The 72,089-nt window shown below is 41.3% G+C and overlaps 2 pseudogenes; one reads left to right on the top strand and one right to left on the bottom strand.

Moving 5' to 3' along the window:
* Nucleotides 1-32,240: 32,240 nt before the first annotated feature.
* On the bottom strand, nt 32,241-33,573 carry LOC127678116 (sentrin-specific protease 2-like; annotated as a pseudogene).
* Nucleotides 33,574-50,929: 17,356 nt separating this feature from the next.
* Nucleotides 50,930-52,248, top strand: LOC127678114 (sentrin-specific protease 2-like; annotated as a pseudogene).
* Nucleotides 52,249-72,089: the final 19,841 nt, after the last annotated feature.

Below are 72,089 nucleotides of genomic sequence, written 5' to 3'. Positions count from 1 at the left end.
CTGAGATGTAAGATGCTCAAGCCAGGCCCAGTGAGGCACTCATTTCCTCCTGTCTGCTGATCCAGATGTAGAACTCTTGGCTTCTTCCCCAGCACCATGTCTGTCTGCGTACCACCATGATCCTCCCATGATGAAATGAACTAAACCTCTGAACTGTAAGACATCCCCAATTAAATGCTTTCCTTTATTAGAGTTGCCATGGTCATGGTGTCTGTTCACAATAAAAGTAAGCCTAAGACAGAAGAATAGAAAGAAGGAAGGATGGAAGTAAGGAAGAAAATAAGGAAGAAAGGAAGGAAATTACATGACTAAAGCATTTCAGTAGCAATTTGAATCTAAAACTAGTAGTCATTTGCAGAAAAATTTTGTATAATATTTTAGTATCTAACATTAAGATTTTATTTTTAATTCACTTGGCAATGTCTTGTATTTTGAAATATTTTAGGAATATATTTTAATTTGAAATAAACCATTTCAGTTATCACTCAAGTAAATATCAGAGCATTTTATGTTGTGCCGGATTGCATGTGTCTTTAGTCCCATCATTCAAGAGGAGAATCAGGCACAGAGATCTCTGTGAATTCTGAGCTACATAGCAAGTGTCAGGCCAGCCAGGGCTGAAGAGTGAGACCTTATCTCCGAAAAACAAAGCAAACACATTTCATGATATAACACTTGTCTTTCTTTATGGGAAGTGTAGTTATTGGGTTTTTTTCCTGTTTTACTGAGAAAAGTAGATTTTCAACCAATAAATTAATTTTAAGCCAAGTTTTATTTTAAAAAGCCAACACTATGGTATAGTCCTGCAATGTTAGCCCCTTGGAAGCAGAAGCAGGAAGATCACAGCAAGTTCAAAGCCAATCCCAGAAAGTCTCACATCAGCCAGAGTTACATAGAAACAAACAGGAGTCTCTAGTGTTATAAAAACCGGATGTTTTTCTATGGCTTTAGAACCATCAAGGTGAATAAAATGTAATTAGAATGTTTAGAGTCTCCAGTAGCCCACTTACTCTAGATACATAACTTTGTAAACAAATTACTAACACAGTCTCAGTGGACTTGCAAAATTGCTTGGAGGCTCCTAGGGTAAGAGCTGCTGGCTGCTCCACCAGACAGTGAAATCACACAAGACTAATTGGATAGAGACAGGGTTTCCTGGCCACTCCAGACCAGAGAAAATGGTGCGCTCTGAGCACCTTAGGAGCAAACTGATGGGGGAGCCGAGACTTCAGAGCATGTGGTGGATGTGAGTGCTGGGAATTGAGCCCAGGTTCAACAGGAAGTAGGTGAGCATTGCTGTTTTCCTTGAGGATAAGGATGCATGGATGCATGCCTGTTGGTGCAGTAACCAAGCTGAAGGCTTTCCTTTTCTTACTGAAGGCTGGAATTCTGTTTCATCTCCTTTTATCAACTGATAATCACTTATGAGCCTACACAGCTTTGATATAAGGTCAGTCTTCTGTTTACCTTAATTCCTTTATTAAAATTGTACATTTCTCTCTAGAAAGGGCTCAGCTGTTAAGAGCACTGACTGCTCTTCCCAAGGTCCAAAGTTCAATTCCCAGCAACCACATGGTGGCTCACAACCATCGGTGATGGAGTCTGATGCCATTTTCTGCTGTGTCTGAAGACAGCTCTAGTGTATTCATATATATTAAATAAATAATTCTTTTTTAAAAAACACACATTTCAAGTTTGGAGAGATGACTCATGGATTAAGAACTTTGGCTTTTCTTCCAGAGGTCCCTTTTTCATTTCCCTGCACTCACATAGCTGCACATAAATGTCTGTAACTTCAATTCCAATAGATCCAACATCCTCACACAGACAAAACATCTTTGCATAGGAAATAAAAATAAGCAAGTTTAAAAAGAAAAAAATTCAACCAAGCCATTATGTTGCACACGTTTAATCTCAGCACTCACAAGACAGAGCCTCACAGATCTCTGAGTTACAGGCTAGCCTGGTCTATATAAGTGAGTTCTAGGACTACTACATAAAGGAACCCTGTTTCCAAAACAAAAATCCTCAAAAATACGCATTTCAGAGCAAACAGCAAGCTATGTGTATCCTTTGTAGATGGCTATCTTCATTGTTAAGTTTTAGTTCCTGTACTTTCAGAGATGATTCAAAGTAAGGACATTGGGTGAAGAGCGATAAAAGACAAAGGTTTGCACTCCAGAGTTGGATCAGGTTTCTTTTTGATAGTTGGGGAGGTGTTTCAAGCCAGGGCTTCTCCATGTAAACTTTGCTGTCCTGGAACTTGCTCTGTAGACCAGGCTGGCCTTGAGTAAGGGATTCCTGCCTGCCTCTGTCTCCCAAGTATTGGGATTAAAGGTATGCACCTCCCCTGCTGGCTATTTCAGGGTTCTTGAATGAGTTGTATCTTGGGATTTTTGGTAGCTCACTTTATGGGAAAACATAAATAGGGTAAATTGTGCTTTGAAGCGAAGGAAAGAAGGAAAACCCAGGAATGGGATTGGGGTTTTCAAAATAGGGTTTAGTTTCCTTTCCTACAGTGATGGTGACAGGATGCTGATGTGCCATGGTGCATGATGGGAAGTGCAAACTGTAAAGGCAAAGGTTATGCACAGAGAATTGTAATAAAGCAGAGAAGTGTTGGCAATCACCTTGGTCAGCCTCGCTGGTCCCAGCAGGTCTGAGGGGTCTAACTGTGATATGCTAAGGACACTGCCTCTGATATAACCATGATAGGCTCACTACAGCTGCCTCTGGTCTAAGTGTGATATACTCACTACAGCAGCCTCTGTTCTGTCATATGCTAACTACACCAGCCTCAGTTCACCACGCAGTTCACTTCTCATTTTAACCAGCACCTATCTATCTCATTCTGTCAGTTTGGCATTTTGATTTGAAAGACCCTACAGTAATGTTGCTCCAAATGTCAGACGGCGACATGAGGTCTCACTGAGTATGCAGATTCCATGGAGAACAAGGAATGTCTGGTGCCAGCGAGTATCGGGTTCAGACTATTGCTGCTTGAGAGTTAGGACCTGGGAACCTTGAACCCAGTTGTGACTTTGATGCAGAGTGGAAAAAGAATTTTCAAAGCAGGCAGGTTTTAAACCAGGACGAACCTCAAGGAAAGCTGCTGCAAGATGTCATTGACAGGGTCTTCAGATTTCCTAGTGTGCGAGCTTTGGTAAACAGAGCATTTAAGGTACACTGTGTAAGCAAATCTGCTGCAGACCTTGCTTCATTCCCAAGGAGCCCAGACAGTGTGACTGGCATGTCCTCAGTGGAGGGTTGCAGAGAGTATTGATCTGTATATGCAAGAAGATCGTACTCACTTCCCTGTATTTGAAAGAATATTTGTGTCCTATTCAGGAAACAGAGGCTGTATTTTGGCAAAGCTGTTTGACCAAGCCCAAGATAGATAATAGTCATTTGCAGAGTTGTTTGTGTAATATTTGTTCCTCATTGCAAAGGAATAGCTATCTACAGTAGAACATTTTAATTACATATAGTGAATCTGTACAAAAATGTCCAGCTAGGAGTGAATACTGCCGAGCCATCATCTCTTCTAAGCCTCTTTCATATTTTTAAATTCATATGTGTTTTTAATGTTTCTGACTGTTTATGTGCACAGAGTACAGAGGAGCACATCCAGTTCTCTTGGGCTAGAGTTAAGACAGTTGTGAGTCACCACGTAGGTGCTGGGAACTGAACCTGGATCCTCTGGAAGGGCAGCAAACACCCTTAACTGCTAGGCCATCTCTGCAGCCTACTTGCCTTTTTTGCTATGTTTTCTTGTTTTGTCCTGGGTGCTGGGATCAGAGGCAGAGGCCACCATGTCCTGCTTTAAAATATTCTCTTTTACGAGACATGTAATTGTTCCCCTTTTGAGCTTTCATCTTGCCTTTTGTTTCCAAAGATGTATTTACTTTTATTTCACATGTGTGGGATTGAGTGGATGTTTGTATGCCTTGTGCACTGAACCTGGAGGTCGCTGACTAATAGGTTGGCTGACCACAGCTCTGCCTCCCAGTCCTGGGGCTGCAGGCATTGCTGCCATGCCTGGCTTCTTATACAAATTCAAGTCCTCATGCTTATATAGCAAGCACTTTATCCACTGTTATCCGATAGTGTGCTGGTTTTCAGGCCCAGTTATGATCAATGACCAGATCATTACTTGGCCTCAACAAAATGCGTGATGGAATATTCCAAAAGGATCTGGGTCTGATTTCATTGCAGAGACTCCAATCTTCTTGGAGCATGGAAATCATAACTGTAACACCATGTCTACACTTGCAGGCCCACTTTGCTCCTCCAAAGACTACATTGCCTTTACTGAAGGCCAGCTGCATCTGATGACATACCACGTGAACATGAGGAGGCATTCTGTGAAAGAACAGAGCCATCTGCAATTCAACTGCTGTTTGAAACTTCATCTTCTTACTGAATTCAGCTGTCTGTTCCATGCTCCCTGTGGAGTGGAGCATCTACAAACATTTTCACTCTACAGCTTGTGACCCACCACAGGTCCCCATCCATGGGATTCTTAAGCTGCCAGGCCTCAGTGCTGTTTTCCACAGACTGTGCTATTAATAGCATTGCAGACTTTGGTCTCAATGGAGAGGCTCTCGAAAACTTATCCTGGGAATAGAGATGTCAGCAAGTTTCTAGGTGTTTCTTAGTTATTGGAATACCCTGACAGCTTTTTGGCTGTCAGGTCCTTCCGTCCAAAAATCCAGATGTTTTTTCCTGAGCCATTTTGCATTGGGAATAGCCAGAATCTTAAATATTAGACACCTCTAGTACTCTAATGAGTGTTAATGGCATTGACAACACAGGGTATAAGAAATAACCTCAATTTAAATTATTTTGTGCTATCAGAATGTAGTTGTACCATTTATGCTTTCTGTAAAAATATCCTTCACGCCTTCCAGCTCCTGGCACTAACTTCAGATCTGTGGGCTCATAGCAGAATGATTGCTCATGAATATGCTCAGAGACACACACACACACAAGTACCCAGGTTAGCTTCAGACTTACTGTGTAACTGAGGATTGTCTTGAACTTGCAATCTCCCTGGCCCTGCCTCCCCAGGGCTGGATTTGTAAGAATGCACAAACATGCCTGGTTCATGTGTGCTGAGGATCAATCCCAGGGCTCTGTGCATGCTAGGCAAGCTTGAGAACACGAGGCTGTATCCCCAGTCCCTTAGCTCAGCATTTTCAAGTGCAGTCTTTAAAAAGTGTTTACTTGGCGGTGGAGTGGGGTGGAATGTGGGCTCAAGAGTTAACATCTCTCGTGGCTCTTGCACAGGACCCAGGTTTGGTTCCCAGAGCCTGGGGTCCAGATGGCAGCTCCCCATAATTCCAGTTCCGAGGGATCCAGTGCCCTCTTCTTACTTCTGAGTGTGGTGGTCATCTAAGTGGTACACATACATACATGCAGACACAACACTTCTACACAGAAGATAAATCTACATATTGTAATTGTTTGAGAACTTTGATCTCGGTATAGGTTGAAAAGCATTGCGTTGTTCTGGCTTTGTTTATATTTTTCCCATGTTTATTGATTATTTAGATATTACTTGAAAATTGTGTCTTTTTGTCCATTTTCTTGGGGAGGTGAAGACCTTAGCATTTCATTGATTTGTATGGACTCTCTACCCTCAGTATGTGACAATAGACATTTTTCAGTCACAACTGCTATGAATTTTGATATGGTTGACTCTTTAGATGTGAACCTTTTGGTTTTTTTTGGTTTTGTTTTTTTTATTTTTCACAACAGGGTGTCCCTGTATAACTCTTGCTGCCCTGAAACTCACTCTGTATAACAGGCTAGCCTCGCACTCTGACTTGCCTACCTCTCTTGGGACTAAGGGTGTGTGCCACCACTGCCTGGCTCAATGCTTATCTTTCCTACATGCATCAATAGAAATTTTAAATTTCTAAACGACACCAAATGTCCCACTCTCTCTTTCTCATAATTTCTCATGTATTTTTCCATTTCAGAAGCTCTTAGGCCTTTTTCATTGTAATTTCCTCATTCGTTTTAGTTTTAAACTTACCTGAAATGTCTGCAATGTATGCTGTTTTGTGTAGACACACATTTATACTGGTGATTCCTTGGTAACTGACTGGTTTCTAACTATTTTGTGATGATATGCTCTCTTTTCTTTAATGATAATTAACTTTTATTTCATGAGCACTGATTTGTGTTTTGCCTGTATGCACATCTATGAGAGGGTTTCATATCCCCTGTAACTACAGAGACTGCACTAAGTTGCCTTGTGGGTGCTGGGAATTGAACCATGTCCTCTGGAATAGCAGTCAGAGTTCTTAACTGCTGAGCCATCTCTAGCCACCACACCCCCATTTGTAGCCTTCATTCTTTTTGTTATTAAGTGACTATATATTAAATAGATGGTCTGTTTATTGACATGTTGTATTTTTTCTTGATTACTCTTTAGATTCTAGTTTTTACTAATTACCAGTTTGACATTAAAGAAGTGTCCTGCAATATGTATATGTTACCCCTCCAAACTCTTATTTTTCTTCCTTTTGCAGGTGCTGAGGACTGAACACATGGACTCACACATCAGAAGTAAGTAAGCTCTTCCATCTACCAGCAAGCTTCAGGTTTTTCATCCATCTCTCCAGCTCATGTGATGCTCTCTGGGAAAGTGTACACAGTAAGCATGTGAAGATAGACACTCTGATATCAGATGACCACAGGGCTCAGAAGACCCTCCAGAGGATTTCTAGGAACTTCTGTCCCCAAGGAATCAATTAGAGACTTCTGCTTACACAAAAAGCAAGGACTGCTGATTAGGAAAAATCATACTCCCAAGGGAGGAGTTGAGCTGGAGGAAAGAGATGAGATGGGAAACCACTCTGCCATGAAGGACCCGGGCTCTTCCATCTCCAGGCCGCCCATCATGGTTTGTCTTAATGGGGCTCTTGGTGCAACTTGGATCCTCATACTTACTGGCAAGTAATTTGCCAACTGAGCCATTCCCCATCTTGGTGTTGTCTTTTCTATACATCCTCAAGCTGCTATAGGCAAAAGAGAATTGAGACATTTTCTCTCCTTAAATATGGGCAAAACTATGAAGATACTGTTTCCCTTTCCATTGTCAGTCTCAGTCTGTGGTGGGGGTCAGCAGTGGACCTGCCTGACGTCCCATTTACAGTAATGCAGAGTAGCTTCAATGACAAGTGTCCTGTGTACATCAATACATTTGTCGGTAGCTAACACTCAGCATACTTTTCAACTGAGCTCCACAGGTATTCTCCTTGTACAACCCAAGGTAAATCAGTGGATGCTGTCTGCAACATTCCAACTCCATTGCAGAGGCCCAGAACAGAATAACAATCACAGATGTGCACAATGTATACGAGGCTTAAGCTGGTGAGCTGTGCCCTCAAAACTTGCTTTTCAGGTCTGTTACACCACAAACTGGGTTTAATTACCATGTCATAAAAGAAACAGTAGACACCAGATGTTGGGAAATGTATAAATAACTTTAAACTTTATTACATAAAAATTGCATAAAGAGAACCATAAGATAATGATTAGAAAATTAAATACAAACTATCACATGCAAAATAGGTTATTGTATAACTGGCAGTATCAACCCTAAATACCAAATGGCTGACTTCCATACTGGGAATGTTAATCTAATGAGAAAAAGAAAATCTGAATTTCCATCTTAATAGATACCAAAATTTTTAAAGAAAAATTTAAATTGAAACGAACTTTCAAAAGAAAAGAAAACAAAACAACGACAACAATTCATTCCAGTACTCGATGGGACCTGAGATAAAAATGGACATTTGCCATGATAGTTACTTCAAATCAACGTCCTAAATTAAGTCAGGCATGGGAGAGAATGAGTGTTTAAATGACCACAGTGCTTTCCTTCTTAGGCCTGTAGTCCAGTCAGTAGTGTGGCCACTGTTCTACATCCTGGACAAGGCCAGTAGAGTGTGGTAGTTCAGAATAGCACCATGTAACTTATTTCTTACACTATTTTCTTTTCTTTTTTTTATTTAACTTTTTTAAATTTATTGATATATTTATTTACATTTCAAATGATTTCCCCTTTTCTGGACCCTCACTCCCTGAAAGTCCCATCAGTCCCCTTCCCTCCCCCTGTTTTCCCACCCAACACTTCCCACTTCCCTGTTCTGATTTTGTTCTATACTGCTTCACTGAGTCTTTCCAGAACAAGGGGACACTCCTCCATTCTTCTTGTACCTCATTTGATGTAAATTCTGGGGGAATCAGTATCCCTGACCTCAAGCAATACTACAGAGCAATAGTGTTAAAAACTGCATGGTATTGGTACAGGGACAGGCAGGCAGATCAATGGAACAGGATTGAAGATCCAGAAATGAACCCACACACCTATGGCCACTTGATCCTTGACAAAGGGGCTGAAAACATCCAATGGAAAAAAGATAACCTTTTCAACAAATGGTGCTGGTTCAACTGGAAGTCAGCATGCAGAAGAATGTGAATTGATCCATCCTTGTCTCCTTATACTAAGCTCAAATCCAAATGGATCAAGGACCTCCACATAAAGCCAGACACTCTGAAGCTAATAGAAAACAATCTGGGGAAGACCCTTGAGGACATCGGTACAGGGAGAAAGTTTCTGAACAGAACACCAATAGCATATGCTCTAAGATCAAGAATTGACAAATGGGACCTCATAAAATTACAAAGTTTCTGTAAGGCAAAGGACACCATCAAAAGGACAGATTGGCAACCAACAAATTGGGAAAAGATCTTCACCAATCCTACATCAGATAGAGGGCTAATATCCAATATATATAAAGAACTCAAGAAGTTAGACTCCAGAAAACCAAACAACCCTATTAAAAAATGGGGAACAGAGTTAAACAAAGAATTCTCACCTGAAGAATTTCAGATGGTGGAGGAACATCTTAAAAAATGCTCAGCTTCATTAGTCATTAGGGAAATGCAAATCAAAACAACCCTGAGATTTCACCTTACACCAGTCAGAATGGCTAAGATTAAAAATTCAGGAGACAGCAGGTGTTGGCGAGGATGTGGAGAAAGAGGAACACTCCTCCACTGCTGGTGGGGTTGCAAATTGGTACAACCACTCTGGAAATCAGTCTGGCGGTTCCTCCGAAAACTGGGCACCTCACTTCCAGAAGATCCTGCTATACCACTCCTGGGCATATACCCAGAAGATTCCCCAGCATGTAATAAGGATACATGTCCTTCTATGTTCATAGCAGCCCTATTTATAATTGCCAGAAGTTGGAAAGAACCCAGGTGTCCCTCAATAGAAGAGTGGATGCAAAAAATGTGGTATATATACACAATGGAGTGTGTGTATATACACACTATTCAGTAGTAGTGTGTATATATACACACTATTCAGCCATTAGAAACAATGAATTCATGAAATTCTTAGGCAAATGGATGGACCTGGAGAACATCATACTAAGTGAGGTAACCCAGACACAAAAGATGAATCATGGTATGCACTCACTAATAAGTGGATATTAACCTATAAAACTGGAATACCCAGAACATAATCCACACATAAAATGAGGTACAAGAAGAACGGAGGAGTGGCCCCATGTTCTGGAAAGACTCAGTGAGGCAGTATAGAGCAAAATCAGAACAGGGAAGTGGGAAGGGTTGGGTGGGAAAACAGGGGGAGGGAAGGGGACTGATGGGACTTTCAGGGAGTGAGGGTCCAGAAAAGGGGAAATCATTTGAAATGTAAATAAATATATCAATAAATTAAAAAAAAAGATTTGGATTTAAAATCCCTGGTCATGATGCTAGTACAGGAACACATGAAGGACATACTTAAAGAAATCCAGGAGAAAATGGATCAAAAATTAGAAGCCCTTACAAGGGAAACACAAAAATCATTGAAAGAAATTCAGGAGAATACAAAAGCCAATAAGGAGGAAACGCAAAAAGCACTTAAAGAAATACAGGAGAACCTTGATCAACAGGCAGAAGTCATGAAAGAAGAAACACAAAAATCGCTTAAAGAATTAGAGGAAAACACAAACAAGCAAATGACAGAACTGAGCAAAAATTTCCAGGATCTAAAAACAGAAGTAGAAACAACTAAGAAAGCACAAAGGGAGACAACTTTGGAGATAGAAAACCTTGGGGAGAAATCAGGGACCATAGACGCAAATATCAACAACAGAATACAAGAGATAGAAGAAAGAATCTCAGATGCCGAAAATACCATAGAAAACATGGACTCAACAGTTAAAGAAAATGCAAAAAGCAAAAAGCTTGTAACCCAAAATATCCAGGAAATCCAAGACACAATGAGAAAGCCAAATCTAAGGATTATAGGTATTGATGAGAGTGAAGATTTACAACTTAAAGGGCCAGCAAATATCTTCAACAAAATTATGGAAGAAAACCTCCCTAACCTAAAGAGAGAGATGCCCATGAATATACAAGAAGCGTACAGAACTCCAAACAGACTAGCCCAGAACAGAAATACCTCCCGTCACATAATAATCAAAACCCCAAATGTACTAAACAAAGAAAGAATACTTAGGGCAGTAAGAGAAAAAGGGCAAGTAACATATAAAGGAAGACCTATCAGAATTACACCAGATTTCTCACCAGAGACCATGAAAGCTAGATGATCCTGGGCGGAGCTCATGCAGACTCTAAGAGAACACAAATGCCAGCCGAGACTACTATACCCAGAGAAACTCTCAATTACTATAGATGGAGAAACCAAGATATTCCATGACAAAACCAAATTTACACAATATCTTTCTACAAACCCAGCTCTACAAAGGATAAAAGGGGGAAAGCACCATTACTACGAGGGAAACTATACCCTGGAAAGAGCAGGATATTAAGCTTCTTTCATCAAACCCAAAGAGGATAACCACACATGTATAAAATTAAAATAAAAAATGTTAGGAAGCAATAACCACTACTCCTTGATATCTCTTAACATCAATGGACTCAATTCCCCAATAAAAAGACATAGACTAACAGACTGGTTACATAAACAGGACCCTACATTTTGCTGCATACAGGAAACACACCTCAATGTCAAAGACAAAAACTACCTTAGAGTAAAAGGCTGGAAGACAATTCTACAAGCAAATGGTCCCAGGAAACAAGCTGGCGTTGCCATTCTAATTTCAGATAAAACTGACTTTCAACCTAATGTCATCAAAAGAGACATAGAAGGTCACTACTTGCTGGTCAAAGGAAAAATCCAACAAGAAGAACTCTCAATCCTGAACATCTATGCCCCAAATACAAGGGCGCCCTCATTCATAAAAGAAACTTTACTAAAGCTCAAAGTACACATTGCACCTAACACAATAATTGTGGGTGACTTCAACACTCCACTTTCACCAATGGACCGATCAGGAAAACAGAAACTAAACAGGGAGACAATGAAACTAATTGAAGCTTTGAACCAATTGGAGTTAACAGATATATATATAGAACTTTTTATCCCAAAGCAAAAGAATATACCTTTTTCTCAGCACCTCATGGTACCTTCTCCAAAATAGATCATATAGTTGGTCACAAGACAGACCTCAACAAATATAAGAAGATTGAAATAATCCTATGCCTTCTATCAGATCACTATGGAGTAAAAGTGGTCTTTAGTAACAGTAAAAACAACAGAAAGCCCACATACACATGGAAACTGAACAATACTCTACTCAATGATACCTTGGTCAAGGAAGAAATAAAGAAAGAAATCAAAGATTTCTTAGAATTTAATGAAAATGAAGGCACAACACACACAAATCTATGCGACACAATGAAAGCAGTGCTAAGAGGAAAACTCATAGCTTTGAGTGTCTCCAAAAAGAAATTCGAGAGAGCTTACACTAGAAGATTAACGGAACAACTGAAAACCCTGGAACAAGAAGAAGCTAATTCACCCAGGAGGAGGAGAAGACAGGAAATCATCAAACTCAGGGCTGAAATCAATCAAGTAGAAACCAAGAGAACCATACAAAGAATCAACAAGACCAAAAGCTGGTTCTTTGAAAAAATCAACAAGATAGATAAACCCTTAGCCAGACTAACCAAAGGGCACAGAGAAAGTATCCAAATTAACAAAATTAGAAATGAAAACGGAGATATTACAACAGAAACCGAGGAAATTAAAAACTCATCAGATCCTACTACAAAAACCTGTACTCAACAAAACTGGAGAAAATGGAGGAAATGGACATTTTCTTAGACAGATACCAATTACCAAAATTAAACCAGGATCAAATATACCATCTAAACAGACCCATAATGCCTAAAGAAATAGAAGGGGTCATAGATAGGCTTCCAACCAAAAAAAGCACAGGACCAGATGGTTTCAGTGCAGAATTCTCTCAGACCTTCAAAGAAGACTTAACACCAATACTCTTCAAACTTTTCCACCAAATAGAAACAGAAGGAACACTACCCAACTCCTTCTTCGAAGCCACTATTACGCTGATACCAAAACCACACAAAGATCCAACTAAGAAAGAGAATTTCAGGCCAATTTCCCTTATGAATATGATGCAAAAATACTAAATAAAATTCTTGCCCACCGAATCCAAGAACACATCAAAACGATCATACACCATGATCAAGTAGGCTTCATCCCAGGGATGCAGGGATGGTTCAATATAAGTAAATCCATAAATGCTATCCACTACATAAACAAACTCAAAGAAAAAAACCACATGATCATTGCATTAGATGCTGAAAAAGCATTTGACAAAATTCAGCATCCTTTCATGCTAAAAGTCTTGGAAAGGACAGGAATTCAAGGCCGATATCTAAACATTGTAAAAGCAATATACAGCACATCGGTAGCCAACATCAAACTAAATGGAGAGAAACTTGAAGCAATCCCACTAAAATCAGGGACTAGACAAGGCTGCCCCCTCTCTCCATATCTTTTCAATATAGTTCTTGAAGTCCTAGCTAGAGCAATTAGACAACAGAAGGAAGTCAAAGGGATACAAATTGGAAAGGAAGAAGTCAAACTATCATTATTTGCAGATGATATGATCTTATACTTAAGTGACCCTAAAACTCCACTAGAGAACTCCTACAGCTGATAAACAACTTCAGCAAAGTGGCTGGCTACAAAATCAATGCAAGCAAATCAGTAGCCTTTATATATTCAAAGGATAAGCAGACTGAGAAAGAAATTAGGGAAATGACCCCCTTCACAATAGCTACAAACAGCATAAAGTATCTTGGGGTGAGTCTAACCAAACAAGTGAAAGACCTATATGACAAGAACTTCAGATCTCTGAAGAAGGAAATCGAAGAAGATCTCAGAAAATGGAAAAACCTTCCATGCTCATGGATTGTCAGGATTAATATAGTTAAAATGGCCATCTTGCCAAAGGCAAGCTACAGATTCAATGCTATTCCCATAAAAATCCCAACCCAGTTCTTCATAGAGCTAGAAAGAGCAATTCTCAAATTCATCTGGAATAACAAAAAACACAGGATAGCTAAAACTATTCTCAACAGTAAAAGAACTTCAGGGGGATTCAATATCCCAGACTTTAAACTCTACTACAGAGCAATAGTGATAAAAACTGCATGGTATTGGTACAATATCAGGCAAGCAGATCAATGGAATAGGATTGAAGACCCAGAAATGAACCAACACACCTATGGTCACTTGGTCTTCGACAAAGGAGCTGAAAGCATCCAGTGGAAGAAAGATAGCCTTTTCAACAAATGGTGCTGGTTCAATTGGAGGTCAGCATTCAGAAGAATGCGCATCGATCCATTCTTATCTCCTTGTACCAAGCTCAACTCCAAATGGATCAAGGACCTCCACATAAAACCTGACACACTGAAACTAATAGAAAAGAAACTGGGGAAGACCCTGGAGGACATGGGGCACAGGGGAAAAGTTCCTGAATAGAACACCAATAGCTTATGCTCTAAGATCAAGAATTGACAAAAACTACAAAGTTTCTGTAAGGCAAAGGACACTGTCAAAAGGACAAAACGTCAACCAACAGACTGGGAAAGGATCTTCACCAACCCTATATCCGACAGAGGGCTAATATCTAATATATACAAAGAACTCAAGAAAGTAAAACCCAGAGAAACAAATAACCCCATTAAAAAGTGGGGTACGGAGCTAAACAAAGAATTTTCACATGAAGAACTTCAGAGAGCTGAGAAACACCTTAAGAAATGTTCAACATCATTAATCATTAGGGAAATGCAAATCAAAACAACCCCGAGATTTCACCTCACACCAGTCAGAATGGCTATGGTCAAAAACTCAGGAGACAGCAGGTGTTGGCGAGGATGTGGAGAAAGAGGAACACTCCTCCACTGCTGGTGGGATTGCAAGATGGTGCAACCACTTTGGAAATCAGTCTAGCGGTTCCTCAGAAAACTGGGCATGTCACTTCCTGAGGATCCTGTTATACCACTACTGGGCATATATCGAGAGGATTCTTCAGCATGCAATAAGGACACATGCTCAACTATGTTCATAGCAGCCCTATTTGTAGTATCCAGAAGCTGGAGAGAACCTAGGTGTCCTTCAACGGAGGAATGGTTACAAAAAATGTGGTATATTTACACAATGGAGTACTATTCAGCCATTAGAAACAATGAATTCATGAAATTCTTAGACAAATGGATGGAGCTGGAGAACATCATACTAAGTGAGGTAACCCAGTCTCAAAAGATCCATCATGGTATACACTCACTGATAAGTGGATATTAGCCTAGAAACTTTGAATACCCAGGACATAATCCACAAATTAAATGATGTCCAAAAAGAATGGAGGAGTGGCCCCTGGTTCTGGAAAGACTCAGTGCAAGAGTATAGGGGAATTCCAGAACAGGAAAGTGAGAAGGGGTGGATGGAAGAATAGGGGGACAGAAGAGGGCTTATGGGACTTGCGGGGAGTGGGGACCCAGAAAAGGGGAAATCATTTGCAATGTAAATAAAAAAAATTTTAAAAAAAGGCAAAATGAAAAAAAAAAAAAAAGAAACACTTGGCCCAATACTCAACAAAATGACTTCGGGCTTCTCCAATGCTCATTGGCTTGGGAATTTTGACTTTCAAAAGCCTTGTGGCTTTGCCTTGGCGCTTGGTGTATTTGCATGTTGCTGACCCTGACTGTGGACATTAGCTCCTGCCCATGCCTCAGCCCTGGGCACAATCTCTACATAAAAGTGATGCCCCATGTGCCCCATGGACAGCTCAGTGGCCCTGAGCACAAACTTCTGAGGACACAGGCCAACGTGCCATAGACAAATGGTTCCTAATACCACTTAAGTGCACAGTCTCAGATCGAGGCAATGCATAGCAGGGCAACTCTAATGTCTGGGAAAGGGATTCCACTCCATGTGTCTCTCAGTGTTTTCCTGAGGCTGATGGAGACTCCTCCTCAGGTCCGCCTGCACCCACAACCTCTCCAGGGCCGCCCTGGGCTGCCCTTCCCTGGACTATGGGCTCTGTGTGCGAGAGGCCGCTTAAGAACGGACTCACTGCCCAGAGCCACCGGCTTCCCACCCCTACCCTGTGAAGTAAATGGCTGGTCATGTGCAATTGCGTGACTTCCAGAAAGACCACCGAGCACTAGGAGAGGAGCTCAGCACGTGGGGGGCGGGGCCTCGTTGTGAAGCCACTGGCTGAGGGCGGAGCTTAGGGGAAGAGAAGGCGGAGCCCGGAAGTGGATAAATAGACAGAGGGGCGGACCTTGGTGCGCGAGAGGCGGAGCCCGGTAGAGAAGCAACCGAAATGAGGGCGGATCTTAGAGGAGATGAAGGCGGAGCCTAGGTCTGTAGTAATTAGGCTGAGGGCGGAGCTTAGGCACGCAAAGTGGAGTCCAGGTGTAAAGTAATCAGATTGAGGGCGGGGTTTGGAGAGGCGGAGTCCCAGTGTGGAGCAACAGGACCAGGGTGAAACTTAGGAGCACAGAAGGTGGAGCCCTGATGGACGTTGGTCAACAGTCTGAGGGCGGGGCTTCTTGCTCTGGAGCAGTGCTGCATCCAAAGGGGTAAAATTAAAAATGCATGAGAGGCAGAGCCCAGGGTAAAGTTGTCAGCTTGGGGCGGGGCTAAGAACTGCCAGACTGATGCTCCCTGCCTGAGGCTCAAGCTTTTGTCTTTTCAGGGAGGGAAGATGCTCTTGGAGGAGGCTATGGAGAGCAGAGCTGTAGGTGCTGCTTCCTGACTCATCCAGACAAGCACTGACCAAAGGTTGGATACCTCCCCAAGCGCCCCACATTCCCACCCACCCAGCCGAGCTCCGGAAACTCATGGGGAACATGGGGGTGAGAGTTGAGGTCCCCCAGTGGGATTTGGAGGGTGTGGATCCTAGTGTGGGAGGCAGATGGAGAATTGGCTCCATGATTAAGAGCACCTTGCAAAGAACCTGGGTTTCATTCTCAGCATGTACATGAGTCTCACCTAGGGTGGGAGGGAATGAAAGGGATGGCGGGATGTCGCAGCAGGTAGTGGACAGGTGGGGAGATATGGGAGCCCTGACATTTGTGGTGAGGCTAGGATGGTCCTGATAGGAAATGTTGAAAACGATGTTTATTTTTAAAGTGGTGTGATAGAAGATGGAAGGGAAGTATTTCAAAAGAGCGATAGGCTGTGAATGTTGTCCTCAAGACAGCTAGAGAAGCCATGGCACCAGATCTTACAGGGTTTAGTTCTGCTCCTTTTTGGGCAATGTGCCCACCAAGTAAGAAAGTAAAAGAGGAGAGAATGGGGCTGGCAAAATAGTTGGGTAAAGGCACCTGCAACCAAGCTTCTTCTGAGTTTGATGCCAGAATCCACATAGTGGAAGCAAAGGACTGTCCAGTGAGCTATCCTCTGCCTCCATCCGAGAGTCATGGCACACGCACAAACACACACACACACACACACACACACACACACACACACACACCACACTAAGGAGCACATAAAATAACAAGACTAGGTTTTTAAGTTTAAAAAAAAAAAACTGTCCTCACGTTCCTGAAGATAATCACTGTTTCTTGGACTACGAGCAAAAGTTTGTGCAATAATAAGACTTTAAGGTATTTTAATTGCAGTAATATAAAAATTATAATTTGGGAATGGAGAGGTGGCTCAGCAGTTAAGAGTAATGGTTGCTCTTCCTAGGATCTGAGTTCAATTCTCAGCACCCATATGGCAACTCATGACTATCTGAAATTTCAGAACCAGAGTACCAGAACCACCCTCACCCACACGTAAATGCAGGCAAAACACTAATGCAAATAAAATAAAAATAAATAAATCATTAGAAAAAATTATAATCTATCTCTTACTATTTTGTAAGAAGCTAGTATAAAGGTCATTTTAGAACACAGATTGAGTCAGCCTGATCTACATGATAAAGACCCTGTCTCAAAAAGCAACCAAGGAAACTTGAGAGATGGCTCAGCAATTAAAAGCCATGCTGTGCTTGCAGTGGATCAGAGGTTATTTCTGGTGCACATGACAGGTGACTCAGAACCACCTGTCACTCCAGTTACAGGGCACCCCAATATCTCTGGCCTTCCTGACCACCAGCCCTTGTGTGCACACACCCACACAGAGACTCGCACAAATGTATATAAATAAAACTAAAACTAAGAAAAAACATTATCAAAGGGAAAAATCCAGTTTTAGAACATTCTTTTTGGGAGTGATAGTTTTGTAAAGTGAATTACTGAGCCAGTTATAAACCCTATCAGTGAGCTTGCAGGACTGGATATGTTTTCCATTCAAGCGACTCAGCATTTAGAGGGTATGCACGATTTTAACATTCTTAAGTTTGTAGTGGTCTTTTTAAAAATCATCTATTTTTAAAGTATGTGCATTGGTGTTTTGCCTACATTTGTGTGTGTCTGTGTGGGTGTCAGATCTTCCAAAACTGGAGTTACAGACAGTTGTAAGCTGCCATGTGGGTGCTGGCAATTGAATCAGGGTTATCTGGAAGAGTACTCAGTCTCAGTACTCTTAATCTGGGAGCCATCTCTCCAGCCATGTAGTGGTCTTTTAAAATCTTTTATATATCTATATCTATATCTATATCTATATATCTATATCTATATATCTATATCTATATCTATATCTATATCTATATCTATATCTATATCTATATCTGTGCCTATGCCAACCCTATACCAATACCTATACCTACATCTATAGCTTTGTCTGTATAATTTTATGTACATAGTTGTTTTAGCCTTCATGCACATCTGTGTACCATATGTGTGCAGTGCATAGAAGGCCAGAAGGAGGGAGGTCATTGGGTCCCCTAGAAGTAGAATTATAGATGCTTGTAAACCATTAGGTAGGTGCCAGGAATTGAACCCAGTTCCTCTGGATGAGCAGCTAGTGCTCCTAACTGCTAAGATATCCCTCCAGGACCTTGTACAAGTCTTCTGAAAAATATTGGCTCATTGATTTATGCAGGCCTTCCATGCATTGCCATATTTCAGTCAGTAAAAATTTATAATCCCACTAACACTACCAGCTACTAAGACTTGATTGATAAGTTGTCAAACTCACCGTAGCTAACAAAAGGGTTTTACAATGCTAACATTTTCTGAACAGTCACATTTTGCATTGGCAGCAAACATTACCAGTGGTTGTGTTTGAAATGATAAGTTCATTTCTGTAATTGCTGAGAAAATATTGGCCAGTGTTGAGCCGTGAATTACCATAGATTGTCAGTTTGCTGTTAAGTTTAAGTTAGAATGGTGTTCAGAGAGAAAAGCTCTATTCTTGACAGCTTTCAGACTATTTTCATTACATGTGAATTGGTTAGTGAGGTCTTCACTCTATTATCACTTCGGTAGATTCCTATTATATGGTTTTCTATTAGTACTTTACATATATTCTACAATTTCAGCCTTGATCTAGACAAAATAAATCTGTCCCTTCTTCCAAAATAATGATATGACACAAAAGGATCTTATCAAGTGACTATTGGGTGGCACAAAGTATTACTGCTAGGCCTGTTGATCCTTGCCTTTAATCCTAGCCCTTGAATGACAGATGGTGGTGAATTTCTGTGAGTTCCAGGACAGACATAGTGAGACCCAGGACAGAATAATGATGATGATGATGATGATGATGATGATGACATAATAAATATTTGTTAAAATATTATACATAATGTTTACATAATCATCATTATTCATAATAGTAACCATTTATTTCAATAATGCTGTATTGTTCATTTTGAAGTTGGTTCTAAAAGACTTTATACTGTTTTCATTAAGAAACTGCTCTTGCATCCCTGAACACTAGAACAAATATTCCTACTGATGTTTTCATACCACTTGTGAGTCAAGGCTTGACCTAGTCACTACTGGAACACTAAAGAGCTTCCTTGTGAGACACCACACTCACCTGGCTCATGGGAAGGGTCTGGGAGACATGTGTCCGAGAGAGTTGGAATTTGAGTTTTGGAATCAGAGTGAGGAGGCAGAACTTACGCTGGATGGCTACACGAACAGGAGAAGGCTGCTTCAGAGACTGTGAGCGCAGCATATGTAAGGTGTGCTCAGCATTATTAGTTGCTAGAGGAATGCAATCAGAACCACCATGGTGATGTCAGTGGAGTATGGCCAGAGCTCTGGGAATCCCAAGCAACTAGGCTCAGCCACCTGTCACATCACACCAGTTACAGAGACACACAGTGTTGACAGGCAGAGAAGGGTTAAACAATGTGGCTGTGTTCAGAAGTACAGATAAAGGGGCTTAGTGACTACAAGTCAATCATCAGGGCACTGATGTGAACTTTAGGTTTATATAGAAGAAGTATTTTTAAAAAGCATAACTAAGAAGGCTTGGTCACTGTGTGGCTTGGTTGGTCCTCAATCTCTATGGTCTGGTTGACCATTATCTGAGCTCTGTTTCCATATGACATGTAGCTGTTCCCACTGTCTCTGATGCACCACTGTTCCTGGAATTCAAGATAATTACAGATTTAAAACCTTGTCTGTAGGTATTCAGGCACCCTTTCGGAGTCCAGAACAGGGCCTCATGAAAGTAATGATGACATACCCCTGTTTATTGAACTGTTGGAGACAGGTTAGCTAGTCTTGGTTTTTAAACAGCTATTTCTGTAAGACTTAGCATATTTCACATTGAGTGTGTAGTCAGTGAAGACCAAAATGAGAGAGCCCAAGGAAGACCAGCAAGAGTTGCAAGGTGAACCTATGCAAGAGCACTGTCCACTGTCTGTTTGGTTATACTTATACTCTTCCACTCTGCTCCAGAAAAACATCACATGCCATTTCACCAGACAGCTTCTACAAAAACAACACATGTCTGTTCTCAGCAAAACATCCTCTCATAAGACAGTTTTCTGAAAGATACAAATGACTCTCCAACAAAGCCAGAAATTTCTCCTTCAATACCTAGACTTCAAAATACATTTAAAGAAAAACTGCGTGTGCTGTTACTGGCTCATCTTGCCAACACTGGGAAGGCCAGGTCAGGAAGATTCCAAGTTCAAGGATAGCTTAGCTATAGAAGGATGTCTCTCTGGAAATTTAAAATTTTTTATTCGGTATATTCTTTATTTACATTTTAAATGATTTCCCCTTTCCTGGTTCCCCGCTCCCTGAAATTCCCATAAGCCCTCTTTTCTCCTCCTGTACCCCAATCAATCCCTTCCTGCTTCCCTGTCCTGGTAGTCCCCTACTCTGCAGCATTGAGCCTCTCCAGAACCAGGAGCCTCACTTCCCTGTATCTGAAAACATATTTGTGTCCTATTCAGGGAGCAGAGATTGTATTTTCGCAAAGTTGTTTGACCAAGCACAAGATAGATAATGAATAGTCATTTGCAGAGTTGTTTGTTCCTCTTTGCAAAGGAATATATATCATAAAACTGCACAAAAATGTCCAGCTAGGAGTGAATACTGCTGATCCATCATCTCCTCTGAGCCTCTTTCATATTTTTAATTTATATATGTTTTTAATGTTTCTGAGTGTTTATACACATAGAGTACAGAAGAGCACATCTCTTGGGCTATATAGTTAAGACAGTTGTGAGTCACCATGTCAGTGCTATGAACTGAACCTGGATCCTCTGGAAAGGCAGCAAGAACCCTTAACTACTGGGCCATCTCTGCATCTCAGTGTCTTTCTTTTTTTTTTCATTGTTATTTTTTTTAATTTTCTCTATTCTTTGTTTACATTCCAAATGATTTCCCCTTTCCTGGTTTCCCCCTCCCCATAAGTTCCATAAGCCCTCTTCCCTCTGCCCATTCCCTAATCAACCTCCTCACACTTCTCTGTCTTGGTAATACCCTACAATGCTGCATCAAGCCTTTCCAGGACCAGGACCCTCTCCTTCCTTCTTCTTGGGAATGATTTGTTATGTGAATTGTGTCTTGGGCATTCAGAGCTTTTGGGCTAATATCCACTTATTAGTGACTGTATTCCATGTGTGTTCTTTTGTGAATGGGTTACCTCACTTAGGATGATATTGTCCTGTTGCAACCATTTGCCTAAGAATTTAATAAATTCATTGCTTTTAATTGCGGAGTAGTATTCCATTGTGTAAATATACCACATTTTCTGTATCCATTCCTCATTGAGGGACATCTGGGTTCTTTCCAGCTTCTGGCTATTATAAATAAGGCTGCTATGAACACAGTGGAACATGTGTCCTTATTGCATGCCAGAGAATCCTTTGGGTATATGTCCAGGAGTGAGATAGCAGGGTCCTCTGGAAGTGTCATGCCCAGTTTTCTAAGGAACTGCCAGACTGATTTCCAGAGTCATTGTACCAGCTTGCAATTCTACCGGCAGTGAAGGAGTGTTCCTCTTTCTCCACATCCTTGACAACACTTGCTGTCTCCTGAGTTTTTAATCTTTGCCATTTTGACTGGTGGTGAAATCTCAGAGTTGTTTTGATTTGCATTTCCCTAATGACTAATGATGCTGAACATTTCTTTAGGTGCTTCTCAGCCATTCAAAATCCTCAGGTGAAAATTCTTTGTTTAGCTCTGTACCCCATTTTTAATAGGGTTATTTGGCTCTCTGGAGTCTACCTTCTGGAGTTCTTTGTATATATTGGATATTAGCACTCTGTCATATGTAAGGTTGGTGAAAATCTTTTCCCAATTTGTTGATTGCCATTTTGTCCTTTTGACAGTGTTCTTTGCCTTAAAGAAACTTTGTAATTTTATGAGGTCCCATTTGTCAATTCTTTTTTTTTTTTTTTTTTTTTTTTTAGGGAGGAATATTTTATATTTTTTTTATTATTCGATATAATTTATTTACATTTCAAATGATTTCCCCTTTTCTAGCCCCATTTGTCAATTCTTGATCTTAGAGCATTAGTTATTGGTGTTCTGTTCAGGAAAACTTCCCCTGTGCCCATGATCTCAAGGCTCTTCCCCAGTTTTTTTTTTTTTTTTATTAGTTTCAGTGTGTCTGGTTTTATGTTGAGATTTTTGATCCATTTGAAATTAAACTTAGGACAAGGAGATAAGAATGGATCGATTTTCATTCTTCTGCATGCTGATCTCCAATTGAATCAGCACCATATGTTGAAAAGGCTATCTTTTTCCACTGGATGGTTTTAGCTCCTTTGTCGAAGATCAAATGACCATAGGTGTTTGGGTTCATTTCTGGCTATTGTAAAGGGTGTCATTTCCCTAATTTCTTTCTCAGCCTGCTTATCCTTTGAGTATAGGAAGGCAACTGATTTGCTTGAGTAGAGAATTCACAGAAGTCTGGAGCAGACTCAGAAAGCTCGCAGGTTCATTTGAATAGTTCCCACAATATTCTGTCTCCCAATCCTGTGGCTCCAGGCATTACTGCCATGCCTGGCTTCTCACATAAATGCTAAGAATCTCTAGTCATCATGCTTATATAGCAAAAGCTTTATCCACTGATGGCCAGTAGTGTGCTGGTTTTCAGGTCCAGGAATGATCACTACTCAGATCACTGCTTGGCCTCAAACCTTCAGGATTCCACTTTGAGGAAACTCAAGATGGAACATCCTAAGAGGATGTGAGACTGATTCCATTGCAGAGACTCCAAGATTCTTGGAGTATGAAAATCATAAACTTAACATCATATCTATACTTGCAGGCCCACTTTGCTCCTCCAAAGAGTCCATTGCGTTTACTGAAGACCAGCTATGTTGAATGGAAAACCACGTGAACTCCGAAGAGAGCTGTCCTGTGAAAGAACAGAGCCATTTGCAATACAACTGCTGTTTGGAAACTTCATCTTCTTACTGAATTGACTGTCTCCTACATCCACCCTGAGGATTGCAACATCCACAAGCATTTTCAAGCTACAGCTTTGTGGCCCAGCAAAGGTACCCATCCATGCATGGGTCTCTTATGCTGCCAGGCCTTGGTGCTGTTTTGCACAGACCATGTTATTAATAGCATTGCAGTCTTTGGTTTCAATGGAGAGGCTCTCAGGAATATATCCTGGAAATTGAGATGACAGGAAGTTACCAGAAATCTCTTGCTCATTTTAATACCCTGACAGGTTTATGGCTCACAAGGATGTGTTATGAACAAGGGTCCTTCAGTCCAACAATTCAAATGTTCTTTGTCTGCCATTTGGCATGGGGTATAGCCAGGATCTGAAATATCAGACACCTCTAATAGTCTAATAGAGTGTTAATGGCATTGGCAAAGGTGTGTCCAAGTCACTGAGGGACGCCCAGGAGAACTCTAAGTAGTGCAGAACCGATGCAGTAGAGTCTTTTAGTTTGAGGGCGACTCAGATCTCAAATCTTCCCTCAGCTCAGGAGAGGAGTTTGACCCAGCACCTAGGAGCTTTGGTGTTTTTCTACAGCATAGTCAAGGATTCTTTGGATTTTAGGGTGCCAGGGAGAGGTGACAAGGTAATTCATTTTTCAAATACAATATTGTTTGCTCAGGTAGCGGAGATGGAATCATGCAATTGGGAATGGAAACTCTTCTGACCTGGGAAGTAACTTTATGGTGCTATCAGGAACTAGTGTGTTTTCACAACTAGACACAGCTGTCTGGGATGCTTGATTATCCTCCTCTCATGGTCCATACATGGGACCCTTATCTCTCCAAGGATGTTTGGTCTTTGCTTTTTCCCAAGGACAGGAACCAGCCTCACTGGGAAGCATTTAGCCTTACATGAGTGAGAGTGCCAGCCTCTGTGACACAGAGGGGTGGAAGGGTGGGGTTTGGAGTCGAGGGTGCCCTTCATCTATTCTCAAACCAGCATCTGTTGCTCCCTGTTGTAGCTGCCCGCAGCCACATGTAAACCGGGTTACCTGTTGAGAGAATTTTGGGGTTATAGGGAAGAGGGGCGAAAAGAAAGCGCGGCTAAGTCAATGTTCACTGATCAAAGCCCTAAACTTTAATGGTGCCAGACCTTTTAACAGTTTGGGCAAACCCTTCCCCCCAGACTCCAGGCTGAGTTCTGGTGGAAGTTGTCTAGCTTCTCTTGGAGGTCTTCGTCTTGACTGCTCAGGCAGCTGGGTGGGTCACCTGTTTAATTCAGGAATCCTTATACCTGGAGGAACAATGAACTTAACCTTTACTACGAGCGCTCCACCCTAGGTGGAGCAGGATCCTGGCTTTCTGGGAGAAGTTAACCTTGACCAAAGTCAAACTCTGACCAAGTGCAAGACTGCCCCAATATGGCTCTGTACATGTCCTCCCTTTTTTTTATTAATTTGAACACGAGGAGGTAGAAAACAAGTGGATAAATATCCTTCATAAGAAGGCGGGCCTTAACCAGGAGGGGAAGCATTGACCGTAATTCCTCTTAAATATTGTATAACGTCTTTTTCAGAGGAGGGGTAATAGCTCCCTTATTATTTTAAGGACAGCCTCTCGACGTTAACCCCTATGCAATTAGGTGTACTTCCTGGGGACTCAGAAGCAGAAATTCACCTCCCCATGCAGTGCTTTGCCTCGCACGTCTCGCTGGTACCCATGTTTGTTCATAAACAAACACACATAGATCTGAGTTCTATGTGGCTCCCTCTTTGGAGATCCACTTGTGTAAGTTTTGAAGCCAGGGGGGTCTGCAAGTGTCTTTAACAGACATGCAATCTCTCCATCCAGGTGAGCCTGGGTGGAGACAGCCAGTCTGCTTAACAGACAAGGTCAAGAGTTAAAGGTGGAATAGGATTAACTTGTCCCAGAAGTATCCAATTCAGTTGTAAATTAACAACTTTAAGGACCCAAAGCTTGGCCTCTGAGGTGGGAGAGGTAGCCTTATGAATCAAGAAATAAGCTGTTACTTCTCAGGAAAAGTGGAGACTATATGTTAAATTAACACAGCTGGCTGAAGATTGTTAGCCATCTTCAAAATTGGAATCTTCAATATTGGAATTATTTCTAGACCATCTATGGTTGAGTCAGCTGAACACAATAAGGAGAAGAGTCATTTTAACTCTTCTTTAGATTAATTTTTCCTAAGCTAGCTTAACAGTCTCCATGTTCTGTCCCACAAAGTCTAAAAGCTTGAAGCTAGGCAATTTATCTAACCTGGCACATTTAACAATTGAGGTAAATCAAGAACATATACCCAATATAGCTCTAATGTTACCATGGTCTGGGCATTTAGCAAGCACACAGTCAGCATATCTTCTGCAGCATTCTGTGGAAAAAACAGAGGACATGCCTTCTCCCCCAATATTAAATCAGGATCATGGCATATGTTAATAAGTGAATTCCTTCATTTCACCTAGACATCAATATGTCTAATTACAAGATGTCATATACATTTAGCAAGGAGTTTCTTGGCATCTAAATTTTAAAATTTTCTTAAAAACATGTAAGCATAATTTAAATTATATGCACAGGGACACAATTTCCCCTCTCTTCTTTCTTCCAAGAAGATATTGTTTTATTAATTTAAGTTGGAACACAAAGTATAAACCATAACATAGGCAATAACTATGTATTTATATAAAATAAACATAGCATTTTTAGTTGTTTTTTCTGTTAGAGCAGTTGTAACTAGACAGCCTAAAAATGAATCATTAGTCACATGCACATATTTTTTTATTCTTCTAAATTAGAAATATGAATATCATTTATCTGTAATAACTAAGTCCTCTAGGATTAACACCATTACGTGGTAGAGGTAGAAATTGAGGACATCAAGAACAAATCTTTACAATTTGATGTGTACAAAATATAAAATTATTTCAAATACCTAAAGGACAGTCATTTAGAGAACATATCCTTTGTTCTTAGAAATTTGAATCACATTTGTATAAACTGTAGAAATTAAGAATTAGCAGTATTAAAAATGGACCAATTTTAAGCAATTATAAACCATGAGCTATATATATCTACTATTATTAAAAGCTTGACCTTTAACATCTTAAAAATAGCTGCTATAGCACCCAATTCAGGTATCTGTGTTGAAGCAGGGAGAAACTTAAAGGAATAAACATGTGATCTAATAGTACAAATTATCTTTTGGGTAACAATTATTAATTTTGTCTAAAAATGTTTGCCATGTAATAGACCAACCATTAATAATAAATTTGATTGTTGCTTGAAGCAAGGAACAAACGTTTCCTACCTTGAAAACAGAGGTTTAAGACCTTCTGTGGCAAGCTTAAAATGAGGTAAATAAGATAAAGCCAATTAATATATCCTAACAACCTTTGAAAGCCATTTACCTAAAAATTATAAAAGTCCATAGAAGCAAGGGCCTGTAACAAACATTCTATGAACATTATACACTGAAAATTTTAAGATCTTAACTTCTAGTATTGAAACAGAGACAAAACACATTTTTCTTTTTTTTTTTTTTATCTGCCCTAGGATCCACCTTTAGTCCTTGGCAAGGACTAGATCTGAGCCTTTTATCTAAGACCAGACCCAAACCTGCTAGGACGTTTTCAGGATTAAACAAAAGAAACCTCTAATTTCATGGTCAAAGGAACCTACTTGATATCAAATACATTTCCACAGAGATCTCCTTTTTAATCTTGGAGGGTTAAATTTGCTCCTACCATTGTAGCCTATAAACTTGTGGAAAAGTGGCAATGGGCCTCTAAAACCCATAGCTGCATCACTCTCAAAATTATCATAATTACAAAATGTTAACAATTATGAGCCTGCAAACTGAAAACTGCAGCCAATGACACACTGATTTTTATTGTAACTCAATGTTTTCTTGTAATATTAGAGCACAATTGTAATTTTGGAAGCAAATCCCAATTTTAAACAATCTATTTTCTTTAAAATCAATGGCAAACACATATTTACAGCACAAGGTTTGTCTGCCAGTTCTTATATTCAAGTGTATGACAGTGTAACTTATTAAAGAGACAATATTTTAAATCTTAATCTTCATTAAGTCCAATCTCCAGGCCAAGATTCACATGAAACACCATGCCAATTTAGGAGCGTCCCAAAGGCCTGTATTTCCTGGATTGCGTCATGCCACGTGTTGTCCAAAATGGTGACTACCCTAAACTACCAGCCTTAACCGTCATGCCACGTGTTGTTTAAAAATGGCGACTACGCTAAACTACCAGCTTTAACCTAACTTTTGTTAATAACATTATACCTTTTAAATCATGTGCAGTGACTTAAGCCAATACTCTATAGTCAAGACATGCAAAATATACCTTTAAATCCAATTATAAACAAGAACAAAGCATGAGTGGCGTTAGGCCACGTGTAGTTAGTTAAGATAGCTCTAACACTGAATCACCAGTTTTAAACTAACCTTTTCTTAATAACACTATACCTTTTACATAATAACCAATTAATTTATAACTCTTTAGTCAAGAAATGTAAAGCCTTATACCATTAAAACCAATTAGAAACAAGTATAAAGCGACTACATGAATTTCACAAGCCAAACCAAAGTCTTCTCAAATCTTGAGGCTTCTGGGCTATTAAAAGCGGCTTTTTCCCCAGCCATGCTTGCCTCTTGAGTGAGCTACGCTGCTGTGGCGCGCCTTTAAATCAATCTCCACACAAACTGTGGCTGGCTCAAGAGGTTGCCAGCAGATGAAATCCTTACCAATTTTTCTTTTTAACATGAAACAGTCATTCACACAAAGACACAGAGAGGACATAAACATACACATAGACAGTCGGTGCACCGGGACAAACACGGAAAGATACACAGAAAGTTAAGTGCGCTTGTTAAGCAATTGTATCCATTTTCCTCTTTAAACAGCTCTTAGAAGCTGTGGACATATGCCTATTTTTAAAAACCCCTTTCTTTTCGCCGAAATCAGCTCTTACGAGCTTTGGGCAAATGCCTACCAAATTCCTTCCCCATATTTCCCTATCTTTTCAACCCAAGCAGTCCCTGTGCCGGGTCCGCACAGTTTGCTTGAAAAACTGTATCCCTTCCTGCACTCACAACAATAGACACGAATTCACTAGCGCTAGTTTTGACCTCTATGTTGCTTACCGTGCGGATACTACTTCTTACCACCTTTTCTGCGAAGCTTCGCTGGATAGGGCTACCTCAGGAAATTCTCTCGTACCAGGTAGCCCCACGTTGGGCGCCAATTATGTAGCTGCCCGCAGCCACATGTAAACCGGGTTACCTGTTGAGAGAATTTTGGGGTTATAGGGAAGAGGGGCGAAAAGAAAGCGCGGCTAAGTCAATGTTCACTGATCAAAGCCCTAAACTTTAATGGTGCCAGACCTTTTAACAGTTTGGGCAAACCCTTCCCCCCAGACTCCAGGCTGAGTTCTGGTGGAAGTTGTCTAGCTTCTCTTGGAGGTCTTCGTCTTGACTGCTCAGGCAGCTGGGTGGGTCACCTGTTTAATTCAGGAATTCTTATACCTGGAGGAACAATGAACTTAACCTTTACTACGAGCGCTCCACCCTAGGTGGAGCAGGATCCTGGCTTTCTGGGAGAAGTTAACCTTGACCAAAGTCAAACTCTGACCAAGTGCAAGACTGCCCCAATATGGCTCTGTACACCCTGTGGTTTTATTTTAGGGGGTGCCTCTATGAAAATGGGGAAATCAATACTTCAGTGACAGATCTGTGGACTCACAGTTGTTGGTGATGATAAATACTCAGAGAAACTCAGACAGAAATACCCCAGGTTAGCTTCAGACTTATTGTGTAACTGAGGATTGTCTTGAACTTGTGATCTCCCTGGCCCTGCCTCCCCAGGACTGGATTTGTAAGAATGCACAAACATGCCTGCTTCATGTGTGCTGAGGATCAATCCCAGGGCTCTGTGCATGCTAGGCAAGCTTGAGAACACGAGGCTGTATCCCCAGTCCCTTAGCTCAGCATTTTCAAGTGCAGTCTTTAAAAAGTGTTTATTGGGGGTGGAGTGGGATGGACTGTGGGCTCAACAGTTAACATCTCTTGTGGCTCTTGCACAGGACCCAGGTTTGGTTCCTAGAGCCTGGGGTGCAGATGGCAGCTCCCCATAATTCCAGTTCCAAGGGATCTCGCGCCCTCTTCTGACTTCTGAGGGTGGTGGTCATTCAAGTGGTACACATACATACATATGTGCAGACACAACACTTCTACACAGAAGATAAATCTAGAGATTGTTGTAATTGTTTGGGAATGTTGATCTGTGTATAGGTTGAAAAGCATTGCTTTGTTCTGGCTTTGTTTATATTTTCTCATGCTTATTGACTATTTGCATATTACTTGTAAATTTTGTATATTTGTTTATTTTCTAGGGGAAATGCGATGGGGTCTCTATCCTCACTATATGACAATAGAGATTTTTCAATGATAATTGCTATTAATTTTGATATTGTTTGTTCTTTAGTTGTGTGCTTTTTGGTTTTTTTGCTTTTGTTTTTTGTTTTTCATGGCAGTGTCTCCTTGTAAAGCTCTTGCTGCCCTGAAACTCACTCTATGTAACAGGCTAGCCTTGAACTGTGACTTGCCTTCCTCTGCTGGGACTAAAGGTTTGTGCCACCACTGCTTGGCTTGGTGATTGTCTTTCTGGTACACATCACTTTTAAATTTTTAAACAGCACCAAATGTACCACTCTCTCTTCCTTGTTATTTCTGATGGATTTTTTGGTTTCAGAAGCTCTTGGGCCTTTGTAATTTCCTCATTCATTTTAGTTTTAAACTTGCTTCAAATCTCTGCAATTTATGGTGTTTGTGTAGACTCACATTATTTCTGATGTTTTCTTGATAACTGACTGATTTCTAAATATTTTATAATGTTCAGCCATCTTTTTAAATTATAATTCATTTTTCTTTTATGATCATTGATTTGTGTTTTGCCTGCATGTATGTCTCTGTGAGGATGTCAGCTCCCCTGTAACCACACAGACTGCTCTAAGCTGCCATGTGGGTGCTGGGAATTGAACCCATGTCCTCAGGAATAGCAGTGTTCTTATCTGCTGAGCTATCTCTCCAGCGAACGTAACACCCATTTGTAGCCGTAATTCTTTTTGTTATTAAATGACTCTATATTCATTAGATGGTCTGTTTATTGGTATGTTGCATTTTTCTTGATTAGACTTTAGTTTGTAGTTTTCATTAATTATCAGTTTAACATTAAAAAAAAAGTCCTTCAATATGTATATGTTACCTCTCCAAACTCTTATTTTCCTTCCTTTTGCAGGTGCTGGGGACTGAATACATGGACTCACACTTCATAAGTCAGTAACCTCTCCCATCTACCAGCAAGCTTCAGGTTTTTCAACCATCTCTCCAGCTCATGTGATGCTCTCTGGGAAAGTGTACAGATTAAGCATTTGAAAATAGACACTATGATATCAGATGAAAACCGGGTTCAGAATACCCTCCAGAGGATTTCTAGGATCTTCTGTCCCTAAGGAATCAATTAGAGACTTCTTCTTACACAAAAAGCAAGGACAGCTGATTAGGAAAAATCATACTCCCAAGGGAGGAGTTGAGCTGGAGGAAAGAGATGAGATGGGAAACCACTCTGCCACAAAGCACCTGGGCTCTTCCATCTCTAGGCCGCCCATCATGGTTTGTCTTAATGGGGCTCTTGGTGCAACTTGGATCCTCACACTTACTGGCAAGTACTTTGCCAACTGAGCCATTCTCCCAACTCTGTGTTGTCTTTTCTATACATCCTCAAACTGCTATAGACAAAAGAGGATTGAGACATTTTCTCTCCTTGAATCTGGGCAAATCTATGAAGATACTGTTTCATTTTCCAGTGTCAGTCTCAGTCTGTGGTGGGGGTCAGCAGTGGACCTGCCTGATGTCCCATTTACAGTAATGCAGAGTAGCTTCCATGACAAGTGTCCTGTGTACATCAATACACTTGTCGGTAGCTAACACTACAGCTCAGCTGCACACTTTCCAACAGAGCTCCACATGTGTTCTCCCTGTACAACCCAAGGTAAAGCAGTGGATGCTGCCTGGAACATTCCAACTCCATTGCAGAGGCCAGAACAGAATAACAATCATGGATGTGCACAATGCACACCAGGCTTAAGCTGGTGAGCCACGCCCACAACACTTGCTTTTCAGATCACCTCACAAACCAGGTTTAATTACCATGTCATAAAAGAAACAGGAGACACCAGATCTTAGGAAATGTTTAAATAAATTTATACTTTATTAAGTTAAACTTGCATATAGCAATCCATAAGATAATGAATCAAAAAATTAAATACAAACTTTCACATGCAAAATATGTTATTACATAACTAGCGGTATCAACCCTAAATACCAAATGCCTGACTTCCATAGTGGGAATGTTAATGTAATGGGGAAAAAAAACTCAATTTCGAACTTAATATATACCAAAATTTGTAGAGAAAAATTTAAATTGAGAACTTTTCAAAAAACAGAAAATCAACAATTCAGTCCAGCATTATATAGGATCTCAGATAAAAATGGACATTTGCTATTATAGTTTCTTCACATCAACTCCAAAAACTAAGACAGGTCTGGGGAAGAATGATTCTTTAAATGACCATAGTGCATTCCTTCAAAGGCCCAGAGTCCAGTTAGTCATTTGACTACAGTTTTACATAATGTACAACTCCAGTAGAGTCTGCTAATTCAGAGCAGCACTTGTGTGGGAAACTCATTATCATTTCTTATACTATTTTCAAGCTTTAAAAAACAAAACATTAAAAAATAAAGCAAAAAATCAACCCCCAGCACTATCCCAAGCTTCAATTTAACAGCATAAAATTCCAGCATTAGAGATGCTAGTGCACAGCTTCTGCCTCTTCCTGCTGATGTCCCTCCTGTTCTTCAGCAGGAATGTCACTGGGAAGGGCATTCCTTTCAGGAAATCAACAGTTCAAACCAGGTCTAGAGGATTGGAAAATGACAGTGGTCACAGTGTCCTGCTAAATGTTCTTATTAAATGTTTCTTGCTCTCATTTTGTAAATATTGGAAGATGGTCTCACATACAGTCTTCCCTGCCTGTCCCATTGAATCAAGGTATTCAATGCTTCATTTTCTTAAATCGATGACCACAAGGCTCCAATGTACCTTCTGGTGAATAGGCACCAAGAATAGTTCCTTTTCTAAGAGATTGATTCCTTGAGTCCATCTTTTCACAGAACTGTAACCTCTATGCTTTAGCTTTGGGTAAAAGAATGTGCTAAACACATGGAGAGCTGGGTAGCCTTGGGTTTCATTTCTCTCAACCAAAAGGTTCACGTAGAAGTTGATGACCTCATCATTGAGCCACTGACCATTCTCCAGGGTCTGAATATCTCCTCAGGTGACTTGCAGCTTGAATCTGCTACTTAGGATTTCCTCTAGGGGTCCTGGACCCAGTGCATTCTTAATTTCCTTCTCCGTGTCCTCTAATGCCAAGGATTTGATCCACTTCTCTGCCCTTTCTTGGTTTGCAAGAGGGTTTTTCTCTGCCTCAAGTACTGCCATCTTGTTGGGGAGTAAGCTCTCTCTGTCGCCACTATCCAAGCTGATTGGACCTGGTGTTCCCTGAAAGTCTGGCTCCAAGCTGTTCCCCCTTCTTCCTTCAAGGTTTACACAACCTTTCTTCTCTGTAACAGATTTCTTCTATGAACAATATTTCTCTCTCTTGTCTGAGAGTCTTCTATGGCAACAAGAGTAGACTGTTCTCGATCTCTCTGAGTTGTTTCTGATCCATGACTGTGCCCTGTCATGCCACCTTTGATCTTTGAGGTGTTTGTAAATATGGGGGTGAGTCCTGTGTGGGTCAGACCTGTGTGGGTCAGATTTCACATGATGGTCGCATTGAAGTTTTGTAAGTAACCTTCCCCACTTTTCCTTTCGGGAGCTGTGTTTTCCTTCATTACTGAATAGAGCCTCATGAGACCCTTGCAACCATCAATTGGCTTCTTCTTAGTTTCAGCCTGCTCTGGAGGACCAGCAATCTAAGGGTCTGAGTTGTCTTGAACTCTCTTCTTGGGGGCTTCTATATCTGACGCTGTTCTCTTGATGCTGAACAGTTACCAAGCTGTTCTCTCTGAAGCTCTAGGTCTTGATGCTCCTGAGGGGTCTCCAAAGCCTTGCAACACTCTTTATAGACCATCTCTTTTCCGTCCTGGCACTTCTGTTATGGACCTTGTCCCAAAGCTTCAGGCTCTGTCTCTGTCCCACTTTCATCCTGGTATTTCCATTTTCTCCCTTTTCCTGAAACTTCAGGCTTCATGTCTTCCCCAGGCTGCCACATGGTGAACTGCTTGGACTGATTTTTGGATTTTGCTGGCTCCATTATAGTACTGCTTGTCTAATTTCCAAGATAAAGCAACTGTAGGCCTTGCTCCAGATGGGTACTCCTGACTTGTTTTCCCTGTTGTGTGAAGAATCACTTCATCCAATAGTTGGTTGGTCCAAGGTCAGAAACCTGTTAGGTTCAGAATAGCTCTTCCTTATAAACAGAGTTGACTTTGAAAGTCAGGGTCAGTCAAAAATGGAGATAATTGAGCTGGTAATATTAGAAAATGATTTGTGAATAGTCAGATGTTGACACTTCACCAGGGGTCCACTTTGCAAAACTCTGAGGAGTTCTAAGAATATTTCCTCAGAACTATCCTTCTAGGGCACTGTAACTAGCTAAATATGCAAAACTTCTAACATGGACTAATTATCCTAGTTAATCACTAGGAAGATACCAGGACTAATCCTGGCACATAACACAATGGAAGCAACCTCAGGAATGATAACTCAGGGTGTTGTCCCTAACCAAAGCCTTCAAGGTTCAATAGATGGTCTTGATGTCACTTGAAAGAGCCCAAAATCAACCTTTTGGAGGATGACACCCTCCGTAAACCCAACCTGGGTCCAAGACTTCAGAGACACTTTGCTGGAGTGGGAAGTTTGAATGAATTAAGACACATCAAAATTCCCTTAGTTAGAGCACAGGGTTACCTAAATCATCTCAGCACAGTTCAGCTATTCCTGACTAATACATGTGTCCTTTGGGAAACTGTCCCATCACGGTCAATTGTAGAAATATTAGTGTCCTATAAAATATAAGTGACATTCAAAATATGTGCTCACATACAATATGCTTGCTACTAATGAAGAATAAATAGTATTTTACAGTTATAAAACATAGTAGGTACTGTTGTGTGATAAAATGTTGTTCTCCCCTAGATAACGAACCCAGGACAGACCAAAGTGCCCATACTACCAAAGTCCTACTTGGTGAATCAACAAATTTTATTGGTGTTACTTATAGGAATATTGACGAGGGGTTACTTACAGGAGCAGAAATGACTCAAAGACAGCTGCATCACCGAAGCCCACACAGCATGGGTGACAGCTCAAAAAAGCTGGGAACCTGTAGAAACCACACAGCTTATAGATGGCTCAACAGGTTGGAGAAAGTCTTTCCAGGTGCCTCAGTTGGTCTAAACTCCTTCCAGACAGCGGGTATGAGGTTGGCTCTTTTGAGAGTCGGCTTGGCAGCTCAGAGTCCTTTCATCTCAGAGGGACTTACAGCTTTTATTGCTCTTTGTCAGGGAAGGAGCCTAGTGAATCTCATCAGTTTCAGGGACCATTTTGGGATCTTTTGAGTTGCCTTCCTGCCTGAGCAGCTTCCTTCAGAGTGAATGAAGGGTGATATGGTTCAGTATTTCAATATTGGAAGAAACTTGCCGAACTGGTAACACTTCACCAAGAATCAAAACATTGCTGTAAGAGAATAAATAAAATCTCACGGTGGATGATCATTTTTATGTGTTCTTGGATTTGGTTGGCAAGAATTTTATTGAGTATTTTTGCATCCATATTCATAAGGGAAACTGGTGTGAAGTTCTCTTTCTTTGTTGGATCTTTGTGTGGTTTTGGTATCAGCGTTAATTGTGGCTTCATAGAAGGAATTGGATAGTATTCCTTCTGTTTCTATTTTGTGGAATAGTTTGAAGAGTATTGGTGTTAGGTCTTCATTGAAGGTCTGATAGAATTCTGCACTGAAGCCATCTGGTCCTGTGCTTTTTTTGGTTGGAAGGCTTTCTATGACCCCTTCTATTTCTTTAGGGGTTATGGGACTGTTTAGATGATCTATTTGGTCCTGATTTAATTTTGGTATTTGGTATCTGTCTAGGAAATTGTCTATTTCCTCCAGATTCTCCAGTTGTGTTGAGTACAGGCTTTTGTAGTCGGATCTGATGATTTTTTGAATTTCCTCAGTTTCTGTTGTTATATCCCCCTTTTCATTTCTAATTCTGTTAATTTGGATACTTTCTCTCTGCCCTTTGGTCAGTCTGGCTAAGGGTCTATCTATCTTGTTGATTTTCTCAAAAAACCAGCTCCTGGACTCGTTGATTCTTTGTATGGTTCTCTTTGTTTCCACTTGACTGATTTCAACCCTGAGTTTGATGATTTCCTGTCTTCTACTCGTCCTGGGTGAATTGGCTTCTTTTTGTTCCAGGGCTTTCAGGTGTGTCATTAAGCTGCTAGTGTATGCACTCTCCATTTTCTTTTTGGAGGCACTCAGGGCTATGAGTTTTCCTCTTAGCACTGCTTTCATTGTGTCCCAAAGATTTGGGTATGTTGTGCCTTCATTTTCATTAAATTCTAAAAAGTCTCTGATTTCTTTCTTTATTTCTTCTTTAGCCAAGTTTTCATTGAGTAGATTATTGTTCAGCTTCATGTGTATGTGGGCTTCAGGGACTAGACAGGGCTGCCCACTTTCTCCTTATCTTTTCAATATTGTGCTTGAAGTATTCTGTAAATCAGTTTGGCGGTTCCTCAGAAAACTGGGCATGTCACTTCCAAAAGATCCTGCTATACCACTCCTGGGCATATACCCAGAGGATTCCCCAGCATGTAATAAGGATATATGCTCCACTATGTTCATAGCAGCCCTATTTATTACAGCCAGAAGCTGGAAAGAACCCAGGTATCCCTCAACAGAAGAATGGATGCAAAAAATGTGGTATATATACACAATGGAGTACTATTCAGCCATTAGAAACAATCAATTCATGAAATTCTTAAGATATTGCTGGAGAACATCATACTAAGTGAGGTAACCCAGTCTCAAAAGATCAGTCATGGTTTGCACTCACTAATAAGTGGATATTAGCCTGGAAAACTGGAATACCCAAAACATAATCCACACATCAAATGAGGTACAAGAAGAATGGAGGAGTGGCCCCTGGTTCTGGAAAGACTCAGTGTAGCAATATAAGGCAAAACCAGAACAGGGAAGTGGGAAGGGGTGGGTGGGAGAACAGGGGGAGGGAAGAGGGCTTATGTGACTTTCAGGGAGTGGGGGACCAGAAAAGGGGAAATCATTTGAAATGTAAATAAAAATATATCGAATTAAAAAAAAAAGGGTAATATATACCATTCACTTAGTTCTAAAATTCAGTTGTAGCTGGAGTTACAGAGGTGTGTGTTTTCTGTGGGTCCTGGGATCTGAATTCCAGATACCAGGATTGAACAGCAAGCACTGTAACCACTGATCCATCTCTGGCCCCTGGAGCAGCTCTTTCACCTACTCTCAAACACATGGAGATATTTTTACAAAAATGTGAGAAAAGGGTTGAGACATTTCATTTGTTTTTTTTCCATAGAAAATATTATCAAATAGTGCAAGTATATTTATACCAATGTTTACTATAAGGGAAATAATGTACTTTTTCTGTAAAAGATTTGAATTTCTGGTTATTACCATTTTCCCAGGTGTCCTTTTGCTTGTACCAACCTTCTTTTTCTTCTTTCTAATTCACCTTGGAGCGATTTGTTCCCGTGCAAAGGAAAAAAAATTGAAAATACCACATCAGTCCTAAATTACTGAATAACCTAACATGTTTTAAGGATAAATTTACTGTGCTAAGCTTGTAAAAGAAAAGTTGTTTATAGCTTGCATAAGCCACGAGGAAATTACTGTATCTTTAATGTACCCTTTCAAGTAGCCTGAGATGTACCACTTTCTGGTACAATTGAGCTACTCTTAAAAATATTGCTGAATGGTGCAAAATATTTCAGTGCCTCAGTCTTCCTACACAGTGATGGGCCACATGATTAGACAGGCTAACTGTTAAGTTCTGCTTTTGTGCAAGATGCCTGCTTGCTTCCATGGCCAAGGCACCTGCTGCACATGTCACAGAATCAAGCCTTGCCTTCACCCGGACAAGGTATGAGATATTTTAGTTTCCCAAAATTGTAACTTTGTATGTTTTGCATATGTAATCTTTAGCTAGCAATAGCCTGGCCATATCTAGAGAATTCTCCCTTGGTTGGTCCTGGTCAGTCTTCTTTTAATAAACAAGCCTCTTATTTACCAAAAGCAAAACTTGAGTCAGACTGGTGAATCTCTGAAGGACCCCGACCCATGGCGCCTCCTCAGTGCCTTCTCTCTCATGGTTCAGGACTGCAGAACAATGTTTTCAGTTCTTAGACTTATGTTCCTTTGCTGGCTATTCTGGCTGGCACCTCTCCAAGGGTGCTCAGCCTCCCAGAAGGCACAGCCCTCATCTCTTCTTCCTGATGGTGAAAGGGATCTTCTGGCTATTTCTCCACACACTGTAGGTTTTATTAGGTCAATAAATATCCCCTGTAATCCTACTTAGATTTTGTTTTTGGTTTGTCTAAATTATTAATGGATGTTTACATTTGTCTAGGGTTTTTTTTTTTATCATTTGAGACAACTGTCACTGTAACTGTAATTTTCCTCTTTGATCTAACATGATCAACTCCGGGTTATAGGAAGAGCTGGAACATGTTCGTGATTCTTTATTTCTTAAACATTTGCATGTTTTCTTGAGTCACATCAATATGTTGTTCTCTTTCCCCTACTTTATTATTTTTCTACTTTTTTTTGTTGGAGATTTGTTGTCTTTAATCTTGTAATTCTTCCCAGGCTGGAATTGAACTTGAGATTCTCCTGCCTGAAATCATGATCATGCAACCCTATGCCTAACTTTTACTTTCTGTTTTAGCGGTCCGACTAGCAGGAAAGGTCCTTGTCCAGATTGTGAGGCCATTCTGGTTAGGGTCCCGTTTCCCTGTAGAGGAAGCCTGGACAGGCAGGGAAGTCTTCGATCCTTTCTGGTGACTAGAGAGACTGAGCTCTGTTCCATTGCTTCTACACAGCATGTTTTGATAAGAGGCAACCCATGGTTGTAAAGCTTTATTATAGAAAAGTAGGGAAAGGAAAAGAGATACAACATAAAGATAGGAAGAAAAGATAGAGGGATGAGAGCTGGCTATGACCACATGGAAAGAGGGTAGAAGAATGTGAGAGAGGGAATGGGGCCAGAGGACAAGAGTCCAGGGAGAGCGTGGACAAGGGAAAAGGGCAGGGGAAATGGAGCAGGAGAGCTAGGAAGGGCCAAGAAACCCCCTTTATAGTGGGCTGAGTTAACTACTGGTACCAGGTAACTGTGAGGTTGGGAAAACCAGGCTGTAGCCAGGTGACTGTGGGTATTGAGTTTAGCCAGAACACTAGAGGTTTGGCCCAAAGTGACTGATGGCCACAGGATTAAGGAGATGAGGAGTCAGGAGGATGGATTTGGTGTCAGAGTCCTAAGTACCTGGGAGCATGGGTCACGGTTCCATCCCGTGTAGAATATTCTACTTGGTCGCTGGAGTATGCCTCGCTCAACCATGCCACAGACTGCCTTTCACAGCCCCGCAGCAGACCCATTAAAATATACTTACAAAATACACTGAGGCCTCCCTAGCCTCTACCTCCAAACTCAACTACATTCCTTCACAGGTGGCTTCCAACTGCCTCGAACCACCGAGTCTGGCTCTCATTGTACCAACCCCACTTCACGGGAAGCAAGTTTTTATATTGACTCACTGCATTGTGACTTGACAGAACTAAAGACAGGAACGTCTTATGTTGACTCTTCATTTCCAAGGTTTCAATGTGGGAAGACGTTGGAGATAGGAGAGAAGTGTGTTCCCATCCAGGAAGCAGAGGGGAGCTACAGCGAGGGTGGATAATATCTTCAAAGACCGAGTACGCATGCTCTGTCTCTGCCAATCAGACCCCACTGTTCAGTCACTGCAGTTCCCAAAGTATCGCCACAGTTGGAGAGAAGCATTCAAAACACGAGCTTATGGGGAAAGTTAAGATTCGAGCAATAACAGGTGCTAACACCTCTAGCAATGTGATCTTCAGTGTTGTCTCTAAGAGACACTTTCATAATCCAAGACACCAGAACCTTTGCAGAGTCAGTTGATGATGAAAAACAATGAGGATAAAAAGGCAGGACAGCGGACTGGCAGGTGGCACCCTGGGAAGTTCTCCATGTCTCTTCTCGACAGCCTGTCACTGTCCCTGCTCCTGCTCTTCCAGTAAAGGCTCTTAGGTGGCCTCTCACCACAACTCATGGCACTCCTGGGTCAAGTCACCATTGCTCTCTTCAAATCTCTGACTCCGCCTCCAGGCTCAGTGTCCTCAGCACCATTTCCCTTCCTCTGCTTCCTCCCAACTGCTGTAAGCATTCTCTTCAAAACACAGGTCTGACTGCATCACTCTGCTCCAAACCAGTCCACAGAGACATTCCACTGCCAGGGTAACCATCAGAGCCCCTGGCCTGGCCGGTGGGCCCTTCCAGTCCTGCCAGTTGCCAGTCCTCTCCAGAGTTCACAGCCACGCTCCAGACAAGACCTTCTTCCTTCCTTTCCCAGCATCCCCTGAGCCGAGCAGAACTGTATCCTTGATGCTTCCCTTTCAGCAGCTCGGGTTCTCAGAGAGCCTCAGTGATGTGGGTGGGCCTTGCCCAGGGCCTCAGCTGAGCAGCGACTAGTGCCAGGCCCAAGTCTGAGGCTCTGAGTCCACTGGTGCCTCAGCGCAGCCAGCGGAGGAACGTGCTGCAGGGGACAGTTTCCTGACTTGACGCTCAGCAGTGGGAAAGGGTTGTGAAGCTACAGGTCTGCTGACATTTGGGACTCTTCACCCTGTAACTGAGCGCTATAGTAAATGAGTCACCATCTGCTAGAAGCCGAAGAGGTACATAGATGCACTACTAAGGTTGAGTGTTGTTTCCTTCTGTGTGGGGCACGTGGACTGACGACTTGCTCTTGTAGACCATGCTGGTCTCACAATGGCAATGCTCCCACTTCTGCCTCCCAGTGCTAGAATCCCAAGGATGCTTTACCATACCTGGCAATGCTGCACTTGCAGAGTTTTATTATGACAGGTTCAGACTGGTTCATTTCATCCACAGTACTTACTACTGCAGAGGGACACATGGGCAGAGTGAAGAAAGCAGTTATGGAACAGAGGAAGTATTTCCTCCAGGGAAAGTATTTCCATGAGGAAATGGAGTAGCAAGTGGCTTGGTGTACCATGCACAGATGAAACGCAGCCACTAGGTGGAAGGGACAAGCAGTTACAACAGCTCTCAGGCCTATGGTGAGCCTCTGAAACAAACAGTCCCCTTTAGGAAACACCCACCACTCCCTACCCAGCAGGGTCAGTCTCCCACCGTGCCTCCATCATGATCCTGCAGGGAAGGACAGCTGCACAGAGTCCAGCAGAGCCAGGGCTCTCTCCTCCTTAAGTCTTAGAGCAATCCTAGAGGACCAAGTTTGTCAGCCTGGCCTGGAAGGAGCTCAAGGATGTGTGTGTTCAGATTGTGTTGTGACTAGATATATGGAGCACAACTGTGGACCACGCCTGTTTGTAAAACGCTAGTAGGAAGGCTGGTCACAGTGACTCACATCTGATCCCAGCACTCAGGAGGCTGAGGCAGAGACCTGCCTTGGCTTTGAGGCTGACACAGGATGGGTAGAGAATTATAAGCCAGCAAAGCTTTGTTGATGCTGTCTGGGAAAGTAGGGCCTTCTGTGAATAGGCTCAAGTTTAAACTATTGCTGCTTCGTGGACTGAAATCAGGGACTACAGGCTTCTTACTAATGCTCCATTACTAATCCTCTAACACACACCCTCCTATGCCCTAGTGGGACCTTCTTTTCTATTTTTTCAGGCCTTATTTTGTTATATAGTTCAGGCTGGGCTTAGAGTCCTGCTTTACCTTTCCTAATACTGGGATTGTGGGTATGAACATTGAACATTGCTTATGGGTTATTTAACTTTAATTTCATGCTAAGCAATGTAAAGACAGCAAAGATTCTGTGAAACTAACTGTGAATGAAAGAAGAACGTGCCGTGGGTGTGGATCCAAAAGAACCCTCTGTGCACCATGCCACAGAGACCTCATACTAAAAAAAAAAAAAAGAAAAGAAAAAAAAACTTTCACCAAAGCACACGACCACATGGACACACACAGTGAAGCAGGCGCTCTAGGAGCTACCTGCACACCCCCTTCATATCTGCATGCTTTCATGATGTGACCAGTGTAAGGTCCCTGGACAAGAACCAAGGTCTCCTCCAACCCCAGTGCCTGACATTCCTGGGCTTGAACAAAAGTTGCACACAGCTGTTGCACCCCTTGCCTCTGGGTGGCGCTGTGAGAAGGTCCCTTGATGCAGAGGCACCTAACCTTCCCTCAGTACAGGACCCCATCTCCAGTACACTGTAGACCTTCGTTCAGCACCTCCTGGGACTCCCTTTAAGACATCCATCTACCCAGTCCCAGCCCAGCAGTGTTGGGGGGGCTTTCAGATGAATAAGGCCAAAGAATATTTTTAACTATGAAGGTATTTATAATTGAGATCAAAGTAGCCAGTGCATAGGATTGAGTTGTCCCAGCACCTGCTCTGGAGCTGGGATGTACGGACTCAGGAGATGGCAGTCCCTGCCACAGGAGACCTACCACACAGATGTCTACTAGTCTCTGGAGCCCAGCACTGCCTCTCCCTACAGCTACCACCACACAGGACTAACCTCACAGCCATCTCTGCCCCTGAGACTTCCTACTCATTCTCATGGGGCTGTGGTGTAGTTCTGTAGGCTGCTGTGGCTTGTCCCCAGTGCAAATGGCATTAAGGCACAGCAAAGGAGGAGATGGGGTCCTTAAGGTCCAACTCTGAGGAGAACTCTGAGCCTTTCAAAGATCTGTCCTTCTGTCCTTGGTAGGAGAAGGAACTAAAACCCATCTTTGTGCTGGACAAAGCCAGGACTGTACCTTAGGCCCTATCCCCATATAGCCTGCTGCTCTCTTCTGGGCCTGACAGTTCTCCCAGGCACATACTAGGCATGGCATGCCGATGTATCTGAGGCTCCTGCCCCTGAGCCCATGCAACAGCAGGCTGTGGCCATCACAGCTCATTTTCAGTCACCTGATCCCCACACCTGTTCCAGGCCATGTGTGAGGCGCCCCCTGAAAGAATAGGGTGCAGTGTAGGGCAGTATTCAGAAGGGTGACCCGTGAAGGGGCTGGCTGTATTGGACTGTAGCTGCAGGGAGAGGCAGTGCTGGGCTTGGGAGACTAGGGGACATCTGTGTGGTAAGTCTCCTGTGGCCATGACCACCATCTCCTGAGGCCGTACATACCAGCTCCAGAGCAGGTGCTGGGACAAATGTGGCATCCCACCTCCATCCTATGCATGGACTATTTTGATCTCAATTATAAATACCTTCATAGTTAAAAATATTCTTTGGCCTTATTCATCTGAAAGCCCCCCCAACTGCTGGGTTGGGGCTGGGTAGATGAATGTCTTAAAGGGGGTCCCAGTGTAGGAGGTGCTGACAGAATGTCTGCAGTGTACTGGAGATGGGGTCCTGTACTGAGGAAAGGTTAGGTGCCTCTGCATCAAGGGACCTTCTCACAGCGCCACCCAGAGGCAAGGGGTGCAACAACTGCAGGCAACTTTTGTTCAAGGCCAGGAATGTCAGGCACTGGGGTTGGAGGAGACCTTGGTTCTTGTCCCAGGGACCTTACACTGGTCACATCATGAAAGCACACAGATATGAAGGGGGTGTGCAAGTAGCTCCTGGGGTGCCAAGCTATGTGTGTGGGGAGCCATGTGTGCATGTGTGTAAAAGGTTGGGTTTTTGGTTTTTTTTTGTATAGGTTCTCCCTAGCTTGGTGCACAGAGGGATCTTTTAGATCCACAGACACTGCCCCTTCTTTCACAGTTAGTTAGTTTCACAGAATCTTTGCTGTCTTTACATTGCTTAGCATGAAATTAAAGTTAAAAAAGCATAAACAATGTTCATACCCACAATCCATAATCCAGCCTGAACTACATAGCAAAATAAGGACTGAACAAAATAGCAAAAAAGAAGGTCCCACTAGGGCATAGGAGGGTGTGTGTTAGATGATTAGTAATGGAGCGTTGGTGAGAAGCCTGTAGTCCCTGATTTCAGTCCACGAAGCAGCAATAGTTTAGACTCTGAGCTCATTCGCTGAAGCCCCCACTTTCTCAGACAGCATCAACAAGGCTTCGCGGGTCTGTAATTCTCTACCCTGCCTGGGTCAGCCTTAAAGCCATGGCAGGTACACCAAGTACACCAAGCCACTTGCTACTCCATTTCCTCATAGAAATACTTTCCCTGGAGGAAATAAATCCTCTGTCCCATAACTGCTTTCTTCACTCTGCCCATGTGTTCCTCTGCAGTAGTAAGTACTGTGGATGAAATGAACCAATCCGAACCTGTCATAATAAAACTCTGCAAATGCAGCATTGCCAGGTATGGTGGAGCATCCTTGGGATTCTAGCACCGGGAGGCACAAGTGGGAGGATTGCCATTGTGAGACCAGCCTGGTCTACAAGAGCAAGTCGTCAGTCCACGTGCCCCACACAGAAGGAAACAACACTCAGCCTTAGTAGTGCATCTATGTACCTCTTCGGCTTCTAGCAGATGGTGACTCATTTACTATAGTGCTCAGTTACAGGGTGAAGAGTCCCAAATGTCAGCAGACCTGTAGCTTCACACTGCTGCGTGTCAAGGCAGGAAACTGTCCCCTGCAGCATGTTCCTCCGCTGGCTGCATTGAGGCACCAGTGGACTCAGAGCCTCAGACTTGGGCCTGGCACTAGTCGCTGCTCAGCTGAGGCCCTGGGCAAGGCCCACCCACATCACTGAGGCTCTCTGAGAACCCGAGCTGCCGATAGGGAAGCATCAAGGATACAGTTCTGCTCAGCTCAGGGGATGCTGGGAAAGGAAGGAAGAAGGTCTTGTCTGGAGCGTGGCAGTGAGCTCTGGAGAAGACTGGAACGGCCCACAGGCCAGGCCAGGGGCTCTGATGGTTACCCTGGCAGTGGAATGTCTCTGTGGACTGGTTTGGAGCAGAGTGATGCAGTCAGACCTGTGTTTTGAAGAGAATGCTTACAGCGGTTGGGAGGAAGCAGAGGAAGGGAAATGGTGCTGAGGACACTGAGCCTGGAGGCGGAGTCAGAGATTTGAAGAGAACAATGGTGACTTGACCCAGGAGTGCCATGAGTTGTGGTGAGAGGCCACCTAAGAGCCTTTACTGGAAGAGCAGGAGCAGGGACAGTGACAGGCTGTCTAGAAGAGACATGGAGAACTTCCCAGGGTGCCATCTGCCAGGCCTCTGTTCTGCCTTTTTATCCTCTTTTTTTTTTCATCATCAACTGACTCTGCAAAGGTTCTGGTGTCTTGGATTATGAAACTGTCTCTTAGAGACAACACTGAAGATCACATTGCTAGAGGTGTTAGCACCTTTTATTGCTCGAATCTTAACTTTCCCCATAAGCTCGTGTTTTGAATGCTTCTCTCCAACTGTGGCGATACTTTGGGAACTGCAGTGACTGAACAGTGGGGTCTGATTGGCAGAGACAGAGCATGCGTACTCGGTCTTTGAAGATAATATCCACCCTCGCTGTAGCTCCCCTCTGCTTCCTGGATGGGAACACACTTCTCTCCTGTACCCATCGTCTTCCCACTTTGAAACCTTGGAAATGAAGAGTCAACATAAGACGTTCCTGTCTTTAGTTCTGTCAGTCACAATGCAGTGAGTCAATATAAAAACTTGCTTCCCGTGAAGTGGGGTTGGTACAATGAGAGCCAGACTCGGTGGTTCGAGGCAGTTGGAAGCCACCTGTGAAGGAATGTAGTTGAGTTTGGAGGTAGAGGCTAGGGAGGCCTCAGTGTATTTTGTAAGTATATTTTAATGGGTCTGGTGCGGGACTGTGAAACGCAGTATGTGGCCTGGTTGAGCGAGGCATACTCCAGCGACCAAGTAGAATATTCTACATGGGATGGAACCGTGACCCATGCTCCCAGGTACTTAGGACTCTGACACCAAATCCATCCTCCTGACTCCTCATCTCCTTAATCCTGTGGCCATCAGTCACTTTGGGCCAAACCTCTAGTGTTCTGGCTAAACTCAATACCCACAGTCACCTGGCTACAGCCTGGTTTTCCCCACCTCACAGTTACCTGGCACCAGTAGTTAACTCAGCCCACTATAAAGGGGGTTTCTTGGCCCTTCCTAGCTCTCCTGCTCCATTTCCCCTGCCCTTTTCCCTTGTCCACGCTCTCCCTGGACACTTGTCCTCTGGCCCCATTCCCTCTCTCACATTCTTCTACCCTCTTTCCATGTGGTCATAGCCAGCTCTCATCCCTCTATCTTTTCTTCCTATCTTTATGTTGTATCTCTTTTCCTTTCCCTACTTTTCTATAATAAAGCTTTACAACCATGGGTTGCCTCTTATCAAAACATGCTGTGTAGAAGCAATGGAACAGAGCTCAGTCTCTCTAGTCACCAGAAAGGATCGAAGACTTCCCTGCCTGTCCAGGCTTCCTCTACAGGGAAACGGGACCCTAACCAGAATGGCCTCACAATCTGGACAAGGACCTTTCCTGCTAGTCGGACCGCTAAAACAGAAAGTAAAAGTTAGGCATAGGGTTGCATGATCATGATCTCAGGCAGGAGAATCTCAAGTTCAATTCCAGCCTGGGAAGAATTACAAGATTAAAGACAACAAAGGTTAGATACCAACATCCTGTCTTCAACAAAAAAGGTAGAAAAATAATAAAGTAGGGTAAAGAGAACAACATATTGATGTGACTCAAGAAAACATGCAAATGTTTAAGAAATAAAGAATCACGAACATGTTCCAGGGCTTCCTATAACCCAGAGCTGATCATGTTAGATCAAAGGGGAAAATTACAGTTACAGTGACAGTTGTCTCAAATGATAAAAAAAAAAACCCTAGACAAATGTAAACATCCATTAATAATTTAGACAAACCAAAAACAAAATCTAAGTACGATTACAGGGGATATTTATTGACCTAATAAAACCTACAGTGTGTGGAGAAATAGCCAGAAGATCCCTTTCACCATCAGGAAGAAGAGTTGAGGGCTGTCCCTTCTGGGAGGCTGAGCACCCTTGGAGAGGTGCCAGCCAGAACAGCCAGCAAAGGAACATAAGTCTAAGAACTGAAAACATTGTTCTGCAGGGCCTGAACCATGAGAGAGAAGGCACTGAGAAGGCGCCATGGGTCGGGGTCCTTCAGAGATTCACCAGTCTGACTCAAGTTTTGCTTTCGGTAAATAAGAGGCTTGTTTATTAAAAGAAGACTGACCAGGATCAACCAAGGGAGAATTCTCTAGATATGGCCAGGCTATTGCTAGCTAAAGATTACATATGCAAAACCTACAAAGTTACAATTTTGGGAAACTAAAATATCTCATACCTTGTCCGGGTGAAGGCAAGGCTTGATTCTGTGACATGTCCAGCAGGTGCCTTGGCCATGGAAGCAAGCAGGCATTTTGTACAAAAGCAGAACTTAACAATTAGCCGGTTTAATCGTGTGACCCATCACTGTAGGACGACTGAGGCACTGAAATATTTTGCAACATTCAGCAATATTTTTAAGAGTAGCTCAATTGTACCAGAAAGTGGTACATCTCAGGCTACTTGAAAGGGTACATTAAAGATACAGTAATTTCCTCATGGCTTATGCAAGCTATAAACAATTTTGCTTTTACAAGCTTAGCACAGTAAATTTATCCTTAAAACATGTTAGGTTATTCCGTGATTTAGGACTGATATGGTATTTTCGATTTTTTTCTTTGCATGGGAACAAAATCGCTCCAAGGTGAATTAGAAAGAAGAAAAAGAAGGTTGGTACAAGCAAAAGGACACCTGGGAAAATGGTAATAACCAGAAATTCAAATCTTTTACAGAAAAAGTACATTATTTCCATTATAGTAAACATTGGTATAAATATACTTGCACTATTTGATAATATTTTCTATGGAAAAAAAACCAAATGAAATGTCTCAACCCTTTTCTCACATTTTTGTAAAAATATCTCCATGTGTTTGAGAGTAGGTGAAAGAGCTGCTCCAGGGGCCAGAGATGGATCAGTGGTTACAGTGCTTGCTGTTCAATCCTGGTATCTGGAATTCAGATCCCAGGACCCACAGAAAACACACACCTCTGTAACTCCAGCTACAACTGAATTCTTCCTCCTGTTTTCTAGGGAGGAGGTTAGGACTTTTTTTTTTTTTTTAGAACTAAGTGAATGGTATATATTTCCTTTTCATTTTAATTCGATATATTTTTTATTTACATTTCCAATGATTTCCCCTTTTCTGGTCCCCCACTCCCTGAAAGTCACATAAGCCCTCTTCCCTCCCCCTGTTCTCCCACCCACCCCTTCCCACTTCCCTGTTCTGGTTTTGCCTTATATTGCTACACTGAGTCTTTCCAGAACCAGGGGCCACTCCTCCATTCTTCTTGTACCTCATTTGATGTGTGGATTATGTTTTGGGTATTCCAGTTTTCCAGGCTAATATCCACTTATTAGTGAGTGCATACCATGATTGATCTTTTGAGACTGGGTTACCTCACTTAGTATGATGTTCTCCAGCTCCATCCTAAGAATTTCATGAATTGATTGTTTCCAATGGCTGAATAGTACTCCATTGTGTATATATACCACATTTTTTGCATCTATTCTTCTGTTGAGGGATACCTGGGTTCTTTTCAGCTTCTGGCTGCAATAAATAGGGCTGCTATGAACATAGTGGAGCATATATCCTTATTACATGCTGGGGAATCCTCTGGGTATATGCCCAAGAGTGGTATAGCAGGATCCTTTGGAAGTGACATGCCCAGTTTTCTGAGGAACCGCCAAACTGATTTACAGAATACTTCAAGCACAATATTGAAAAGATAAGGAGAAAGTGGGCAGCCCTGTCTAGTCCCTGAAGCCCACATACACATGAAGCTGAACAATAATCTACTCAATGACAACTTGGCCAAAGAAGAAATAAAGAAAGAAATCAGAGACTTTTTAGAATTCAATGAAAATGAAGGCACAACATACCCAAATCTTTGGGACACAATGAAAGCCGTGCTCAGAGGAAAACTCATAGCCCTGAGTACCTCCAAAAAGAAAATGGAGAGTGCATACACTAGCAGCTTAACGACACACCTGAAAGCCCTGGAACAAAAAGAAGCCAATTCACCCAGGACGAGTAGAAGACAGGAAATCATCAAACTCAGGGTTGAAATCAATCAAGTGGAAACAAAGAGAACCATACAAAGAATCAACGAGTCCAGGAGCTGGTTTTTTGAGAAAATCAACAAGATAGATAGACCCTTAGCCAGACTGACCAAAGGGTAGAGAGAAAGTATCCAAATTAACAAAATTAGAAATGAAAAGGGGGATATAACAACAGAAACTAAGGAAATTCAAAAAATCATCAGATCCGACTACAAAAGCCTATACTCAACACAACTGGAGAATCTGGAGGAAATGGACAATTTCCTAGACAGATACCAAATACCAAAATTAAATCAGGACCAAATAGATCATCTAAACAGTCCCATAACCCCTAAAGAAATAGAAGGGGTCATAGAAAGCCTTCCAACCAAAAAAAGCACAGGACCAGATGGCTTCAGTGCAGAATTCTATCAGACCTTCAAAGAAAACCTAACACCAATACTCTTCAAAATATTCCACAAAATAGAAACAGAAGGAAAACTACCCAATTTCTTCTATGAAGCCACAATTACGCTGATACCAAAACCACACAAAGTTCCAACAAAGAAAGAGAACTTCAGACCAATTTCCCTTATGAATATCGATGCAGAAATACTCAATAAAATTCTTGCCAACCAAATCCAAGAACACATAAAAATGATCGTCCACCATGATCAAGTAGGACTTGTTTTATTTCTAGGATTATACCATAAATAGTGCTTTATCTTTGTCAATGGATCCTATTGACAATCGTGAGATTTTATTTATTCTCTTACAACAATGTTTTGATTCTTGGTGAAGTGTTACCAGTTTGGCAAGTTTCTTCCAATATTGAAATACTGAACCATATCACGCTTCATTCACTCTGAAGGGAAGCTGCTCAGGCAGGAAGGCAACTCAAAAGATCCCAAAATGGTCCCTGAAACTGATGAGATTCACTAGGCTCCTTCCCTGACAAAGAGCAATAAAAGCTGAAAGTTCCTCTCAGATGAAAGGATGCTGAGCTGCCAAGAAGACTCTCAAAAGAGCCAACCTCCTACCTGCTGTCTGGAAGGAGTTTAGACCAACTGAGGCACCTGGAAAGACTTTCTCCAACCTGTTGAGCCATCTATAAGCTGTGTGGTTTCTACAGGTTCACAGCTTTTTTGAGCTGTCACCCATGCTGTGTGGGCTTCGGTGATGCAGCTGTCTTTGAGTCATTTTTGCTCCTGTAAGTAACCCCTCGTCAATATTCCTATAAGTAACACCAATCAAATTTATTGGTTCACCAAGTAGGACTTTGGTAGTATGGGCACTTTGGTCTGTCCTGGGTTCGTTATCTAGGGGAGAACAACATTTTATCACACAACAGTACCTACTATGTTTTATAACTGTAAAATACTATTTATTCTTCGTTAGTAGCAAGCATATTGTATGTGAGCACATATTTTAAATGACACTTATATTTTATAGGACACTAATATTTCTACAATTGACCGTGATGGGACAGTTTCCCAAAGGACACATGTATTAGTCAGGAATAGCTGAACTGTGCTGAGATGATTTAGGTAACCCTGTGCTCTAGCTAAGGGAATTTTGATGTGTCTTAATTCATTCAAACTTCCCACTCCTGCAAAGTGTCTCTGAAATCTTGGACCCAGGTTGGGTTTGGGGAGGGTGTCCATCCTCCAAAAGGTTGATTTGGGCTCTTTCAAGTGACATCAAGACCATCTATTGAACCTTGAAGGCTGTGGTTAGGGACAACCCCCTGAGTTAGACATCATTCCTGAGGTTGCTTCCATTGTGTTATCTGCTAGGATTAGTCCTGGTATCTTTCTAGTGATTAACTAGGATAATTAGTCCATGTTAGAAGTTTTGCATATTTAGCTAGTTACAGTGCCCTAGAAGGATAGTTCTGAGGAAATATTCTTAGAACTCCTCAGAGTTTTGCTAAGGATCCCTGGTGAAGTGTCAACATCTGACTATTCACAAATCATTTTCTAATATTACCAGCTCAATTATCTCCATTTTTGACTGACCCTGACTTTCAAAGTCAACTCTGTTTATAAAGAAGAGCTATTCTGAACCTAACAGGTTTCTGACCTTGGACCAACCAACTATTGGATGAAGTGCTTCTTCAGACAACAGGGAAAACAAGTCAGGAGTACCCATCTGGAGCAAGGCCTACAGTTCCTTTCTCTTGGAAATTAGACAGGCAGTACTATAATGGAGCCAGCAAAATCCAAAAATCAGTCCAAGCATTTTAACATGTGGCAGCCTGGGGTGGACATGAAGCCTGAAGCTTCAGGAAAAGGGAGAAAATGGAAATACCAGGATGAAAGTGGGACAGAGACAGAGCCTGAAGCTTTGGGACAAGGTCCATAACAGAAGTGCCAGAACGGAAAAGAGATGGTCTATAAAGAGTGTTGCAAGGCTTTGGAGACCCCTCAGGAGCATCAAGACCTAGAGCTTCAGAGAGAACAGCTTGGTAACTGTTCAGCATCAAGAGAACAGCGTCAGATATAGAAACCCCCAAGAAGAGAGTTCAAGACAACTCAAACCCTTAGATTGCTGGTCCTCCAGAGCAGGCTGAAACTAAGAAGAAGCCAATTGATGGTTGCAAGGGTCTCATGAGGCTCTATTCAGTCATGAAGGAAAACACAGCTCCCAAAAGGAAAAGTGGGGAAGGTTACTTACAAAACTTCAATGCGACCATCATGTGAAGTCTGACCCACACAGGACTCACCCCCATATTTACAAACACCTCAAAGATCAAAGGTGGCATGACAGGGCACAGTCATGGATCAGAAACAACTCAGAGAGATCGAGAACAGTCTACTCTTGTTGCCATAGAAGACTCTCAGACAAGAGAGAGAAATATTGTTCATAGAAGAAATCTGTTACAGAGAAGAAAGGTTGTGTAAACCTTGAAGGAAGAAGGGGGAACAGCTTGGAGCCAGACTTTCAGGGAACACCAGGTCCAATCAGCTTGGATAGTGGCGATCGAGATAGCTTACTCTCCAACAAGATGGCAGTACTTGAGGCAGAGAAAAACCCTCTCACAAACCAAGAAAAGGGCAGAGAAGTGGATCAAATCCTTGGCATTAGAGGACACGGAGAAGGAAATTAAGAATGCACTGGGTCCAGGACCCCTAGAGGAAATCCTAAGTAGCAGATTCAAGCTGCAAGTCACCTGAGGAGATATTCAGACCCTGGAGAATGGTCAGTGGCTCAATGATGAGGTCATCAACTTCTACGTGAACCTTTTGGTTGAGAGAAATGAAACCCAAGGCTACCCAGTTCTCCATGTGTTTAGCACATTCTTTTACCCAAAGCTAAAGCATAGAGGTTACAGTTCTGTGAAAAGATGGACTCAAGGAATCAGTCTCTTAGAAAAGGAACTATTCTTGGTGCCTATTCACCAGAAGGTACATTGGAGCCTTGTGGTCATCGATTTAAGTAAATGAAGCATTGAATACCTTGATTCAATGGGACAGGCAGGGAAGACTGTATGTGAGACCATCTTCCAATATTTACAAAATGAGAGCAAGAAACATTTAATAAGAACATTTAGTAGGACACTGTGACCACTGTCATTTTCCAATCCTCTAGACCTGGTTTGAACTGTTGATTTCCTGAAAGGAATGCCCTTCCCAGTGACATTCCTGCTGAAGAACAGGAGGGACATCAGCAGGAAGAGGCAGAAGCTGTGCACTAGCATCTCTAATGCTGGAATTTTATGCTGTTAAATTGAAGCTTGGGATAGTGCTGGGGGTTGATTTTTTGCTTTATTTTTTAATGTTTTGTTTTTTAAAGCTTGAAAATAGTATAATGATAATGAGTTTCCCACACAAGTGCTGCTCTGAATTAGCAGACTCTACTGGAGTTGTACATCATGTAAAACTGTAGTCGAATGACTAACTGGACTCTGGGCCTATGAAGGAATGTACTATGGTCATTTAAAGAATCATTCTTTCCCAGACCTGTCTTAGTTTTTGGAGTTGATGTGAAGAAACTATAATAGCAAATGTCCATTTTTATCTGAGATCCTATATAGTGCTGGATTGAATTGTTGATTTTCTGTTTTTTAAAAAGTTCTCAATTTAAATTTTTCTCTAAAAATTTTGGTATATATTAAGCTCAAAATTGAGATTTTTTTCCCCATTACATTAACATTCCCACTGTTGAAGTCTGGCATTTGGTATTTAGGGTTGATACCGCTAGTTATGTAATAACATGTTTTGCATGTGAAAGTTTGTATTTAATTTTTTGATTCATTATGTTATGAATTGCTATATGCAAGTTTAACTTAATAAAGTATACATTTATTTAAACATTTCCTAAGATCTGGTGTCTCCTGTTTCTTTTATGACATGGTAATTAAACCTGGTTTGTGAGGTGATCTGAAAAGCAAGTTTTGAGGGCATGGCTCACCAGCTTAAGCCTCGTATACATTGTGCACATCTGTGATTGTTATTCTGTTCTGGGCCTCTGCAATGGAGTTGGAATGTTCCAGACAGCATCCACTGCTTTACCTTGGGTTGTACAGGGAGAATACATGTGGAGCTCAGTTGAAAAGTGTGCAGCTGAGCTGTAGTGTTAGCTACTGACAAATGTATTGATGTACACAGGACACTTGTCATTGAAGCTACTCTGCATTACTGTAAATGGGACATCAGGCAGGTCCACTGCTGACCCCCACCACAGACTGAGACTGACACTGGAAAGGGAAACAGTATCTTCATAGATTTGCCCAGATTCAAGGAGAGAAAATGTCTCAATCCTCTTTTGTCTATAGCACTTTGAGGATGTATAGAAAAGACAACACAGAGTTGGGGGAATGGCTCAGTTGGCAAAGTACTTGCCAGTAAGTGTGAGGATCCAAGTTGCACCAAGAGCCCCATTAAGACAAACCATGATGGGCGGCCTGGAGATGGAAGAGCCCAGGTCCTTCATGGCAGAGTGGTTTCCCATCTCATCTCTTTCCTCCAGCTCAACTACTCCCTTGGGAGTATGATTTTTCCTAATCAGCAGTCCTTGCTTTTTGTGTAAGAAGTCTCTAATTGATTCCTTAGGGACAGAAGATCCTAGAAATCCTCTGGAGGGTATTCTGAACCTGGTTTTCATCTGATATCAGAGTGTCTATTTTCAAATGCTTAATCTGTACACTTTCCCAGAGAGCATCACATGAGCTGGAGAGATGGTTGAAAAACCTGAAGCTTGCTGGTAGATGGAAGAGGTTACTGACTTATGAAGTGTGAGTCCATGTGTTCAGTCCCCAGCACCTGCAAAAGGAAGAAAAATAAGAGTTTGGAGAGGAAACATATACATATTGAAGGACTTTTTTTTAATGTTAAACTGATAATTAATGAAAACTACAAACTAAAGTCTAATCTAGAAAAATGCAACATACCAATAAACAGACCATCTAATGAATATAGAGTCATTTAATAACAAAAATAATTATGGCTACAAATCGGTGTTACGTTGGCTCAGAGATGCTCAGCAGATAAGAACACTTCTATTCCTGAGGACATGGGTTCAATTCCCAGCACCCACATGGCAGCTTAGAGCAGTCTGTGTGGTTACAGAGGATCTGACATCCTCACAGGATACAGACATATATGCAGGCAAAACACAAATCAATGATCATAAAAGAAAAATGAATTATAATTTAAAAAGATGGCTGAACATTATAAAATATTTAGAAATCAGTCAGTTATCAAGAAAACATCAGAAATAATGTGAGTCTACACAAACATCATAAATTGCAGAGATTTGAAGCAAGTTTAAAACTAAAATGAATGAGGAAATTACAAAGGCCCAAGAGCTTCTGAAACCAAAAAATCCATCAGAAATAACAAGGAAGAGAGAGTGGTACATTTGGTGCTGTTTAGAAATTTAAAAGTGATGTGTACCAGAAAGACAATCACCAAGCCAAGCAGTGGTGGCACAAACCTTTAGTCCCAGCAGAGGAAGGCAAGTCACAGTTCAAGGCTAGCCTGTTACATAGAGTGAGTTTCAGGGCAGCAAGAGCTTTACAAGGAGACACTGCCATGAAAAACAAAAAACAGAAGCAAAAAAACCAAAAAGCACACAACTAAAGAACAAACAATATCAAAATTAATAGCAATTATCATTGAAAAATCTCTATTGTCATATAGTGAGGATAGAGACCCCATCGCATTTCCCCTAGAAAATAAACAAATATACAAAATTTACAAGTAATATGCAAATAGTCAATAAGCATGAGAAAATATAAACAAAGCCAGAACAAAGCAATGCTTTTCAACCTATACACAGATCAACATTCCCAAACAATTACAACAATCTCTAGATTTATCTTCTGTGTAGAAGTGTTGTGTCTGCACATATGTATGTATGTGTACCACTTGGATGACCACCACCCTCAGATGTCAGAAGAGGGCGCTGGATCCCTTGGAACTGGAATTATGGGGAGCTGCCATCTGCACCCCAGGCTCTAGGAACCAAAATTGGGTCCTGTGCAAGAGCCACAAGAGATGTTAACTGTTGAGCCCACAGTCCATCCCACTCCACCCCCAATAAACACTTTTTAAAGACTGCACTTGAAAATGCTGAGCTAAGGGACTGGGGATACAGCCTTGTGTTCTCAAGCTTGCCTAGCATGCACAGAGCCCTGGGATTGATCCTCAGCACACATGAAGCAGGCATGTTTGTGCATTCTTACAAATCCAGTCCTGGGGAGGCAGGGCCAGGGAGATCACAAGTTCAAGACAATTCTCAGTTACACAATAAGTCTGAAGCTAACCTGGGGTATTTCTGTCTGAGTCTCTCTGAGTATTTATCATCACCAATAACTATGAGTCCACAGATCTGTCACTGAAGTATTGATTTCCCCATTTTTATAGAGGCACCCCCTATAATAAAACCCCAGGGAGCAACAGATGCTGGCTTGAGAATAGATGAAGGGCACCCTCGACTCCAAACCCCACCCTTCCACCCTCCTGTGTCACAGAGGCTGGCACTCTCACTCATGTAAGGCTAAATGCTTCCCAGTGAGGCTGGTTCCTGTCCTTGGGAAAAAGCAAAGACCAAACATCCTTAGAGAGATAAGGGTCCCATGTATGGACCATGAGAGCAGGATAATCAAGCATCCCAGACAGCTGTGTCTAGTTGTGAAAACACACTAGTTCCTGATAGCACCATAAAGTTACTTCCCAGGTCAGAAGAGTTTCCATTCCCAATTGCATGATTCCATCTCCACTACCTGAGCAAACAATATTGTATTTGAAAAATGAATTACCTTGTCACCTCTCCCTGTCACCCTAAAATCCAAAGAATCCTTGACTATGCTGTAGAAAAACACCAAAGCCCCTAGGTGCTGGGTCAAACTCCTCTCCTGAGCTGAGGGAAGGTTTGAGGTCTGGGTTGGCTTCAAACTAAAAGACTCTACTGCATCGGTTCTGCACTACTTAGAGTTCTCCTGGGCGTCCCTCAGTGTCTTGGACACACCTTTGTCAATGCCATTAACACTCTATTAGACTATTAGAGGTGTCTGATATTTCAGATCCTGGCTATACCCCATGTCAAATGGCAGAGAAAGAGCATTTGGATTGCTGGACTGAAGGACCCTTGTTCATAACACATCCTTGTGAGCCATAAACCTGTCAGGGTGTTGAAATGAGCAAGAGATTTCTGGTAACTTCCTGTCATCTCAATTTCCAGGATATATTCCTGAGAGCCTCTCCATTGAAACCAAAGACTGCAATGCTATTAATAACATGGTCTGTGCAAAACAGCACCAAGGCCTGGCATCATAAGAGACCCATGCATGGATGGGTACCTTTGCTGGGCCACAAAGTTGTAGCTTGAAAATGCTTGTGGATGTTGCAATCCTCAGGGTGGATGTAGGAGACAGTCAATTCAGTAAAAAGATGAAGTTTCCAAACAGCAGTTGTATTGCAAATGGCTCTGTTCTTTCACAGGACAGCTCTCTTCGGAGTTCACGTGGTTTTCCATTCAACATAGCTGGTCTTCAGTAAACGCAATGGACTCTTTGGAGGAGCAAAGTGGGCCTGCAAGTATAGATATGATGTTAAGTTTATGATTTTCATACTCCAAGAATCTTGGAGTCTCTGCAATGGAATCAGTCTCACATCCTCTTAGGATGTTCCATCTTGATTTCCTCAAAGTGGAATCCTGAAGGTTTGAGGCCAAGCAGTGATCTGAGTAGTGATCATTCCTGGGCCTGAAAACCAGCACACTACTGGCCATCAGTGGATAAAGCTTTTGCTATATAAGCATGATGACTAGAGATTCTTAGCATTTATGTGAGAAGCCAGGCATGGCAGTAATGCCTGGAGCCACAGGATTGGGAGACAGAATATTGTGGGAACTATTCAAATGAACCTGCGACCTTTCTGAGTCTGCTCCAGACTTCTGTGTATTCTCTAGAGTGGTCTCTGCTCCAACAGCCAAGGTCCTGATCTGGTATTTCAACTGATGGTTACAACACTATTGTCCCAAAAGGTCCCATTAGATTCCACTCAAAACCCACACACCCCATGGGCCACCAGTTCTCCGCCATGACTGACCCACATTCCGGTAATCAATTAAATAAAAACTCTTAATGCTTGATTACCTAGCCAATTAGATTGATGTATATTATACACACAATTTTAAGATGCCAATTGACAATGGTAACAGTCTTATCCAGATATTTGTAACCTCATGAAACACACAGAGAACACGTCACAAGCCATTGTTCATCGATCCCTGCCCACTCCTCCCTCTGTGGACACCTGCAAGCCCTTCCTCTGTAACTCCTAGCTCAGCCCCATTTTTCCTTGTCCAATCACAGACCCTCCCTGCCATGATGCAATGTTTCAGGAAAGTTCCTGTAACAGCAGAGCTATGGTCAACCAACCTATTAGTCAGTGACCTCCAGGTTCAGTGCACAAGGCATACAAACATCCACTCAGGCCCACACATGGGAAATAAAAGTAAATACATGTTTAGAGACAAAAGACAAGATGTCTTGTAAAAGAGCATAAGTTAAAGCAGGACATGATAGCCTCTGCCTCTCTTCCCAGAACCCAGGACAAAACAAGAAAACGAAATAAAATGAAATTGGCCTGCAGAGATGAGTAGCAGTTAAGGGTGCTTGCTGCCCTTCCAGAGGATCCAGGTTCAGTTCCCAGCACCTACATGGTGACTCACAACTGTCTTAAGTCTAGCCCAAAAGTTCCTGATTAGCTCTTCAGGACTCTGTGAGCATAAACACTCAGAAACTTTAAAAACACAAATAAATTTGAAAATACGAAACGGGCTCAGCGGTATTCACTCTTAACTGTACATTTTTGTGCAGATTTACTACATGTAAATAAAATGTTCTACTGTATATATCTATTCCTTTGCAATGAGGAACAAATATTACACAAACAACTCTGCAAATGACTGTTTATTATCTATGTTGTGCTTGGTCAAACAACGTTACCAAACTTCATTCTCTGTTGCCTGAAGAGGACACAAATATGCTTTCAGATACAGGGAAGTGAGTACAATCTTCTTCTTGCATATACAGATCAATACTCTCTGCAACCCTCCACTGAGGACATGCCATTCACACTGTACATGTTCCTTGGGAATAAAGCAAGGTCTGCAGCAGACTTTGGTTATACAAACATGCCTTAAATGCTATGTTTACTACAACATAGCAGCTTTCCTTGAGATTTTTCCTGATTTAAATCTGCCTGCTTTAAAAAGTCTTTCCCACTCAATATCAAAATCATAACTGGGTTCAAGGTTCACATGCCCTAACTCTTAAACAGCCATAGCCTGAACCCCATATACACCAGCACCTGACACACTTTGCTCTACAAGGAATCCACATACTCAGCTCCCAGTGAGAGATTATGTCACTGTCTCACATTTGGAGCAACAATAGTGTAGGATCTTTGAAATCAAAATGTCAAACTGATGTAATGATGAAGATAGGTGCTGGTTAAAACAAGGGATGAACTGCACAGTGAACAGAGGCTGGTGTAGTGAGCATATCCCAGTTAGACCACCCAGACCTGCTGGGACCAGCAAGGCTGACCAAGGTGATTGTCAACCCTTCTCTGCTTTAATACAAATCTCTGTGCATAACCTTTGCCTTTACAATGTGCAGTTCCCATCATACACCAGGGCACATAAGCATCCAGACCCCATCAGTGTAGGAAAGGGAACTAAACCCTATTTTGAAAATTCCACTCCCATTCCTGGATTTTCCATCTTTTCTTCACTTCAACTCACAATTTTCCCCTATTAAAGTTTTCCCATAAGGTGAGTTACCAAAAATCCCAAGATGCAACTCATTCAAGAAACCTGAAATAACCAGTGGGGGAGGTGCATACCTTTAATCCCAATAACGCAAGCAGGTATCTCTTACTCAAGGCCAGCCTGGTCTACAGAGCAAGTTCCAGGACAGTCATGGTTATACAGAGAAGCCCTGACTTGAAACACCCCCCAACCACAACCACCAAAACCCAAACCTGATCCATCCCTGGTGTGGGAAACTTTGTCCTGTAAGAATCTTCACCTAAATTCCTTACTTTGTCTCATTTCTGAGTCTTTCTTTGATGGAGACAGGAAATACTGGGAAGAGATCATATCTGGTATCTAACTGTGTGGTCTTCCCAGCCTACCCAACACATATACCATCTATGAGAAGTCCTTGTGAACACAAGAAATGAAACACTGAAGATAGCCATTTACAAAGGATACGCATAGCCTGTTCTACTCTGAAATGTGTATTTTTGAGGACTTTTGTTTCTGAGACAGGGTTTCTTTATGTAGTGCTGGATGTTCTGGAACTCATTTATATAGACCAGGCTAGCCTGTAACTCAGAGATCTTCTAGGCTCTGTCTCCTGAGTGCTGAGATTAAAAATGTGTACCGGGACAGTTTGGCTGAATTTTTTTCTTTTTAAACTTGGTTATTTTGATTTCATATGCAATGATGTTTTGTCTGTGTGAGGGTGTTGGATCTCTTGGAATAATCGTTACAGGCAGTTATGCACAGCCATGTGAGTGCTGGGAACTGAACAAGGATCCTATGGGAGAACAGCCAAGGTTCTTATCTAGTAAATCACTTCTCCAGCTTTGAAATGTGTATTTTTTTTAAAAAGAATTATTTATTTAATGTATATGAATATACCAGAGCTGTCTTCAGAAAACCAGAAGAGGGCATTAGACTCTATCACAGATGGTTGTGACCTAAAATGTGGTTGCTGGTAATTGAAATCAGGACCTTGGGAAGAGCAGTCAGTGCTCTTAAGAGCTGAGCACTCTCTCTACAGAGATATGTATAATTTTAATAATGGAATTAAGGTAAATAGAAGGCTGACCTTATAGTAAAGCTGTGTTAGTTCATAAGTGATTATTAGTAGAGAAAAGGAAACAAAACAGAATTCCATCCTTGAGCTAGAAAAGGAAAACCTTCAGCTTGGTTACTGCACCAACAGGCATGCGTCCATTTCATCCTTATCCCCAAGGAAACCAGCAATGCTCACCTACTCCCAGTTGAACCTGGGCTCAATTTCCAGCACTTACATCCACCACATGCTCTGAAGCCTCCATCAGTTTGTCGCTAAGGTGATCTGAGAGCACCATTTTCTCTGGCCTGGTGTGGCCAGCAGGCTCTGTTCCTATCCAATTATCCTTGTGTGATCTCACTGTCTGGTGGAGCAGCCAGCAGTTCTTACACGAGGAGCTGTCTTACCTTGGCTGTTCTTCTAGAGGACTCTTGTGTTAGTGTTTTGGTTACAAAGTTATGTACCTTGAGTAAATGGGCTCCTGAGGACTCTAAATATTACATTTTATTCAGTGTGATGGTTCTTAGGCCATAGAAAAACACTCAGTTATAACACTAGAGACTTTTGTTTGTTTCTGTGTAGCTCTGGCTGACTTGAGATTTGCTGGGATTGGCTTTGAACTTACTGGGATTTTCCTGCTTATACTTACAGAGAGCTAACATTCCAGCACTACACCACAATGCTTGCTTTAAAAAAATCTTGCTATAAAACTAATTTAGTGGTTGAGACCAAGCATTTTCCCTTAAAACAAGAAAAAAATTAGAACAATAACTACACCTCCCAAAAAGAAAGAGAAGTGTTTTATTATGAAATGTGTTTGTTTTGTTTTTCTCAATACTGTCTCACTCTTCAGCCCTGGCTGGCCTGATACTTGCTTGTAGTTCAGAATTCATAGAGATCTATGTGCCTGATTCTCTTCCTGAATACTGTGGGAAAAAGGCACGTGCCATCAGGCCTAGCATGAAACATTCTGATTTTTATATGGGTGATAATCTCAATGGTTTATGTCAAATTGAAATATATTTCTAAAATACTTCAAAATACAAGATATTTCAAAGTGGCTTAAAATAAAATCTTAATGTTAGATACTAGAATGTTATAGAAAATTTTCATGCAAATGATTAGTTTTTAGATTCAAAATGCTATTGAAGGAAGGAATGCTTTAGTCATGTCACTTCCTTCCTTTCTTCCTTCATTCCTTCTTTCCTTCCTTCCTTATTTCCATTCTTCTGTCTTGGGCTTTCTGTTATTGTGAACAGACGCCATGACCATGGCAACTCTAATAAAGGAAAGCTTTAATATGGACTGGCTTACAGTTCAGAGGTTTAGTCCATTATCATCACGGGAGGATCATGGTGGCACACAGACAGACATGGTGCTGGGGAAGAAGCTAAGAGTTCTACATCTGGATCAGCAGACAGGAGGAAAAGAGTGCCTCACTGGGCCTGGCTTGAGCATCTTACATCTCAGAGCCTGTCCCCAGTGTCACATTTCCTCCAACAAGACCACACTTCCTAATAGTGCCACTTCCTCTGAGCCTATGGGGGCCATTTTCTTTCACACCACTGCTCTATCACTCTGGCTCTTTCTTTCTTTTTTGAGACAGGGTCTCTATATGTACTCTAGGCTGTACTGGAACTTGCTATGTAGACCAGACTGGCCTCAAACTCACAGAGATCCCCTTGCCTCTGTCTCTTCTGTGCTTGGATTAAAGGTGAACACCTCCATGCTCAGTGATGCAATGTTCTAAATGGATAAATCAGGCCTGAAATGCCAACATTAGACACAATGGAAAAAAGGAATATGTTCTTAGTTATTATTAACTGTGGCCTTGGCACTCCCAGAAAACCTCAAAACAAAACAAAACAAAAGCAAAAACAACAAAAAAAAAGGTGTCTACTGAGTACTTAGATGTATAAAGTTGGTCTGTGGGCATGTACATGAGAGATTGTCTCCATTATCTTAGTTTATACTGGAGAGCTCAGCGCACTGTGGGTGGCGCCATTCCCTGGGCAGGTGGTCCTGGTCTGTAAGGGAAGCTAGCTGAGCACAGCTGGAACATCATTCCTGCACGGTTCTTCCCTCCAGCTTCCTTCCTGCCCTGGCTTTATTCAAAGATGGACATGACCTAGACATATAGGGCAAACACACCCTTTCTTCCCTAGCCTGATTTTGGTCACACTGTTCTATCATAGCAACAGAGAGGAAACTAGGATACCCACATTTAAGGAGAGTTAGAATGAGGCAAAAATGAAATAGGTTTTTAGGTTTCTTTACAAGTTAAAAAAAATACAACTGACTTACTATTTTTGAAAGAATTCTTCCATATCGATTATTTTATATAGCATATATTTAAACACACACAGATAAACAATATCACAGTTCAAAGAAAAAGTTTTCAAGTCATCTGTTTTTCTTCAGTGCTCTGACTGAATCCAGAACTTCACATAGGGGTAGCAACCACTCTACCAACCTACAAAGTCAGTAACAGAAAAAGCATCCAGTCATGAAAATGAAAAGATAAAAATAAATGTCAAGTCCACTGGAATATAAAACACTTATTTCAAAGGCAAATACGTTTTATCATTGACTGCTTCTAGCTGGTAATTTTCGAAGCAAAAACTGTGGCCTGTGAGTCTCACTAACCTCACATAGCTAGGGCACAGAGCGCCTCCTACTGAGACAGTGGGAACAGCTACATGTCTTATGGAAACAGAGCTCAGATAATGGTCAACCAGACCACAGAGATGAGGACTAACCAGGCCACACAGTGACCAAGCCTGCTTACTTATGCTTTTTTTTTTTTTTTAAAAACACTTGCTCTATATAAACCTAAAGTTCACATCAGTGCCCTGATGGTGGACTTGTAGTCACTGAGTCCCTTTATCTGTACCTCCTAACACAGCCACATTGTTTAAACCTTCTTTGCCTATCAGCACTATGTGACTCTGTAACTGGTGTGGTGTGACAGGTTGCTGAGCCTAGTTGCTTGGGATTCCCAGAGCTCTGACCATACTCCACTGACATCACTAAGGTGGTTCTGATTGCATTCCTCTAGCAACTAATAATGCTGAGCACACCTTACATATGCTGTGCTCACAGTCTCTGAAGCAGCCTTCTCCTGTTCGTGTAGCCATGCAATGTGAGTTCTGCCTCCTCACTCTGATTCCAAAACTCAAATTCCAACTCTCTCTCTTGGACGCATGTCTCCCAGACTCTGCCCATGAGCCAGGTGAGTGTGGTGTCTCAAGAGGAAGCTGTTTAGTGTTCCAGTAGTGACTAGGTCAAGCCTTGACTCACAAGTGGTATGAAAACATCAGTAGGAATATTTGTTCTAGTGTTCAGGGATGCAAGAGCAGTTTCTTAATGAAAACAGTATAAGACCTGTTAGAACCAGCATCAAAATGAATACAGAATTATTTGTAATAAATGGTAACTATTATATCTAATAATGTATTATATAAACATTATGTGTAATATTATAATAGGTATTTATTATTTAGATATTGCTGCTATTATTATTATTATTATTATTATTATTATTATTATTATTGGCAGGGTCTCACTATGTAGCCCTGTCTGTCCTGGAAGTTACAGAAATTCACCTCCATCTGTCACTCAAGGGCTAGGATTAAAGCCTAGCATCAACCTGCCTAGCAGCAAGTCTTTGTGCCCCCCAATAGTGACTTGTTCAGACCCTTTCAAGTTGTATCGTTATTTGGGAAGAAGAGACATATTTATTTTATCTAGATCAAGGCTGAAATTCTAGAATATACGTGAAGTACTAATAGAAAAACACATAGCCACTTGTTAAGACCCTTTCAAGTTGTATCATTATTTGGGAAGAAGAGACATATTTATTTTATCTAGATCAAGGCTGAAATTCTAGAATATATGTAAAGTACTAATAGAAATAAGAATCTATCAAAGTGATAATAGAGTGACCACCTCATTAACCAATTCAGATTTAATGGAAATGTTATGAAAGCTGTCAAGAATAGAGCTTTTCTCTCTGAACACCATTCTAACTTAAAGACACCAAACAAACATCCTATAGTATTTCAAGGCTCAACACTGGTCAATATTTTCTCAGCAATTACAGAAATGAACTTGTCATTTCAAACACAATCACTGATAATATTTGTTGCCAATGTTAAATGTGACTGTTCAAAAAATGTCAGCATTTGAAACCCTTTTGTTAGCTACCTGGTGAGTTTGACCACTTATCAGTCAATACTTCATAGTTTGTGGTGTTAATCAGATTTCAAATTTTTATTGAAAGAAATTTGGCAATACATGGAAGGCCTGCACAAACCAATGAACCAATATTTTCCAGAAGACTTGTACAAGGTGCTGGAGAGATAGCTTAGCAGTTAAGAGCACTAGCTGCTCATCCAGAGGACCTGAGTTCAATTCCTGGCACCCACTTGGTGGTTCACAAGCATCTATTCTACTTCCAGGGGACCCAATGCCCTCCTTTGGCCTTATGTAAACTGCATGCATATGGTACATAGATATACATATATATATAATTTTATATACATAGGTGTTTTAGCCTTCATGGGTTTCTATCTATATACACATACACATATACATATATATATATGATTTTGAAAGACCACTACAGGGCTGGAGAGATGGTACATTGATTAAGAGGACTGAGTACTGTTCCAGGGGATCCTGGTTCAATTCCCAGCACCACATGGCAGCTCACAACTGTCTGTAACTCCAGTTTCAGGAGATCTGACTCCCTCACACAAACATACACGAATGCAGGCAAAACACCAAGACACATAAAAGAAAAATAAACGATTAAAAAAAGACCACTACAAATTTAAGAATGTTAAAATCGTGCATACCCTCTAAATGCTGAGTCACTTGAATGGAAAACAGTCCTGAAGCTTTATCAGACATCTGCTTCTTACTTCAGGGCCATTAAATGCATTATCACCCATATGTTCCCCTTAAATAAGACATCTCGATAGTAACAGGTCTAATCAGCCAAGACTTACATACCTGTAATTGTGTGCAGTTGGTATTTTTTTTCTTTTTCTTTTTAGGATGCTGTGACTCAGCATAGCCATCAAGGCATGAAGGTAAAGTTATCATGTAGCTGGATTTTTGGTGAAGGATCATTAGTCCACATAACCAAATCATCAAAGGCTTATATCTTAATGCTTGTTAGACATATAATTTAATCATACCAAATTTCAACTTATCAAACCCTCCTCTCCCACTTTAATGCCAAATCCCCAAAACATTAAATAACTATAAACTTACATTCCAGAAGTATTATTCCATTCTAGTAGTTCACAAAATATAACTTATATTTTAGTATTGGTCAAATTTTTATAAAAATTAAATTTTATCCAACTCAAAACTTACATTATAAAAATTCCCTAATATTAACTCTATGTTAAGTTAATGTAGCTTAATAACAAAGCAAAGCTCTGAAAATGCTTAGATGGATTAATTAATCCCATAAACACAAAGGTTTGGTCCTGGCCTTATAATTAATTAGTTGGTAAGATCACATATGCAAATATCCATAAACCTGTGTAAAATCTCTTAAACTTTTGTCTAAAATTTAAGGAGAGGGTATCAAGCACATAATATAGCTTAAGACACCTTGTCTAGCCACACCCCCAAGGGACTCAGCAGTGATAAATATTAAGCAATAAACGAAAGTTTGAAAAAGCTATACCTCTTAGGGTTGGTAAATTTTGTGCCAGCCACCGTGGTCATATGATTAACCCAAATTAATTACTTCTCGGTGTAAAACGTGTTAACTACAAATTAACAAATAGAATTAAAATCCAACTTATATGTGAAAATTCATTGTTAGTACCTAAACTCAACAATGAAAGTAATTCTAATAATTTTATATTACACAGATAGCTAAGACCCAAACTGGGATTACATACCCCACTATGCTTAGCCCTAAACTTCAATAATTTAACAACAAAACTATTTGCCAGAGAACTACTAGCTACAGCTTAAAACTCAAAAGACTTGGCGGTACTTTATATCCATCTAGAGGAGCCTGTTCTAAAATCGATAAACCCCGCTTTACCTCACCATCTCTTGCTAATTCAGTCTATATACCGCCATCTTCAGCAAACCCTAAAAAGGATTTAAAGTAAGCACAAGAATAAACATAAAAGTCTTAGGTCAAGGTGCAGCCAATGAGATGGGAAGAAATGGGCTACATTTTCTTTCCAAAGAACATCAACAAAACCCTTTATGAAACTAAAGGATAAAGGAGGATTTAGTAGTAAATTAAGAATAGAAAGCTTAATTGAATAGAGCAATGAAGTACACAAACACCACCGGTCACCCTCCTCAAACTAATTTTACCAACTAATAAATAATAACTTAACAAATGATTTATGAGAGGAGGTCAGTGGTAACAAGGTAAGCATACTGGAAAGTGTGCTTGGAATAATCACAGTGTAGCTTAATTATAAAGCATCTGGCCTACACCCAGAAGAATTCATAATAAATGAACACTTTGAACTAATTCTAGCCCTAGTACATTTAAACACAACCATATTATTATATTAATCAAAACATTCAGTCTTATCAAAAGTATTGGAGAAAGAAATTATCATACAGGAGCTATAGAATAAGTACCGCAAGGGAAAGATGAAGGAATAATTAAAAGTAAAAATAAGCAAAGATTAAACCTTGTACCTTTTGCATAATGAATTAACTAGAAAAAATTAGCTAAAAGAATTAAAGCTAAAAACCCCAAAACCAAACGAGCTACCTAAAAACAATTTTATGAATCAATCCGTCTGTGTAGCAAAATAGTGGGAAGATTTTTAGGTAGAGGTGAAAAGCCTCACGAGCTTGGTGATAGCTGGTTACCCAAAAAAATGAATTTTAGTTCAACTTTAAATTTACTCCAAGAACACAAAATCTAAAAGTAAATTTAAAACATATCCAAAAGAGGGACAGCACTTTAGGAATGAAGAAAACCTTGAATAGTGAATAAACTATATAAATCAATTAAACCACTGTAGGCCTAAAAAGCAGCCACCAATAAAGAAAGTGTTCAAGATCAACATTAACTTATAAATAAATTAACAACTAACAATAAATTCCTATCTTAAAATTGGGTTAATCTATTAATCTATAGATGAGATACTGTTAATATGAGTAACAAGAATGTCTATTTTCCAAGCACAAGTGTATAACAGCTCAGATGCCCATTGTTAATTATCAAATTATAGGTAAAATACCACAAATTAAATTACCTAAAAATAACTTGTTAACTCGACACAAGAGTGCTATAAGGAAACATTAAAAAAATAAATAAATAAAAGGAACTCAGCAAACTAGAACCCTGCCTGTTTACCAAAAACATCACCTCTAGCATATCAAGTATTAGAGGCATTGCCTGCACAGTGACTAAAGTTTAACGGCCACGGTATCCTGACCGTGCATAGGTAGCATAATCACTTGTTCCTTAATTAGGGACTAGTATGAATGTCCAGGTGAGGGATCAACTGTCTCTTATTTTTAATCAGTGAAATTGACCTTCCAGTGAAGAGGCTGAAAATACAATAAGCCGAGAAGACCCTATGAAGCTTTAATTAACCAGCTTAATTATTACAACAAACTAACCTAACCAATAATAATATAAACTTAAGATTTCGGTTGGGGTGACCTCGGAGAAAAAAAGATCCCCCGAATGATTTTAACATAGACCAACAAGTCAAAGAAACTACTAGATCTTATTGACCCAAAAACGTTTTTGATCAACGGTCCAAGTTACCCTAGGGATAACAGCACAATCCTATTTAAGAGTTCATATCGACAATTAGGGTTTACAATCTCGATGTTGGATCAGGACATCCCAATGGTGCAGAAGCTATTAATGGTTCCTTTGTTCAACAATTAAAGTCCTACATGATCTGAGTTCAGACCGGAATAATCTAGGTTGGTTTCTATTAACAATTTTTCCCAGTACTAGAGGACAAGAGAAACAGAGCCACCTTATAAACAAGCACTCTTAACTCAATTTATGAATAAAATCTAAATATAGTAAGTACGTACACCGCCTTCACCCAGACAAGGTTATTAGGTTGGCAGAGCCAGGAAATTGCATAAGACTTAAAACCTTGTTCCCAGAGGTTCAAATCCTCTCCCTAATAGTGTATTTTATTAATATCCTCGCGCCTCTAGTGCCAATTCTTACTGCCATAGCTTTTTGATACCAGTAGAACGTAAAATCTCAGGCTATATACAATTACGAAAAGGTCCTAATACTGTAGGCCCATATGAAGTTTTGCAACCATTTGCAGACGCCACAAAATTATTTCTTAAAGCACCCATGCACCCTTTGACTACATCCATCTCACTATTTATTGTTGCACCAACTCTTTAAACTCACACTAGCCTTCAGTCTATGAATTCCATTACCAATACCCCACCCACTAATCAACCTAAATTTAGGCATTCTATTTATTTTAGCTACATCAAGCCTTTCAGTATATTCTGTTCTATGATCAGGATGAGCAACCAACTCAAAATACTCCTTATTTGGCACCCTACGAGCAGTAGCACAATCTCTTACGAAGTAACTGTAGCCATTATCCTCTTATCAGTCTTATTAATAAGCAGCTCATTCTCGCTACAAACCCTCATCTACACTCAAGAATATATCTGACTTATTGTCCCATCGTGACCAATGGCTATAGTATGATACATTTCAACCCTAGCAGAAACACATCAGGCTCCCTTTGACCTAACAGAAGGAGAATCAGAATTAGTCTCAGGCTTCAATGTTGAATACGTTGCAGATCTTTTTGCACTATTTTTCATAGCTGAATATACTAGCATCATTCTAATGAACACCCTCACATCTATTGTTTTGCTAGGTCCACTTCATAACATCAATTTCCCAGAGCTCTGTTCAGTTAACTTCATAACAGAAACCCTACTTCTATCAACAACATTTCTATGAATTCGAGCATCCTATCCACACTACCGCTATGACCAACTAATACATCTATTATGAAAGAATTTTTTACCATTAACACTAGCATTTTGTATATGACATATCTCCCTACCTATTTTTATAGCAAGCATCCTACCATACATATAGAAATATGTCTGATAAAAGTTACTTTGATAGAGTAAATCATAGAGGTTTAAACCCTCTTATTTCTAGGATAATAGGAATTGAGCCTATACTTAAGAGTTCAAAGTTCTTCGTGCTACCAATACACCCAATCCTAACATAGTAAGGTCAGCTAATTAAGCTATCGGGTCCATACCCCGAAAACGCTGGTTTAACTCCTTCCCATACTAATCAACCCCATTACCCTCATTTATCATTAATTCTACTATTTTCATAGGTCTAATTATTACAATATCCAGCACTAACCTATTACTCATATGAGTGGGACTAGAGCTAAGCCTCCTAGCAATCATCCCACTATTAATTGGCAAAAAACCCACGATCAACTGAAGCTGCAACAAAGATTTTGTAACTCAAGCAACAGCCTCAATAATGATTTTATTAGCTATTATTTTAAACTATAAACAACTTGGACTATGAATATTTCAAAACAAACAAACACTATTTTCCTTAACCTGACACTAATTGCACTATTAATAAAACTTGGCTTGGCTCCATTTCACTTCTGGAAGTGAACCAGGGTTTTATAAGTGGTTTGGTAATTCTCTTTAAAAAGCTATCACTCCCAAATAAGAATGTTCTAAAACTGGATTTTTCCTTTTGATAAGTTGTCCCTCAAGCTGACAACTGAACCCTGGCTCTGCCTCTCAGGTGTTTTTAATTTTACCTTTTTGGATGCAGCACTGCTCCAGAGCAACAAGCCCCGCCCTCAGACCGTTGACCAACGTCCGGGCTCCGCCTTCTGTGCACCTAAGTTCCGCCCTGGTCCTGTTGCTCCACACTGGACTCCGCCTCTCCAAACCCCGCCCTCAATCTGATTACTTTACACCTGGACTCCACTTTCTGAGCTCCTAAGCTCCGCCCTCAGCCTAATGACTACAGACCTGGGCTCCGCCTCCATTGCCTCTAAGATCCGCACTAATTTCTGTTGGTTCTCTACCGGGCTCCGCCTCTCGCGCTCCAAGCTCCGCCCTCAGTCGATTTCTCCACTTCCGGGCTCCACCTTCTGTGCCCCTAAGCTCCGCCCTCAGCCAGTGGCTTCACACCGAGGACCGGCCTGCCACTTGTCCTATCTCCTCTCCTAAAGCTCTCCTTCCTTCAGGAAGTCACAGTGGTACGCGACTGGCCCTATTCTTCACAGGGAAGGAGTGAGAGGCCAGTGGCTCAGCATAGCGGTGATAACCCGGCCCAGAAGCAGAGTCGCATTTTGGAGCATCCACTGGTAATGCGGCCCCTCACACATGGATCCCTTGCTCCAGGGGAGAGCTGCCCTGGAGAGGTTGTAGGTGAAGGGGAACCTAAGGAGGAGTCTCCCTCAATCTCGGGAAGGCACTGTGAGAAGCACTGAAAGGAAGGCACACCTTTCCTAGACATTAGAGTCACAGCCCCTAGGGGGACCCTTATAAGTCGCCTCCTGAAGGATCCATCTGGGATTTTCCCCTAAAGTGGCCTTAGGCTCCATTTGTCCAGGGCACGTTGGTCGTGCTCCTGGCCACCGAGTTGTCCACGGGGCACATGGGGCATCACTTTTATGTAGAGATTGTGCCCTGGGGCTGAGGCATGGGCGGGAGCTAATGTCCACAGGCAGGGTCAGCAACATGCAAATGCACCAAGCACCAAGGCACAGGGCTGCAGCTGTCTTCTTTCACACAACCCAGTTTTGTGCTAAATCTCAGTAGGTTTCTTTTGTCAGAACCACACATAGAGCAGAACACCAGCCATTCATTCAAGGATGGAGACGAAAGTAACTCCCCAAACTATGAGTGGTGTGAATTATATTTAGTCCCCGCCTCCAAGGGTTTATTAAGATAACTTAAAATGCCTTTGAGATGACAAAAGTTAAGACCCATCATTTTACTTAGATTTGCCTCCTACCGTTATAATTTTAGGCTCCGTCATGAATCCTAACCTTTTTACTATCTCTGTATCATCTTTTAATTCATTCATCCATTTTTTCATCCTGGCCAGGTTCTCTCCTCACTTCCTTCCCAGCATGCACTTGGACCTGCTGTGGACTCCACCCCCTTCAGCACTACAACAGGACTACTTAGTCCTTAGAGGATGAGCAGCCAAACAAGGTGCCTAGCTGCCTGCCAGGAGGGCTTCCTGAAAGACTTCATTTCTTGGGCGTCCTGGTAACTTACCCACGAAAACTCATTTTTTTTAATTTTAATTTTATGGATATGGGTGTTTTGACTTATATATGTGTGTAGGAACCCTTGGAACAGGAGCTACAGACATGAGCAGTCCTGTGGGTGCTGGGAATTGAACCCAGGTCCTCTGGAAGAACATCCAGTGCTCTTGAGACATCTCTCCAGCCCCTGGATTATTTTTCAAGATATTTCTCATCTGTGCCTTAAAGACAGATAGAATTGTAACTTAAAAGTATATCGTAAAGGGCATTTTTTTCCAGGAAGCAATGTTTATGACATAAGGAAATTAATAATATAAAGGTAATCAAAATGTTTTAATTTATGCAAAAGACGCTCATGTGTATGAAAGTTTTCATTTGCTGCATCATAGTATTCTAGAAGTTCTAGAGAATTTCGATTTTCAAGATTAGGGACATTTAATCATTTTGGTTTTCTGCTTTTTGTTTTCTTTGGAGGTGTTTGGTACGTTTCCTTTCTATTACTAACAGATCTAGGGGGTGGGGTCGGTCAGTTGGTTGGTCGGTCGGTGTCTCATTATACTGTCTGTACTTGTGTCTAACCCCAAGGTACAAGTAATTCTCCTGCCCCAAGGATCCCACATGCTGAAATTACAGGATTGTGACTTCATACCTTGTATCTATATTTTGATAAGTCATAGGACTTAGAGTTTATTGGAAACATTGAATAAGGATTTGGAGGCTGTCAAGACACACACACACATGTATATGTCATGTATATACATAGTATATATACTATGTATGAGAACATTGAAGTCTGACAAGCAAGAAA

Source organism: Apodemus sylvaticus, chromosome 2 (assembly GCF_947179515.1).
Source record: "Apodemus sylvaticus chromosome 2, mApoSyl1.1, whole genome shotgun sequence".
In the NCBI taxonomy this organism is placed as follows: domain Eukaryota; kingdom Metazoa; phylum Chordata; class Mammalia; order Rodentia; family Muridae; genus Apodemus; species Apodemus sylvaticus.
This window is presented reverse-complemented; position numbering and strand designations above follow the sequence as displayed.